Source organism: Scyliorhinus canicula, chromosome 20 (assembly GCF_902713615.1).
Source record: "Scyliorhinus canicula chromosome 20, sScyCan1.1, whole genome shotgun sequence".
NCBI classification, from domain to species: Eukaryota; Metazoa; Chordata; class Chondrichthyes; order Carcharhiniformes; family Scyliorhinidae; genus Scyliorhinus; species Scyliorhinus canicula.
This window is the reverse complement of record NC_052165.1, coordinates 40,317,677-40,389,765: the sequence shown is the minus strand read 5'-3', so window position 1 is coordinate 40,389,765 and position 72,089 is coordinate 40,317,677.

Here is a 72,089-nt window from a genome sequence, read left to right as displayed (position 1 = left end):
TGAGAAAGGCCGGCGCGCTGACGCAGGAGATTTTTTCAAAAATTCAATTTAATCTTCCTGCCTGCAGCGAGGCAGAGAGCAGGTCACGCGCCCCGAACTCTGACGCCGCGTGCTTTGGGAGCTATTGCAGATCCTCCATTTTGTCAGCAGCAAACAAGTAAAATTTAAAATGGATCGTTTTGTAACCAGAAAGAGACACAAACGGGCCAGGATCTCACAACTAAACCTGCTGGAGAGAGTGGCTCAGGAGAATCCACAGCAGTACAAAGCAGTAGTCGTGTGAGCTGTTCAGGAGATTCCACAGCAGGACAAAGCAGTGCTGGTGTGAGCTGTTCAGGAGATTCCACAGCAGGACAAAGCAATGCTGGTGTGAGCTGTTCAGGAGATTCCACAGCAGTACAAAGCAGTAGTCGTGTGAGCTGTTCAGGAGAGTCCACAGCAGGACAAAGCAATGCTGGTGTGAGCTGTTCAGGAGATTCCACAGCAGGACAAAGCAGTGCTGGTGTGAGCTGTTCAGGAGAATCAACAGCAGGACAAAGCAGTGCTGGTGTGAGCTGTTCAGGAGAATCAACAGCAGGACAAAGCAGTGCTGGTGTGAGCTGTTCAGGAGATTCCACAGCAGGACAAAGCAGTGCTGGTGTGAGCTGTTCAGGAGATTCCACAGCAGTACAAAGCAGTAGTCGTGTGAGCTGTTCAGGAGAGTCCACAGCAGGACAAAGCAATGCTGGTGTGAGCTGTTCAGGAGATTCCACAGCAGGACAAAGCAGTGCTGGTGTGAGCTGTTCAGGAGAATCAACAGCAGGACAAAGCAGTGCTGGTGTGAGCTGTTCAGGAGAATCAACAGCAGGACAGAGCAATGCTGGTGTGAGCGGCTCAGGAGAGTCCACAGCAGGACAAAGCAGTGCTGGTGTGAGCTGTTCAGGAGAATCAACAGCAGGACAGAGCAATGCTGGTGTGAGCGGCTCAGGAGAGTCCACAGCAGGACAAAGCAGTGCTGGTGTGAGCTGTTCAGGAGATTCCACAGCAGGACAAAGCAGTGGTCGTGTGAGCTGCTCAGGAGAGTCCACAGCAGGACAAAGCAGTGGTCGTGTGAGTTGTTCAGGAGATTCCACAGCAGGACAAAGCAGTGGTCGTGTGAGTTGTTCAGGAGATTCCACGGCAGGACAAAGCAGTGCTGGTGTGAGCTCCAGGGCCTCTGGTGAACAACCCATTAAGAAGAAGCTGAGCAGTATAAAGATGATTTTTTACGGTATGGATTTATTAATTGTGCCAATGCAAATCAGGATGCAAGGCCCATGTGTATTATATGCAGAGACGTGCTGACAAATGAAAGTTTAAAATCCTCAAAACTTCAAAGGCATTTGAAGACTAAGCATGACGAGTTTGAGGACAAACCTCTTGATTTTTTTCAAAGGCTGCAATGTGAACTTAAATCGTCAGCTGAAGTCTGTGTAGCTAAAGAGAAAATGCCCCACACTGTAGCAGAGAGAGATTAATTCTCCCTGCAGCATTAGATGGAGTTTGTGTTGTGTTATCTAATTTGGAATAACACAAACTGCCACTTGATGCAGTTTTGAGTAAAAGATGCTCAAGACTTTCAAGTGAGTTCAATGTGTTTTATTGAACTATTAGCACAGTTATCAATGAGTTTGACTCTCTGCTAGTCTGTGGAAAGAGATGGGGTGTGAGTGCCTCATCCCTTTTATAGTGAGATACCACCCCTGAGTGTCCTGACTGCTCATTGGTTGAGTCCTATTCTATGTATTCATTAGCTGCATGTTTGCATATCATGACATCTTGTACGATCATAGATGAGAGGTTCGTTGAAAAAGTGAAATGAATCCCACTTCGTGTTAACACAGTGGCTCGCCGAATTTGTGCTATTGCTGAGAATTTAGAAGCCCAGCTTATTTCTCGTTTAAAATCAGCGCAGGCATTCTCAATACAACTGGAAGAAAGTTCAGCCGTTTCAGATTGTGCAACCTTGCTAGTTTACGTTAGGTATGTTTGGCACAATTAATTTCTTGAGGATTTGCTGTGCTACCTGACTTTACCAACCTACACGACTGGCGCAGAGATTTTTGAAGCATTAAATAGTTTTGTGGTTGGAAAGTGCAGGCTCAACGGGTTCATTGCAGAGGAATCACAAGTGTTGGAGCAGCCAACATAACTGGGAAAAACAGCAGAGTTATAATAAGGATTAAAGAGGCAGCTGGTCAGGACATTATTTGAAATCATTATTTTATTCACTGTGAGGCACTGGCATCAAAAGGAATTCCATCCGATCTTGAAGTGGTGTTGAAAGGAATTGTGAAAGTTGTGAATTTCATTAAACACAGCACACACAATACCAGACTTTCTGACACTCTGTGTTCCAACCTGGGGGCTGAGCACACACATTTATTGTTCCACACAGAAGTATGCTGGCTGTCAAAGGGTCGGGTGCTACTCAGAGTTTACGAACTGAGGTACGAAATTCACGTTTTCCTCCTCAAGAAATTGTCCTCTCTGGCTGATTTGTTTGCTGATGAAACTTGGATGCTATCTATGTCTTTCTTACCTTGCAGACATCTTTTCAATTCTAAATGAACTGAACCTCAAATTGCAAGGGAAGCATGATGATTGCTTTCGGCACTGTGAAGAAATCGAAGCTTTCCGAAAGGCATTGAAAGTTTGACAATTGTGAGTGCAAAGCCAAAATTACTACATGTTCCCCACACTGCTTCGACACATCGAAGAAAACAGCATTAGTAAGCAAACTGTAAATGGACTGGCAAGCCTTATTGAGTTGCATCTGGCTGCTCTGATCAACAATTTGAAAACAATTTGGGTGAAAACTCCCTTTGAGTTTGAGACCCCGGAATCAGTTATTAACTTGCAGCTGACTGCAAAAGAAGAAACTGAACTTCTGCGCCTCAGCTGTGACAGCACATTAAAAACACGGCACATGTCAATAAGGCTGTCAGCATTCTGGAGTAGCAGCTCCAAGGAGTATCCGGAGCTGAGTAAAACAAGCATTTTGTTGCTTTTGCCCTTCACAACGACATACATGTGCAAGGTTGGATTTTATGTCCTCACAAAGATAAAGACGGCACAAAGGAACCGGCTGAATCCTGCACTCCTCCTGTGAACCTGATTGGAGTGAGGTTGTGAGGACCAAGCAGCCTCATCTCTCACATTAAAGGTACGAGAAAATGGTGGGTCGTGAATGTCGGCCAGCGTGGATCACGAAGGTTGACCGGCATGGGCCATGAAGGTCAGCCGGTGTGTGTCGCGAAGGTCGGCTGGTGTAGGTCCCGAAGGTTGGCCGGTTGGTAAAAATGGGTCCTCGGAAATTAAGTTTGAAAAACACTGATTTAGTGGCTCTAGTCCTAGTTTAATTTTGTTTGTTTTCAGGAGATGTAAATATATAAATAAAATAAATCTAAGTTTTTCTAGTCGTTCTGAGTGGTTGCTTGCCCAAGACTTACCAAAAACAAACGTGAGACATTTGTTATCTGTTTGTCTGATCATTGATGAACCTGGTGCATTTCTCCCACAGTCTCCTTTTCCAGGAAGCTTAGTTGCTTAAGCCTTTCTGCTATATTTTAAACCAAGGATTGAATGTAATGACTCAGATATACACTGCTTTATATGATTATCCCGAGAATCCTGAGCAGCAACAGGAGCAATTATCACTGAGACAGATGTTGGGAGTGCAGATCCTCTCTGAGTCTCTTGCTTAATCTCATGAATTTCAAACAGATAATTGAAATTTCTCTGAACAACAAATGAAAATCAGAAAAATTCCCTCAGGAATGCTTTTACAAGATCTAACAGCAATCTCGATTCTGGGATTCACACAAGTATTATTTTACTCGCTGAGTTTTAGAGGTGGTGTTAATTAGCCTTTACATTTCATTCATGTCTTTCTAACCTCCAGATGTGACAATTCTAACACATTCCTGACGTGCCTCCCAACCTCTGCCATTTTGAGATCACCCAATTCTCTTCTACCCTTTCCCTAACTCGGACCAAGTCCCATTCCCAAGCACTCTGGTCATTGACCTGCGTTGGCTCTCGGTGAAGCAACGCCTTGATTTTAAAATTTTCACACTCGTTTTCAAATTACTTCATGTCTTCACCATCCCCCCTCCCCCATTCTCTATAATCTCCACCAGCCCCTACATCCCTCTCTATCTCTGTAATCTCATCCAGCCCCTTACACCCCTCCCTGTTTTTGTAATCTCCTCCTGCCCTATACCCCTGCCTATCTCTGTAATCTCCTCCATTCCCCACACCCCTCCCTATCTGTAATCTCCTCCACCTTCCAAACCCCTGCCTATCTCTGTAATCCCCTCCATTCCCCACACCCCTCCCTATCTGTAATCTCCTCCACCTTTCAAACCCCTGCCTATCTCTGTAATCTCCTCCATTCCCCACACCCCTCCCTATCTGTAATCTCCTCCACCTTCCAAACCCCTCCCTATCTCTGTAATCTCCTCCATCCCCCACACTCCTCTCTATCTATGTAATTTGCTCCATGTCCTAAATCCCTCCCTATTGTAAGGATCCTCCTGTTAATCCCTGTCTGTCCCTTGTTTTTTCCTTTTAATTTATGTTATTCTGCAATTTCAATTTTTGTTTAAGGACAAAAGTTCACCTATGCCTTTAAGCTGGACTTCACCTTTAATTTTTTTAAAAGGGACTTCCGGAAGTGACCATGAGCTGAATAATCGCACAAAAGGTGGCTCTCTCTTGGGAACTTCAAATTAGGTCCTTTTAACCCATCAAGTGGATACAAAAACGCAAAACAAAAACCTCCCCCCAAACCCTCACCTCAATCTAACAACCAGCCAAGGGAAATACCGTCTTATCAATCACATAGCCGAAAGAATAGCAAAAGCCGGGAAAGGAAGACCCAACCTCAGAGCGAGGGGACACGTGGAACGGAGCTGAGCACGGTGGACCAAGCAGATGGTGCCAATGCAAATGCTGGCCCATCCATCATGGAGCAGTTAATGAAGCTTCTTTCAATGGAGCTCCAGAAACACAAGGACTCTATAAAAGAGGACCTTATGTCGGCCATGGAAAGTGCTCTGGCTCACATGAAAGAGGCGGTGGACAGATGGAGACCCAGGGAATGATGCTGCGAGACCTGGAGAAAACGGCCACCGACCAGAGCGAGCGGTTCGCCTCACTCGAGACCGGGGTAGCAAGGTTGGTAATGACCCAGAAGGTGCTCAAGGGAAAAGTTGCCAATCAGGTGAACAGGTCCCACCATCAGAACATGAGAATTGTTGGGATACAGAGGGCATGAACCCGATAGAGTCTGTCGCGAGGCTGCTCGTATAACTGGGGAGAGGAAAAGGCTTCACTAAACCCGCAGAGGTAGACCAGGCCCACAGGTTGTTCCGGCAAATTCCCAAATGAGGTGAACCACCATGGCTGAACTAGCCACAGAGCACGCGGTCATCTAGGTGGGAAGGATACAATCCGTATCTACCAGGACATTGGAACCGACCTGGCCAAGGGATACGGTAGCGCAGTGGTTAACACTGTTGCTTCACAGGGTCCCAGGTTCGATTACTGGCTTGGGTCACTGTCTGTGCGGAAACTTCACGTTCTCCCTGTGTCTGCACGGGTTTCCTACGGATGCTCCGGTTTCCTCCCGCCGCAAGTCCCAAAAGACATGGGGCGGGATTCTCCGACAGATCACCGGGTCAGAGAATCGCCGGGGGGGGGGTGAATTCTGCCCAGCCGCTCCGACGCCGGCTGCCGAATTCTCCAGCACCGGTTATCAGGCTGGGACCGCTCCTCGGCCGTTGGCAGCACCCCCCCCTCCCTCCCCCCGTCAATTCTCCGGGCCCCAATGGGCCAAGCGGCCGCCCGTTTTCACGTAGTCCCACTGGCGTGAAATGGACATGGTCCATCCCGGCAGGACCTGGCTTGATGGCTGTCTAGCGGTGTCCTTGGGGGGGGGGGGGGCGGCGTCCATAAGGGGGATCCGCATGGGGGCCATGGCTGGCCCGGAGAGGAAACCCCCTGCGCATGCGCAGGAAACACGCCGGCGGTTCTGCGCATGTGCCAGAACACACTGGCAGTCCTGTGCATGAGCCAACTCGTGCCGGCCAGCAGTGGCCCTTCGGTGCCGGTTGGCGCAGTGCAAACCCGTCCAGTGCAGGCCTTGCCCCCGGAGTGCAGAGGATTCCGCAACTTCCGGGCGGCCCGACGCTGGAGTGGTTCGCGCCGCTCTTGCCACCGGTACGGGCCGCCCCGCCAATTGTGGGAGAATCCCGCCCATGTTGTTAGGTAATTTAGACTTTCTGAATTCTCCCTCTGTGAACCCAAACAGGCGCCGGAATGTGTCGATGAGGGGATTTTCACAGTAACTTCTTTGCAGTGTTTATGTAAGCCTACTTGTGACAGGAATAAAGATTAATGGACCCAAAGCAGCTTTATTTAAAAGTAAGGTGCAGATTGGCACATTCCATCCTGCAAGACTATGGGTAACATAGGGCATCAAATAACATTATTTTAACACCCAGAAAAACGGACTTGGAAGGCAGCAATAAAGGACAATCGAGAACTCTTACACATAACTTTTAGTTCAGACTAAAGAGGCCGTCTTGATCCATAGATCTCTGGATACGTAGGTCAGGTTGTCCCAAAAGATTGTGGGATCCAGAGTTCAGGATTTGCTTCCTTGTCTGCTGCTGCTCTGCCTCATCGTTAGAATATTGTGTGAGATATTCCGGTTCCAATGCAGCAAGCCAGCTAAAAGACCATTGACTTCAGCGGCAACGGTAAATCCCCACCAGTTGGGGTGGAGTGGCGGCCTGGAAAATCCCACCAATAATGCCTCTAAGCGTGACACAGCTTTGATGGACAAGTTGTCGCCCTTTCAGGATCCCACCCCCTCATGTCCTGCACCATGTTCCCAAAGATCTGCGGCCCAAGAATCGGCCTTTTCAGTCACATAAAGATCTGTGGCAGAAACCTGTGACCATGAGCAGACGTCATCCTCGAGTCGAGGGGTGTGTGCTGATGATGAAATATTTTTTCCATCCAAGACTGAGTCCCGTGATAGGGCCAGGTCGAGTTCCCCACAGCAGAGGCCACTGGGAATTCGCGAGGTAGTGCGTGACTCCGGCTTCATTAATAATGCAGTCTGGAGTTTCCTGACCTATCGCGCAGCGGGGAGGTCTGGATGGCGCATGCCCCACTAACATATACAGCCACCATTTTGTGCGTCACAGCAAGGAAGTTTAGTCAAATACTTTACACACCCAGCAAACTTCATAAGCCCTCTGCAACTGTAAAGACTAACTGATTTGTTGAATTACTCTTTAGGGCATAGGAAGTTAAGGAGAGACATGATGGAAGTGTAATGATATGGGTATGCCAGTGAAGGGTTAATTATTACATCTCAGTGTAATTCAAACACAAGAGGGCACCACCAGTTCCCAGTATAAATATCAGAACTCGGGGACTGCTGGGTAGAAGAAGATTAATAGCGACCAGCACGAGGTGTAGTTTAGATTAGAGAGAGAGTTAGCACGAGGAGAGTATTAGTAAATACTAGATTATATATATATGTATTCTTGTTAATCAGATACAACCTTGATTTCTAAATAGATATAGCTCAGTAGAGTGTTTGAACTCTATTTAATTAATTGTTATTCGATAAATTAGTTTTGCTTTAATACAAAGATTGTCAGTTTCTTTATCATCAACTCAATGGACGATTCTGGATCAAAAGGCAAAGAATAATTACATATTACCACAAAAGATATTATAACAGCAAGTATTCAAAATTATGAGAGGCTTTGATAGAGCAAGAAATTATTTCCTCTTAAGTCTAAAAGCAAAATATTGCAGATAGTGGAAGCGGAATTCTCCCGAATCCCCGACGCCAGTGTAAAAAGCGGCGCAAACCACTCCGGAATCCTCCGCACTTTTGGGGGCTAGGCAGCCGCCGGAGGGGTTGGCATTGTGCCAACAGGCGCCGAAGGGCTGGCGCGAGTTAGCGCATGTGCAGAACTGCAGGCGTATTCTTTTTTTTTAAACAAACAATTTTATTGAGGTATTTTAGGCATATAGAAAAAGTGACATTGTACAGTACAAAAAAAAAAGAAGTCAAGTCACAAATTACAAATTAAACACTGTGCAAACCACGGCTCTGTTCATGGACGGGCATGCCTCAATATCCCCCTACTCTACCCTTGCCCCCACCCCCCCCCCCTCCCTGCTGACGCTTCCTCCTCTGCGAAGAAGTCAATAAATTGCTGCCACCTTCGGGCGAACACTAGTAGCGAACCTCTCAAGGCGAACTTGACTTTCTCTAGGCCAAGAAAGCTTGCCATGTCCGATAGCCAAACCTCAGCCCTAGAGGGCTTTGAGTCCCTCCTGCCGGCGTATTCTAGCGCATGCGCGGGGGGGGGGGGGGTGTCTTCTCCGCGCCAGCCATGGCGGGGACCTACAGAGGCCGGCACGGAAGGAAGGAGTGCTCCCATGGCACAGGCCCACCCGCAGATCGATGGGGCCCGATCGCGGGCCAGGCCACCATGGGGGCCAACTCCGAGGCCGGATCATCCTGTGCCCGACCAACAACCGCACCAGCCGTCCTACCAGCCAGTTCCCGTGTGTGTGACCATGTCCAATCCACGGCGGCAGGACTGGCCAGAAACCAACGGCTGCTTGGCCCATCAGAGCCCGGAGAATTGCCGGGGGGGGGGGGGGGGGGGGGGGGCGCTGCCGACGGCCGTGATCCTCACCCCCACCCAAAAACCGGCGCCGGAGAATACTGCAGCTGGCGTTGGAGCAGGATTCACGCCGCCCCCGGGGATTCTCCGACTCGGCGGGCGTTCGGAGAATCCGGCCTTGGAAATCTGAAATTAAAACAGAAAATGCTGGAAATACTCAGCAGGCCAGGGCAGCAACTGTGGATGGAGAAATAGAGTTAATAGTAAATGCAGCCAGTCTCCAGGTGTACACCCACTGGAGGTAAAAGCTTTTCCGCAGATCCCCTCTAAATCTCCCGCCCGTTGCCTTAAATCTATAGCTTCCTGGCTATTGGCACTTCTACTAAGGGGAAAAGTTCCTTCCTATCTACCCTATGTGCCTGATAATTTTGTACACCTCGATCAGGCCCCACTCTGCCTTCTCTACTCTAAGGAAAACAACCCAGCCGAGTCAGCCTCTCCTCATAGCTGTAATGCTTCAGCCCAGGCAGCATGCTGGTGAATATCCACCGCACCCTTTCTAGTGCAACCACATCCTTCCTATAGTGTGGCAACGGAACAGCACACAGTACTCTAGCTGTGTCATACCAAGTGTTTTATCCCCATTGCCTCCCTGCTCTTATATTCTAAACCTCAGCTAATAAAGACAAGTATCCCATATGCCTTCCTAACAACCTTATCTGGCGGTCCTGCTGCCTTCAGGGATCTTTGGATATATATGTCAAGGTCCCTTGTGGTTCTCTGTACTTCCTAGCATCCTATCATTCAGCCATTGGAGAAAGCCAGGCTGTAGGTACAGGAAGGCAGCTCACCACTTCCTCAAGGGCAGTTAAAGATAGACGGTAAATGCCGGCCTAGCCAGCGAAGCCCACATCTCCTGACTGAATTTTCACAAAGGGCTGAGATATTGAAAAGCCAGGTTCTAAGCGTTCAGCCATTGCCCTGGAAGCTGTAAATAATGAAGGTGTGCGATCAGAAATAATGAGTTAAAGAGACCCTGAGGCTGCCTCACTTTTTTGGGGAGATGTGGGAGTAAGTGGGGCTGGAAATTGGCCATGTTATGCGTGTTTATCTTATCTTATAGAGCATTACCGATTATCCCAACTTATTCTGGAGAAGATGACTGCATGGTGACCTTAGGTGAAATGATCGGGCTGGTGTCTAGTTGTTTCTCTCTCTCTCTCTCTCTCTCCGTTAATAATTTCACTGCTGCGTGGCTTTATGGTGAGAACCAGACAGAATTAATCTCTGAAACAACAGGTTCATTGCTCGAGGTGGTGTTTATCAGCTCTGACAGCGAGAGGGAAGGAGATAATAAAGAAGCTCCCCAGTTGACCCACAAGGAATCCTTCAAAATCAAACAAAAATTATCCATTTATGTTCAGACAGCAAAATATGAGCAACAACAACATTGAGTCAGTGAGGCAGAGAATTCTTTGTTGACAAAGGTAGGGATTATATAAGAATTTTATGAACATTTCGATTCAATTTTGACTGCGTTGCCCATTGATTTAGAGTTACTGTCAGCTCGGTAAATACTCCTGTTGCTAGGATAGTGCAGTGAGAACAGACAGATATTTCTCAGGACCTCCTGGGATGCTATAAGCTGATTTTTCTGCACTTTTAATGAGCTGGATGTTCTCGATGTAAACAAGGAAATCATTCACTGCCTTCTTGTAGCTGCAGGAATAGGAAAATAAACCCAGCAGAATCCTGTTGATGTCCTAGAAAATGATCAGCAGAATGCCACAGTGTATTAAACATTAAAAATAGCAAATAACTTTGGAACACTGCCATCTTGGTTTAATTGAGATTCATGTGCCCAGGTACAAGACTTGAACAATTCATTAAGTTAAAGATCCCCCCTGGAGGCCAGAATTTGCTTTGCTCTTTTCCTCTTTATTCTGAGGGATCTCTATGCAGGGTTGGGATTCTGCAGTGCGGTGAGTTGGTGTAACAAGGTGCCCTGTTCATCAATGTTGGCCTTCGGCAAGAGCTGGGAAGTTATAAAAAAAAAATAATTTTGCAGGATTTGGGCACTGTTGGCTAGGCCAACATTTATTGCCCATTCCTAATTGCCCTGGAGAAAGTGGTGGTGCGCTGCCTTCTTGAACCACTGCAGACCATGGCCTGTAGGTACACCCACACTGCTGTTAGGGAGGGATTTCCACAAGTTTGACCCAGTGACAGGGAAGGTGACATATTTCCAATTCAGGGTGGTGAGTGGCTGGGAAGGGAACTTCTAGGTGGTGGTGTTTCCAGACATCTGCTGCCCTTGCCCTTCTCTAGATTGTAGAGACTGTGGGTTAGAAGTTGCCGTCTCAGGAGCATTAGTGAATTCCTGCAGTGCATCTTGTAGACGGTACACACTTCTGCCACTGTTCATCGATGGTGGAGGGAGTGAATGTTTGTGGAGGGAGTAAATGTTTGTGGATGGGTTGCAAATCAAGCGGGCTGCCTGGTTCTGGACGCTGTCCTCATCCAGGTAATTGGAGAATTGTGGAAACACAGCCCCTTTAAGGAGGCGGCCCTGGTGGACCATGTGACCAGCTCAGGGCCAATTGCACAGGAGCTTGCACGGCCAATAACAGGTTAGCATGGATCCTGGGAGCAGGACCCTGGGCAGTATGGGCTCCGGAGCCAAGAACCATCTTATTATGTTCTGTGTCTGTACAAATATCAGCCTTTGCCTTTTGTTAATAAACCCCTTTGTTACTATTGGAAGCAACCAGAGAGTTTCAAATATGGGCCGGTAAAATAATTGATCACAGTCTGCAGTACTTTGTGATTTAAGGAGGGAAGATAGGAGCAATTGGAAGAAAAAAGAAGGTCCAACGAGAGTCGGAAACTATCAAAGTGTTAGTGAAAATGCCTGCTGTTGGTAAAGTTGTCCCATTTGACCAACGATCTGAAGGTTGGTGCCAGTACATCGAACGGCTCCACTATTCTTCACCGTGAACAAGATCACAGATCATCAGCTCACTGAGCATTGTGAGTTAAGGACCACGCTTAGTGATATGCTGCACAACTGGTTGGTTTGTGGAATCCATAATCTCAACATCCAAAAGAAACTCCTGGCTGAAACTACCATAACGTTGGAAAAAGCGATCAAGATAGTTCAGATGACGGAAAGTGCTGAAAAAGGTATCACTGAGTGTGGCTGAAGGGGAAGTCAATCAAGTCTGGGGCGGTATGGCCATGAGGTGCAGGGCAGGATCAACAGGCACAGCAGAGAACCAGACACTGTCTTCTGGATGGACCAGCGTCAAAAAACCGGGAAAAGAACAGGACGTCAGACGGAGGCGGACTGCTATCGATATGGAGGGGGGGGAACCATTCCCAAGAGACTGTCATTGTCGGGAGTTTGTGTGTTTTGGATGTAATCGTAGGGATCACATTCAAGCACGTTGCCGCACAAGGCAAAGCACGCCAATGCAAAAAATACCCGACTGCAGCAGCAGTTCACAGCGCCACTGAACATAGCGGAGAGGAGTCACGAAGAGGAGCTTGCAATGTACCATCAGAACGCAGTCCAGTTGAACAAAACAACTCCAATTGAAATTATCCTAAAAGTAAACGGCAAAGCTTTGAAAATGGAAGCCGACACTGGGGCCTCGGTGACAGTGGTGGGGGAGCAGACCTTCACGTATATTTGTGACAGAGCTCAAACCTTAAATTTCAGCAGAACCACAGCCAAGCTTTTCACTTACACTGGGGAAATCTTTAAAATTGGGAAGATTTAAAGATTTCAAGATTGGGACAGTGGTTTTCAAGAGCAAGAGGCCAATCTGCCCCTGGGTGTTGTGGAATGGCACAGACCCAGCCTCATGGTAAGGGACTGGTTACAGCAAATCAAACTCAATTGACTGCAAATGTTTTACATTTCCAACAGTGTCTTTCAACGTGTCCTGAGAAGATACAAGGACGTTTTTCACAGTGAACTAGGCTGGGTTAAATGTGTCAAAATCAAATTCTATGTCAATACGGATTAGACACCCAAGTTCTTTAGAGCCAGACCAGTCCCCCATGCCCAACTTCAGAAGGTTGAAGCTGAGCTTAAAAGATTAAAAATTTGGGCAAAATCAGACCAGTTCAGCTCTCTGAGTAGACAGTCCACACAGTCCCCGATCTCAAGCCGGATTGTTCCATAAACATCTGTGGGGACTACAAAATACCCATAAATCAGGCTGCCCAAATGGATATGATTTGATTTATTATTGTCACATGTATTAGTATACAGTGAAAAGTATTGTTTCTTGCATGCTCAGCAGACAACGCATACCGTACATAGGGAAGGAAGGAGAGACTACAGAATGTAATGTTACAGTCATAGCTAGGGTGTAGAGAAAAGATCAACTTTATACGAGGTAGGTCCATTTAAAAGTCTGATGGCAGCAGGGAAGAAGTTGTTCTTGAGTTGGTTAATACATGACCTCAAACTTTTGTATCTTTTTCCTACGGAAAAAGTTGGAAGAGAGTATGTCCAGGGTGCGTGGGGTCCTTAATAATGCTGGTTGCCTTTCCGAGGCAGCGGGAATTGTAGACAGAGTCAATGGATGGGAGTACCCAATCCCCTGGATCGAGGACCTTGCGCCAAGCTGGCGGGAGGCCTCATCTGCTCTAAATTAGATATTAGCCATGGACACCTTCAATTAGAATTGGACGAAGAGTCCCAGAAGTTTTCTGCCATAAACACCCACAAGGGCCTTTTCAGGACATGAGGTTGCCTATAATATTGTGTCTGCCTGCGATATGTCCCAGAGTGCGATGGAAAACCTCCTCTGAGGAATTCCCAATGTGATGGTCGACCTCGACGACATGTGAGAATCATAAAATTTACAGTGCAGAAGGGGGCCATTCAGCCCATCGGGTCCGCACCAGCCCATGGAAAGAGCACCCCACTTAAGCCCAAGACTCCACCCAGACTTACCTGAGGCTGGAATTGAACCTAAATACCTGGCGCTGTGAAGCAGCAGTGCTAACCACTGTACCACCATGCCGCCTAGGTTTTGTTGCTTTTGGACATGGACTGCTTCATATTTAACTATATTCAGGGTAAAACATCTGAAAGAGCTCCATGGAAGAATGACAACATTTGACATCATAACACTTAAAGGTGATATTAGGACAAGAACAAAACTTTTCAAGAGTGCTTAAAATATGAGAGGGAAGCGGATGCGCAGAGACGTTCAAGGAAAATATTCCAGAGCTTGGAGCCTCCGCTGGTGGAAGGTTGAAAATCAGGAATTCAGGCTAGAAATAGAGGATCTGAGGTATCTCGGTGGGTTGTGTTTTGTTATGCTCTTGACGTAGCATAAGCTGCTTCCTTGATGTGCACTCTGACAAAGGAAGGTTCAGACTTGGAGACAGCTTTAACACATTTATTAAACTGTTAACAATTCTCCTACTTGGATTCAACTCTCCTGTTAATCCTTCTATAGCTACTCAGACTGACGAACCAGTCTGCTACAATCCACGTGGTGGGTGTGATGTGTTTCAATCAACCCTGTGTACTCACTGAGTGCCTCCACTGGAAAGAGGAAGATCATGTGTGCTGTGTCCTTTTATATGGGTTGGTGTAATGCCCCCCTGTGGTAGTGTCACCTCTGTGTGTGTCGTGAATGCCCATTGGCCGTGTCCTATCTTACTGGCCTATTGGTTGAATGGCTGTGTGTCATGTCTTGGTGCTCCCTCTAGTGTCTATCTAGTCTCTGTGTATTTACATTAACCCCTTGTATATTTATAGTGATGTAATTCATCACAGGTTGTAGGGCTGGAGGAGATTACAGGGGCAGGGAGGGATGACACAATGGAGGGATTTGTAAACAAGAATATTAGAAGTGTTGGAGCTGTTGTCCTTGCTCACCATTTGGGTATATCATTTGGGTCCCACACCAATGTCACCTGAAGCGCCCCAGCAAGGCAGTCAGTTCAGAGCGATTCGCCAGTGGTGCCCATAATCTGAGAACAATTAAAGTGGAAATCCAACTAACCCTTCACCCAAGCCAATGTTTACCTGCTAAACACACACGATACAAACTTACTTACTCGATACATTACAGGGGTAGCTAGATACACAGGAGAGAAAGGAATAGAAGGATGGACTGGTGGAGTGAGATGAAGAGGGATAGGAATAGGTTTCTGTGGAACAGAAACACAAGCACTGATCAATTAGGCAAAAAGGTCTGTTTCTGTAAAGTTATATATTTTCGTTATTAGGAGCCATAAGAACTTTATCAAATATTTTTGAAGGTTTATATAGGTAAGGATCAAAATTCCTTGTGATTTCTCCTGATCTTTTGCTGTAACTTCAGTGGAATTTCCACCATTCCTTACATAAAATACCGAGCCACGGCCCTGGTAACAATATAACCTCCCTCCCCACACACTGTAATCAGCCCCCTCCCCCCACACACTGTAATCAGCCCCCTCCCCCACACATTGTAATCAGCCCCATCCCCCACACACTGTAATCAGCCCCATCCCCCACACACTGTAATCAGCCCCTCCCCCACACACTGTAATCAGCCCCTCCCCCACACACTGTAATCAGCCCCATCCCCCACACACTGTAATCAGCCCCCTCCCCCACACACTGTAATCAGCCCCATTCCCCCCACACACTGTAATCAGCCCCTCCCCCACACTGTAATCAGCCCCATCCCCCACACACACACTGTAATCAGCCCCTCCCCCCACACACTGTAATCAGCCCCTCCCCCACACACTGTAATCAGCCCCAACCCCCCACACTGTAATCAGCCCCATCCCCCACACACACACTGTAATCAGCCCCCTCCCCCACACACTGTAATCAGCCCCATCCCCCACACACTGTAATCAGCCCCCTCCCCCACACACTGTAATCAGCCCCATTCCCCCCACACACTGTAATCAGCCCCTCCCCCACACTGTAATCAGCCCCATCCCCCACACACACACTGTAATCAGCCCCTCCCCCCACACACTGTAATCAGCCCCTCCCCCACACACTGTAATCAGCCCCAACCCCCCACACTGTAATCAGCCCCATCCCCCACACACACACTGTAATCAGCCCCCTCCCCCACACACTGTAATCAGCCCCATCCCCCACACACTGTAATCAGCCCCCTCCCCCACACACTGTAATCAGCCCCATTCCCCCCACACACTGTAATCAGCCCCTCCCCCACACTGTAATCAGCCCCATCCCCCACACACACACTGTAATCAGCCCCTCCCCCCACACACTGTAATCAGCCCCTCCCCCACACACTGTAATCAGCCCCAACCCCCCACACTGTAATCAGCCCCATCCCCCACACACACACTGTAATCAGCCCCTCCCCCACACACTGTAATCAGCCCCATCCCCCACACACTCTAATCAGCCCCTCCCCCACATACACTGTAATCAGCCCCATCCCCCACACACACACTGTAATCAGCCCCTCCCCCACACACTGTAATCAGCCCCTCCCCCCACACACTGTAATCAGCCCCATCCCCCCACACACTGTAATCAGCCCCTCCCCCACACACTGTAATCAGCCCCTCCCCCACACACACTGTAATCAGCCCCATCCCCCACACACTGTAATCAGCCCCCTCCCCCACACACTGTAATCAGCCCCCTCCCCATACACTGTAATCAGCCCCTCCCCCACGCACTGTAATCAGCCCCCTCCCCCATACACTGTAATCAGCCCCTCCCCCATACACTGTAATCAGCCCCTCCCCCACACACTGTAATCTGCCCCCTCCCCCACACACTGTAATCAGCCCCCTCCCCCATACACTGTAATCAGCCCCTCCCCCACGCACTGTAATCAGCCCCCTCCCCCATACACTGTAATCAGCCCCTCCCCCATACACTGTAATCAGCCCCTCCCCCACACACTGTAATCTGCCCCCTCCCCCACACACTGTAATCAGCCCCTCCCCCCACACACTGTAATCAGCCCCTCCCCCCACACACATCGCCAGGAGTGGGAGAAGACCGGAGGGGCAACTGGAAAACCTGTGTCCCCTCACTGTGCCCGTGCAGAGGGCACTCGACGCTGTCAGTAGGCCGGAGGAGAGCCTCTGCCCATGCAGAGTTTGGAGGCCCGCTACCAGGTGAGACCCCCTGCCTGGTTGCGGGTCCTCACGCCAAATGTGTGCCCAGCCCAATCCCCCTCACCCCACACCCCAACCCTCCTCACCCCACACCCCTTACCCCACACCCTACACCCCAACAGCCCTCATCCCACACCCCAACCTCCCTCACCCCACACCTCTTACCCCACACCCCAACCTCCCTCACCGCACACCTCTTACCCCACACCCCAACCTCCCTCACCCCACACCCCTTACCCCACACCCCAACAGCCCTCACCCCACACCCCTTACCCCACACCCCAACAGCCCTCACCCCACACACCTTACCCCACACCCCAACAGCCCTCACCCCACACCCCAACAGCCCTCACCCCACACCCCTTACCCCACACCCCAACAGCCCTCACCCCACACCCCTTACCCACACCCCAACTGCCCTCACCCCACACCCCTTACCCCACACCCCAACCTCCCTCACCCCACACCCCTTACCCCACACCCCAACAGCCCTCACCCCACACCCCTTACCCCACACCCCAACAGCCCTCACCCCACATCCCTTACCCCACACCCCAACAGCCCTCACCCCACACCCCTTACCCCACACCCCAACAGCCCTCACCCCACACCCCTTACCCCACGCCCCAACAGCCCTCACCCCACACCCCTTACCCCACACCCCAACAGCCCTCACCCCACACCCCCTTACCCCACACCCCAAAAACCCTCACCCCACACCCCAACCTCCCTCACCCCACACCCCAACCCCCCTCAGCCAACAGCCCTCACCCCACACCACAACCCCCCTCACCATCTCACACCTCACCCCCGTCCAGCTGTCTAACCATACATGCTGTCTTGTGTCTTACAGGACCAGCCAGCGATGGGCTCAGCCCATCCGGAGCCCCCCACCCCCAGCCAGTCCAGGGTCGGTGCCCCCCAGAAATCCAAGCACCGACGGGGAGAGCAGCCGGAACACTAGCCCTCTGCCCGAGACCAGCCAGGACACCACTAGCCAGGAGATCAACACACAGGGAACCACGACCCAGGGCACAAACACACAGGAGGCAGACACATGGGCGACCCCGGATTTCGGGTCGGGTGAGGACATTGACTTTCCGTCACTACTATAACCACCATCCCAGAGACTATCACCTCGGTTAGACAAATTAGTGAGGAGGCTCCTGGTACACTCACTGGGGCGTACCACACAGCCGTTCCGGTACAGCAGGTGGAGGTAGGAGCAGCCAAGGGGTCGGACGGTCGGAGGGAAGCCCAGTCCCAGCAGCTTGATACCGCCCAGACGGATCCCGGGCTCCTGGAATATCCAATCCCACCCATAGTGCCGGGGCAGGCAGAGACCCAGGGGCTAGAGGAGGGGGTGACAGCCAGCTTCCTGGTAAAGGAGTCCATCCACCTGCAGGAGCAGGGAGAGGTGCCGGTCATGCGTGCCACCCAGGCCGAAACCGCACGGGTGGAGGCAATGGGGGCGGAAGTGTCGGACTTGGGTCAGAGTGTGCAAGGCCTGAGGCATTCTGTGCAGGCAGAGGCTGTGCCCCAGAACAGGGCTGCTCACTCACAGGCAACCACATGCCGGAGCCACCTGGACATTGCAGCAGCGCTCATCAGCGTGGCCCAGTCACAGCAGGCCATTGCTGAAAGCATCGGCGGCATTGCCCAGGTGCTGGCTGGCATCGCACAGACCCAGAGGGAGGCGGACCAGTCCCAGAGGGAGGTGGCCCATTCCCAGTGCTCCATGGCCACTAACTTTCAGACCCTTGTCGATACCAGAGCGGGCATCCAGGACTGGCAGCGGCAGGTGTTGGGGGGGCCTGGGGGTTGGCTCCCTTCGCACCCCCATCCCATGGAGAAGCCCGGGTCTATCGGGCACCCCAAGGGCGGAGGAGGTGATGGGGCCCGTGCCGGTGACTCCTGCAGGGGATGTCCCGGAACACCGTGCCACCTCGGGCACCCCCCTCCTGTCCCTGGTGCATCTGGTGGGCAGCGGGCACAACAAGGTGGCACCACGCCACCTGAGACGTCCGAGGAGCAGCCGGGCCCATCCAGGCCGAGCCACCCCAGGAAACGTGCGCCAACGGGCAAGTGTCACAGTAGTCCGCCTCCACTCCTGTTGTATCGTCTGCGGAACCACCTAGGCACAGTGTTAGGGCCCATAAGGCCAGAAAGTTAGACACCAGTTAAGTTGGCATGGGTGCAGGGCACAGTTTAGTTATAGGGGAGAGGGCACAGACTGTATTTACCTCTTCACATTAAACACCTGTTAAACCCATTGAAACCTGCCTCTGCGCTCTATCTGATGGGTGTGGGGTTGGGGCAGACAGTGATGGCCACTGGGAGTGAGGAGTGGTGGACGAGTGAGGTCCAGTGGGTGGAGCCCACCCCTCTTTCCCCCCCTCTCCCCCACCCCGCGCACCCACTCCCCAGCGATTTGACAGGACCATGTGATGGGCTGGCCAGCTCGCGTGCAGGGATCACCCAGGTGGAAGGTGCTACAGTGGGCATGAATCAGATGTTGTCTGTGTTGAGCACGGAGCTCATCGCAGAGCAGGCCGTCACCATCCTCCATCCCATAAACCATACCCGCTGTCACTGTCAGCCCAGTGCCCCCAGCTCGTTGTGCCGCAGGTATATATAATGGAGGGGGGGTGCGTGCGGGTTGTTCAGTGCTGGGGGAGGTGAGGGTGTTCGGTGCTGGGGGAGGTGAGGGTGGTTTGGTGGTGAAGGGGTGTGGTACTGTGGTGTCCGTGCCCCTATTTGGTGAAACGTGTGTCAAGTAAAGCGACCCATGCTCGCTGGCCCTGCCAATAGCGTAGTGTGGCCTCCCGTGCATGGCCAGCCCCCATGTCTCGCTCATTGTCCCCCTCCCCCTCAACCTCCTTGTCTGACGAGGCCTCCTCCTGCTCCAGCGCATCGTCCCTCTGCTGGGCTACATTGTGGCGGATGCAGCAGACCACAACAATGTGGCCGACCCTGTCCGAGGGGTACTGGAAGGCCCCTCCAGAGTGGTCCAGGCATCTGAAGCGCATCTTCAACATCCCGAAGCACCTCTCGTCCTAACCCCTGGTCGCAAAATGGGCATCATTGTAGCGGTTCTCCACGCGGTCTGTGGCCTCCGTATAGGCGTCATCAGCCATGACCGCAATGGGTAACCCCTGTCACCCGGCAACCAGCCTTGCAGCCGGGGGTGGGGCATCGCTCGAACATGCCGGAGATCGGAGATTGCAGCAGCACAAACGGCGACACTACCCGGGTATCGGGCGCAGACGTGTGGATCCTCATCTGGTGGTCACAGACAACCTGAACATTCCTGAAGTGGTACCGGTTCCTGTTCATGAGCAACGGCCTGTTATCCGCTGGTGGCCATAGGGCGACGTGCACCCCATCGATAACCCCCTGGACCTAGGGCACCCCGGCGACGGCAGCGAACCCCTCTGCCCGTGTATCCTGATGGGTGCAGTCCACGGGGAACTGGCGGTCCTCCACTGGGAGGTTCCGGACAGGTCCCCACTCAGCGACTGGAATGACCCCTTCGCATAGAAGTTCAGGGCGACGGTCACATTGACGGCAACCGGTAGCAGGTGTCCTCCCCCACTCCCCTGTGGTGCCACGTGTGCCATCAGGGGCTGGTTTAGCTCACCAGGCTAAATCGCTGGCTTTTAAAGCAGACCAAGCAGGCCAGCAGCACGGTTCGATTCCCGTACCAGCCTCCCCGGACAGGCGCCGGAATGTGGCGACTAGGGGCTTTTCACAGTAACTTCATTGAAGCCTACTCGTGACAATAAGCGATTTTCATTTTTCATTTCATATTTCATTTTTCAGGTGGCAACGGTGTTGTCGGACAGTCTCCCGGCTCATCCACAGTCTCCTCCTGCAGGCAGGCCCGGTCCGGGAGGTACTCAAAGGACATGCGGCGCCGGTACACGCGGGACCTCATCCTTGGCACCACCACCTCCTCCTCCTCCTCCTTGTCCTCCTCCTCGTCCTCCTCCTCCTCCTCATCCTCGTCCTCCACCTCGTCCTCCTCCTCCTCCTCCTCGTCCTCCTCCTTGTCCTCCTCCTCCTCCTCGTCCTCCTCCACCTCGTCCTCCTCCTCGTCCTCCTCCTCCTCCTCCTCGTCCTCCTCCTCCTCCTCCTCGTCCTCCTCCTCATCCTCCTCCTCCTCCTCCTCGTCCTCCTCCTCCTCCTCATCCTGTTCCTCCTCCTCCTCGTCCTGTTCCTCCTCCTCCTCATCCTGTTCCTCCTCATCCTGTTCCTCCTCATCCTGTTCCTCCTCATCCTGTTCCTCCTCCTCCTCGTCCTGTTCCTCCTCCTCCTCATCCTGTTCCTCCTCATCCTGTTCCTCCTCATCCTGTTCCTCCTCATCCTGTTCCTCCTCCTCCTCCTCCTCGTCCAGTCCCTCCTCCTCGGCCTGTTCCTCCTCCTCCTCATCCTGTTCCTCCTTCTCCTCCTCCTCGTCCTGTTCCTCCTCGTCCTATTCCTCCTCATCCTCCTCCTCCTCATCCTCCTCCTCGTCCACCTCCTCCTCCTCATCCTTCTCCTCCTCCTCATCCCATTCCTCCTCCTCCTCGGCCTGTTCCTCCTCATCCTCATCCTGTTCCTCCTCGTCCTGTTCCTCCTCCTCCTCGTCCTGTTCCTCCTCCTCTTCCTCGGCCTGTTCCTCCTCCTCCTCGTCCTGTTCCTCCTCCTCCTCCTCCTCGTCCTGTTCCTCCTCCTCTTCCTCGTCCTGTTCCTCCTCCTCTTCCTCGGCCTGTTCCTCCTCCTCCTCGTCCTGTTCCTCCTCCTCCTCCTCCTCGTTCTGTTCCTCCTCCTCTTCCTCGTCCTGTTCCTCCTTCTCCTCCTCCTCGTCCTGTTCCTCCTCCTCCTCCTCCTTGTCCTTTCCTCCTCCTCCTCGTCCTGTTTCTCCTCCTCCTCGTCCTGTTCCTCCTCCTCGGCCTGTTCCTCCTCCTCCTCTTCCTCCTCCTCCTCCTCGCCCTGTTCCTCCTCCTCATCCTGTTCCTCCTCCTCCTCGCCCTGTTCCTCCTCCTCCTCGCCCTGTTCCTCCTCCTCCTCATCCTGTTCCTCCTTCTCCTCCTCCTCGTCCTGTTCCTCCTCCTCCTCGGCCTGTTCCTCCTCCACCTCCTTGCCCTGTTCCTCCTCGTCCTGTTCCTCCTCCTCCTCGTCCTGTTCCTCCTCGGCCTGTTCCTCCTCCTCCTCCTCGCCCTGTTCCTCCTCATCCTGTTCCTCCTCCTCCTCGTCCTGTTCCTCCTCGGCCTGTTCCTCCTCCTCCTTGTCCTGTTCCTCCTCGGCCTGTTCCTCCTCCTCCTCGTCCTGTTCCTCCTCGGCCTGTTCCTCCTCCTCCTCGTCCTGTTCCTCCTCCTCCTCCTCCTCGCCCTGCTCCTCCTCCTCCTCCTCGCCCTGCTCCTCCTCCTCCTCCTTGTCCTGTTCCTCCTCCTCCTCCTCGTTCTGTTCCTTCTCCTCCTCGTTCTGTTCCTCCTCCTCCTCGTTCTGTTCCTCCTCCTCCTCGTTCTGTTCCTCCTTCTCCTCCTCGTCCTGTTCCTCCTCCTTGTCCTGTTCCTCCTCCTCCTCCTCACCCTGTTCCTTCTCCTCCTCGACCTGTTCCTCCTGCTCCTCCTCCTCCTCGTATTCCTCCTCCTCCTCCTCGTCCTTTTCCTCCTCCTCCTCCTCGTCCTGTTCCTCCTCCTCCTCGTCCTGTTCCTCCTTCTCCTCCTCGCCCTGTTCCTCCTCCTCCTCGTCCTGTTCCTCCTTCTCCTCCTCGCCCTGTTCCTCCTCCTCCTCACCCTGTTCCTCCTCCTCCTCGTCCTGTTCCTCCTCTTCCCCGGCTGTCGGGCAGCCGGCTCTCCAGCCTGAGAGGCTGCCACCTGCCCCTCTTCAGCCCGCTCCTCTGCTGCAGCCTCCGCCTCCTTTCTGCACCGCCTCCGCTGATGCTGCCACAGGGCTGGATGCAGAGCAGCGGCCCCCGCGGCTCCCGCCACGGCGGCCAACATCGCTGGTTGGTGACCAAACATGTTAATCTGCAAGGGGTGAGGGGAAAACATGTTATCATGGTGCACACACCCGTTCACAACCAGGTGCCATGGGCTACATGGTCACACCGGTTGGCATCGTGCGCCCCAGCCACGCATTCACACCACCCCCACCCCGTCGGTCCCCCGCTCCTTGCACCCGTCCCTGCTGCCAGGGCCACGTTTCATGGCACTGCCCTCACTGGGGGCTGCCATTGATGTGGCCCTGGGTGGGCCCCACAATGGGTGTCGCTGGTTAAAAGGTGTGGCCGGAGAGGGGGGGGGGGCAGCACCCACACATACGGCCGCTAATCCTGCGGTCACCTAGGAGCTGGGGTGGTTGGCCAACAAGATGGCCACCGTAATGGGGCTCAGTGCCCTGTCATGTCGAGGACTCCCCGACTGCTCGGCTTGTCCCTCACCCCATTCCCCTCCCCTCCCCGGCCCTGGCAGGGCACCACCGCCCCCCCCCCCCCCCCCCCCCCGCCCCCCCCCCCCCCCCCCCCCCCCCCGCCCCGCCCCCCCGCCCCGCAGAAAGCACGGCCGGCCTGATGCACTATCAATTATATCATTCAGGATAAGAGCGAAAGAGGGAAAGAGCTCACCTGTGAATAAAGGACCTGGAGCTTCTGTGCGTCCGAGGGTTGTTCAACCGATGATCGGAGGTAGCTTTCGAAGCAGGCTAGCCAGTGGTCGAAGGCCGACGTGGCGTTGGCTGCTTGAGGGTGCAGCTGTAGGTGACCAGGCTTGATACAAAGTTCCATCACTGTAAAATCTCTGCTTAATAAATTGATGCACTATCAATTACTACAAAGACGAGAGTAGTGAATAATCGAGGCTTTATTAAGCAGAGATGTGTGGCATCCTGCAGCTGCTGCCAGAATTAGAGCAGCTTGGTGTGCACACACATTTATACTCCGCCTACTGGGCGGAGCCAGCAGGCAGGGATTTACTCCCGTACCTGTAGTACAGGAGCCTTACTGTACTACATCTACTATATAGTTATATACAGTCAGTGGTGACTACCACACGGTGTCCGTTACGGGAGCCTGCCGCCCCCCCACACACCAACTCCTCCTCTCATAGCTGCCTCAGCCAACACGCCGATATCACGATTTTTTAAAGGTGGTTCAAACCACGTCACCGGGAACTCGGCCCATCCGAGGCCCCCGAGGATAATCGGTCGTCGGGGTAGATAATGAGATGCACACTGTACTTCCAGGTTGTGCGGCGGGCGCCGCAATTTTGTCGAGTTGGCGGGTCCGGAGAATCCAAAATCGGCGCGAAACCGACGTCAACCCCGATTCCGGCGTCGAAGCAGATTCTCCGGCTGATCGCGTTTCGCGATTTCAGCACGATGTCTCAGAGAATCCAGCCCAGTGTCTCCAAACAAATTGTTGATTCAGTAATGTGGTATATCCAGAGGGGAGAATGTAAACAAGTGTGAAAGAAAGAATTGGTCTGATGTGCACCCATCTGATTAGCACGCCCCCCCCCCCCCCACCACACTGCCCCCCACCCCACTCCACACCGGTTTACAACCCTCGATTCGCACCCTGTCTAATTTACACCCTCCCCTCCCTCATGCTTTTATTGCAGTGAAGTTCCACTGTTCGCAAACCTCCCCTTTCACAAATTCGCTTATCCACGCGAAGGTCTTTGTAAAGCCAGTTCACCCATTGTGGGCCCAAATGTTAACCTACTAGGGGTTGCAAAAATAAACCTTTAGAAAACGGCAAAACAAAAAGAAAAACCATCTAAATAAAGTGTTTGTGAAAAGGGACGTTGTCTGGGTGATGTTCCCTGCGGTAGCGAGTGTGCACTGCGTGTGTGTCATCTTCCGCTGACATGGTCATTTCTTGTTGCTGTGATTGAATTCCTGGTCACAGTCCACCTCCACTCTCAAGTAAAGTACTGTAGGTGTGACACATTTCACATTATTCTTGTTTTATTAAACAATTTCTCCAGGAAACTTCTCTTTATATTTATGAAAAACGTGGTTGGGGTGGGATTTTCCAGTCGCGCTCGCCTCCTGAGCGGAAATTCCCACCCGAGGTCAATGGACCTTTAAATGGTCTGTCAAATTTTCCAATCCCGCCCGCGATGGTTTCTGCAGCGGGCGGGACTGGAAAATCCCACTCATAGTTCCTATTGCCTTTAATCCACTGTAACTAGGATGGATGGACACTATCTAATTGAGTCCCATTGTAAAGTATGCTCGCCGTTTGCAATTCTGCCATTTGCGGGATTTTAATGTAACGACAGGTGCAGTGTTCGTCAATAATTTTGATCATGAACCACTAACTGTCTTTGATGATTGTATTTGAATTAGAGTGCATTGAGAACAAGGGCTGAAGCGCACAGCCGCCCTTGGGATTCCCGGTGGCATGGGGCGGCTTCGATGGGAAATCCCATTGACAAGCGGTGGGAGTATCGGATCCCGCTGCCAGCGAATGACGTGAGATGTAATCAGGTTATGTGGTTACCTGGGGTGGGAATCTCCAGTCCTGCAGCCCATAACCTCATTACATCCCACATGGTCAGGCATTAAAGAACACTTCAAATCAGTAGTCAGGCAAGTTTAACAATAACTGGAGGAGGGTAGAATACCATCAAAAGAATAAGTGGACAGGCTAAGAGAAGTTAATTTGCACAGAAGATATTTGAGATCAGAAACAATGAGTGAAAGCAAAATCCAGAATGGCTTTTAATTTTAAAAAATGACTCAATATTCAAAAATTTAATTATGAACAGGGTTTGGGCAATAAGACTACATGCATAGGTCTTGCTCAGAGGAGGCACACACACCATCGGCCAAATATTTGTCGATAGAAACTGAATAAATGAACTCCAGATGGATTAACAAGATGTCGATGGGCTGAATGTTCTCTGCTGCTGTTGCTTGTAGCTACTCCTACCTGGAGATCTGCTGTCCTGGTGTGTCTCTCTCATCTGTGTTGCACCGTCTTCATACACCCATTGTAGCTAGTCTGCAATCACCCTGTCCATCATCCAACTACACCTAGGTCACCCTTCTTTCTGCTATCTCCAATCTGCCCTCCAGGAGAGATCTCTGTAGCTTTTCAGCTCTGATCAAATGGCTGAAATGCTGACATTCTGAGGAATTTTCCACCCACCCCTCGGCATGTTTTTCTGGTGGTGGAGGTGCCTCGTAGGATCAGAAGATCCCGCCGATGTATAGACCCTTTGTGTTGTTCGCCGGCCGGCTGCGGCGCCGAGAAACCCACCAAAGGGAGTTGCCGTTGGCTTGACCAGGAGATCCCGCCGGCATAAAGTACCAGAAAGTTCAGCTTATGTTCTTTTCTGGGTATCACTTTATGGACTTATTTTTGCTCTTGCAATTTCAACCTCCTATTCAGTGTGTGGTGTTCTTTGTGGTTCTAATCCTAGAATGGTAGTTTTCATATTGAACAAAGCTAAATATTCATTTACTTAATTGGATTTGACACTTACTCCTGGATAATAAACAATTGATAATAAACAAACAATCTACACTCATCTACTACTAATCTCTACACTAATACATTAACTATGATCTGCTCTCACTCACACTATCTTTCCTACAGTCTGTCTTCTCGCTTTCTCCTCAACCTCTCACCCACAAGGCTTAGCATCGATGCCTTATACAGTTCTACATTCCACTCCCTCTAGTGGTTGATTTGGACATACCATTAACCCTTACAGTTCTGTACATTTATTATAATGTCACACATTGGTCTTATAGTCTGTATGTAGCATTTTTTTCATATGTCTGCGTACCCACATTTCAAAGGCCTCTCTTTGTCCAGGTTTATGAAGGAAGCAGGAATATGGATAGAGAGTGACACCTTATTAGTTTTTCTTTCTGGTTGCAAGCTTGAGTTTTCTTAATTGTTGTCAACACATCCTTCATCTTCAGGAAATTATTTCTGGCTATCTCCGTTCTTCTGACTTCAGCGTCACATTTGCCACCTTCTGCTATCACTTGTCCTTTTTTAAAAAAAATAATTTTTATTGGAATTTTTTACAGAAAATATAAAATATAACAACAAACAATGAAATGCAACAAAACAACCCATAACAACTGCAACACCCCCCAGACCATATCAACACATGTATCATATCCCCCCACCCCCCCAACCCCAACAAGAGAACTTAAAAATAAATTAAAATTAAATAAACAAACATAGTCATCGTTCTCCCCCCCTTTTCCCTCCCCTTTCTACCCTCCCCCCCCGGGTTGCTGCTGCTACTGTCCCAGTACCCTATCGTTGAGCCAGAAAGTCGAGGAAAGGTTGCCACCGCCTAAAGAACCCTTGTGTCGATCCTCTCAGGCCGAATTTGACCTTCTTTACCTTAATAAAACCCGCCATGTCATTGATCCAGGTCTCCACACTCCACCCCCGAAAGCACCCTGTCACTCACCCCCCTCGAGTGAAGCGAAGGGAATCCCTCCACCTGCCGTCTAGCAAATGCCTTTACCTGCAGATACCTGAACATGTTTCCCGGGGGGAGCCCAAATTTCTCCTCCAACTCCCCGAGGCTCGCAAACCTCCCATCAATGAACAGGTCCCTCAGCTGTCTGATGCCCGCTCTGTGCCAACCTTGAAATCCCCCATCAATGTTCCCCGGGACGAACCTATGGTTCCCCCTTAACGGAGCCTCCATCGAGCCCCCCACTTCTCCCCTCTGTCACCTCCACTGCCCCCAAATCTTGAGGGTAGCCGCCACTACCGGACTCGTGGTATACCTCGTAGGAGGGAGCGGCCACGGCGCGGTTACCAGGGCCCCCAGGCTTGTGCCTCCACAGGACGCCATCTCCAACCGTTTCCATGCTGCCCCCTCCCCCTCCATCACCCACTTGCGCACCATCGACACATTGGCCGCCCAGTAGTACCCAGAGAGATTGGGTAACGCCAGCCCCCCACCATCTCTACCCCACTCCAAGAAGACCCTCTTCACCCTCGGGGTCCCATGCGCCCAAACAAAGCTCATGATGCTGCTAGTCACCCTTCTAAAAAAGGCCCTAGGGATAAAGATGGGCAAACATTGGAAGAGGAACAAGAACCTCGGGAGAACTGTCATTTTGACGGACTGCACTCTACCCGCCAACGATAGCGGCACCATGTCCCACCTTTTAAATTCCTCCTCCATCTGCTCCACCAGCCTGGTAAAATTAAGCTTATGGAGAGTCCCCCAACTCCTGGCCACCTGCACCCCCAGATATCTGAAACTCTTCACTGCCCTCTTAAACGGGAGCCTCCCAATTCCCCCCTCCTGATCTCCCGGGTGTACTACAAATACCTCGCTCTTGCCTAAATTTAACTTATAGCCCGAGAAGCCCCCAAATTCCGCTAACAGCTCCATCACCCCCGGCATTCCCCCTACTGGGTCCGCCACATACAACAGCAGGTCGTCCGCATACAGCGATACCCGATGTTCCTCCCCACCCCGCACCAGACCCCTCCATCTCCCTGACTCCCTCAACGCCATAGCCAGAGGTTCAATCGCCAGTGCAAAGAGCAAGGGGGACAGGGGGCACCCCTGCCTGGTCCCACGGTAGAGCCTAAAGTACTCTAATCTCCTTCCATTTGTAACTACACATGCCATCGGAGCCGCGTAGAGCAGCCTCACCCATTTGATGAATCCCTCCTCAAATCCAAACCGCTCCAACTCCTCCCACAGGTACCCCCACTCAACTCTATCAAACGCTTTCTCTGTATCCAGTGCCACCACTATCTCCGCCTCCCCCTCCACTGCCGGCATCATGATAACATTTAGCAGTCTCCGCACATTCGTGTTGAGCTGCCGTCCCTTGACAAATCCTGTCTGATCTTCGTGTATCACCCCTGGCACACAATCCTCTATCCTGGTGGCCAGGATCTTCGGCAGCAACTTGGCGTCAACATTGAGGAGCGAGATAGGCCTGTATGATCCACACTGCAAGGGGTCCTTATCCCGCTTTAGGATCAGAGAGATCAGTGCCCGCGACATCGTTGGGGGCAAAGCCCCCCCCCCCCCCATGCCTCATTGAAGGCTCGCACCAACAGGGGGCCCACCAGATCTGCATACTTTTTATAAAATTCCACCGGGAACCCATCCGGCCCCGGCGCCTTACCTGACTGCATTTGTCTAATCCCCCTGACTAGCTCCTCCAACTCTATCGGCGCCCCCAGCCCCTCTACCAGCTCCTCTTGAACCCTTGGGAAACATAGCCTGTTCATGAAGCTCTCCATCCCCCCTCTCCCCATCGGAGGTTCCGACTGGTACAGTTCCTCGTAGAAGTCCCTAAAGACCCCATTTACTTCTGTCCCTTTCTGCACTACATTCCCACCCCCATCCGTCACTCCACCAATTTTCCTAGCCGCATCTATCACTTGTCCTTGATAGACAAACTAATCTACTCGCTCCAATTTGTGCCATCCACTTGCATCTTCACTCTCGTTTCTTTTAATGTATTCCTTCATTGTTTTATCTCTTTTCAGTGTTCAAACTCAATCCATATTCTAAACTTTTAGATTGTACTTGATCTCAAACCTAGAAGTTTAAAATATGGATTGAGGACGAATTTTCTCGGGAATTAAGAAATCCCACTGTCAAAACTCAGTCGAAACTGAAAGCAAGTTCCAACAGGCCACCACTGGAACTGCTGTCCAATTCAAGATGGCGGAGATGGCCCTTAATCGAGCAATTTTGAGGCTCCATTGGCTGGCAGTTGGGTGGCCACGCCATTAATGTTCCTATGGCTAGAAAAATGCCATGACAGTGGGAAGACACTGATCATCCCTACCAGCTCTTCCACCCCCATATTACCAACCCCCCACTTCCCAGTCCATCATAGAATTATTGACGGTTTGCTGCACAGAATGAAACACGTCATGTCTGCATCAGCCACAAATTGAGCCACCCCGTCAAGTCCCACATTGCACTGTTTAGTCCACAGCTCTGCAGGTGACAGCACTTGAGGTGCATAGTTGAGGTGTGTCATCATCAGGCTGTTAAAATTGAGCCCGATGGCAGCATGGTGGCACAGTGGTTAGCACTGCAGCCTCACGGCGCCGAGGTCTCAGGTTCGATCCCAGCTCTGGGTCACTGTCCGTGTGGAGTTTGCACATTCTCCCCGTGTTGTGGGTTCTGCCCCCACAACCCCAAAAAAGACGTGCAGGCTAGGTGGATTGGCCATGCTAAATTGCCCCATAATTGGAAAAAATAAATTGGGTACTCTAAATTTTTTTTTAATTGAGCCCCATAAATGGACAATACAGCTAGATTTGAGCACTGATTTTCTGCCATTACTGATACACACAATACCACCTCCCTCAACACCCTTTACTACTACTCATCTCAATAGTTGATAAAGCTTTTAATCTGGAGTAAATTAAATCTGGGACCGGTACTGGGGACGAAAGACACTCTGTGGTCATGGGAGTTGGAATATTAAAAAATAAATACTGTTTACCAATAACTTATATTTATACTGTGACATTTTGAAATAAACAAAACCCGTCTAATACTTCTCTCGTGTATTATTTAAGCCGCTAGAAGTTAATATTATTTTCAAATTATTCACATTGCATTGATCAATTATTAGAGCTTAGAATCCATTCCAAATTGGAGGACTCACAAGCTGGTTTAATGAAGTGATATGCTGACAGTTTATCTTATTTCATACAACATTAGATTATCTCTGTGAATATGCTACGGCTTTCACTGGTAGAAAACGTAAATGTGAGTAAATTATTAATTAAATCCATGTCTCACTGGAGCCATTTACCAAAGGTAGCTGCAGATCAAAAGCAGCGAGCGGATAGTTTGGTCCCAGGGAATTCTTTCATTCTCTGTATTAACTGGTTGGAAGTCTGGAGGCACAATGAGTAGTGCCCCTGACTCTGAGCCAGATGTTGCAAGTTCGTCCCACTCCAGGACTTGGTGGCCAAGGAGGATGATTTTGGAGTGCAGCATCAACATTTTTAAATTTGTTTCTAGGTGTCGCTGGCTCGTCCAGCATTTATTGCCCATTCCTAATTGCCCTTGAGAAGGTAGTGGTGAGCTGCCTCCTTGAACTTTTAAATCCTTCCAACACATGCCCATGGCAAGCGGTAAAATTGGGAGAAATTTCTGGCCTGCATTGCCTATTGTTGTTAAAAACCCACCTGGTTCACTGATGCCCTTTAGGGAGTGATATCTGCCTGCCTTATCTAGTCTGGATTTCATGTGAATCCAGACCCACATCCCCCTGAAATGGCCGAGCAAGCCATTCAAGGGCAATTAGGGGTGGACAATGTCCCAGCCAGCGATATTGAATTTTTAAAAGATCCTCGGGGTTTGAACCACCAACTATGACATAGATTGGTGGTTCCATCTTCATCACTGGATCAAAATCCTGGAATTTTCTACCTAATTCCTTTATATTTGATGGGGGCGCCTCCATCACACAGGCTGTATAATTCCAAATAGAAGGAGTCACCACTAGCTCCTCAGCTGGGGATGTATCAATAAATGTCAACCTCACCAATAACACCCACAGCTGTAAAAAACAATCAATAAATAACGGGCAGCTCATCTCATGTGGAGATTCACTGTTTCTTCTTGAGTTCTCTGTCCAAAGGTAGGTCATAGAATCATAATTTCCCTACAACGCAAAAGGAGACCATTCGGCCCATCAAGTCTGCACCGACATTCTGAAAGAGCACCCTACCTAGGCCTACTACCCAGCAACCCTATAACCCAACCTAGCCTTTGGACACTAAGGGGCAATTTAGCACGGCCAATCCACCTAATCTGCACTTCTTTGGGCTGTGGGAGGAAACCGCAGCACCCTGAGGAAACCCACACAGACACGAGGATAAAGTGCAAATTCCACACAGACAGTCACTCGAGGCTGGAATTGAACCTGGGTTCCTGGAGCTGTGAGCCAGCAGCACTGTGCCACCGTGCCATCCGAGACCTTTGTTGTTTAATCTTTCCGTCGTACCACCCTGCCATGGACCTTATTTTTATCACCCTCCCCTTTATCACTTGCTCAAAACCTGTTACATTGGAATCCTTTCCCCGTTCTTTTGTAAAAATTCTTTCGTGGGTTGTGCGCCCATCCCTAACTGCCCTTCAGAAGGTGGTGGTGAGCTGCCATCCCCGTGATGATTGTCGATAAACACACAGTCATGATTTGAGGCGACTGAGTGGCTTGTCAGGCTATTCAAGATTCAAACTCTTTGGTGCGATTGCTGACACATCTGGATGACATCCCAATGAGAAATGACTAAGACCACGCAATGACTGCAACCCTCTCATATCTATTGGAGCAGTTACAGATCTCATTGCTTCAATCTACTTCAGTGGTTGAATATCAAACTGCTATGCAGTAAAAGAAAAATACCATGTGGAGTCTTGCAAGAGGGAATATTTGTACTTCAGGCACTGATTATATTCACGTAAAAGCCTGAAGTAAAAGTACTGTGATTTTGCTGATCTTCTTCCTTTGATCTTTCAGCAATCAAATGATTCAAGAAGCATTTAGTTCCATGGAGACTGGTGAGATTTTCCTGCACGGTTTTCTGAAAGATGGCAATGCAGAATTTCAAGCTTTTCCGGTGATGAAGGTCTCAATGTGTATTTATTGCTCTCAAAGCGATACTCATTGGGCAGGTGTGGTGGCTTGGCAGAGATGAGGTGGATGCTCTTTGTGTGAATAAACAAAGTTTATTGTTAACATGGTACAATAGTACAGAGGCCACTGTACCATTACTTTACTACATGGCTCCCCAATGTATTCTGCCCGGGAGGGGACTCCACCCTCTGGGTCCCATTGGTCCCCGGAGACAAGGAACCCTCCACTGTTGTGCTGTCTTAAAAAGACAGGCACCTCAAGCTTCCTGGAGGTTCTGCTGGCCGCGGTTGTGATGAATATAGGAAATTGCTATATATTATATTTGTTGCAGAAATGTCATTACAAATCGTGGTTCAGGATACACACAGACAGTATGCCTGCTAAAGTTGTGATTAAGGGGTTGTAAAAGTCAGATAATCATTGATTTTAATCATTTCCTTGTTTAAAGATAGATGGCTAATGGAATATTATTTTGATTTTGGAGGATCCCTGGGGTGTGGATAATTTATGAGGGATGGTGCTCAGTCCTGGATAAACAGGTCATTGGACATCTCATTGGGAGCAAACCAAATAATGCATTATGATGTAATTAAGAGGTGGAGTCAGGTCTGTCTGTAGTTTGCAGTTTGTCAGAGGATTTTATGTTGAACAGAAGTGCCCTGAGTTCACTTCTGCAAGGTCCCCTCAAAGTTCTCTGCACAGAGAAAAGCAAGTAAACCTGATTGTTATCATTAATTATAAATGATTTTTGAACTATTTTGGTTTCCTTAATTGGAATATATATATATTTGCAGGTGTAGGATGTTGGGAGGGGCTGGTTTAGCACACTGGGCTAAATTGCTGGCTTTTAAAGCAGACCAAGGCAGGCCAGCAGCATGGTTCAATTTCCATACCAGCCTCCCTGAACAGGCGCCGGAATGTGGCGACTAAGGGCTTTTCACAATAACTTAATTGAAGCCTACTCGTGACAATAAGCGATTTTCATTTTCATTATAGCTTTTCCTTCTATTAAAGAACTGATTTCACTGTTAACTGTAAAGCCAGTTACCTTATTGCCATTGTGATTGATTCTGTGTTTAAATTAAAGTTTGTTTTAACATAAAACATATCTATTGGTCAGTGTTCTCACTCCTGTGGTGAAGTACCATTTCCTTAGTTTTACAAATTGCAAATAGTTGGGTTCTCATCTGGGATCCTAACACAGTTCCTGGGGTGTGTAAAATTCACTCGGGGTATAAGCATTTGGCTAACGCAGGGGCGTTAGCTTTCTCCCCCGTTTACTCAATCTATTAATTCCCCTAACACAGTCTCCCCATATTAATAGAATCCACAGGCAAGTTTGTGCCATGGGATGTACTCTGTGGCAAGCTTCCTCCCCTCATTATTTCTTGCAGCTACCAGAGAGGTGGAAAATCGGAACTTTACTTATCCCTAAGAAGTAGTGGGAGCAAACTCCGAAGGATGAGAATCACAATGTTTTTTCCCCCCACAAAGTCTTCTTTTTAAGCCAACTTAGATGGAATAGTCTCCAAAAATCAACATTTATTGATGTTGAATCCTTTAGCAGCAAACTTCTTTCAGATCTCCCACATCGAGACTTCACTCACATTCATGGACAAATCCCAATTCACCTTTAACCCATTCTGGGTGTCACAAAATCAACCCCTTTCTGGAAAAACAATAAAGGGTTGTAATTTTGTTTTATCATTGTGCCTGTGTTCTCTTTATGTTTAAAAGAACAAAATTTATGTTCAATTATTTTTACTTACCTGACTATAACTAGCGGCACGGTAGCACAGTGCTTCACAGCTCCAGGGTCCCAGGTTCGATTCCCAGCTTGGGTCTACACGTTCTCCCCGTGTCTGCGTGGGTTTTCTCCGGGTGTCCCGGTTTCCTCCCACAGACCAAAGATGTGCAGGTTAGGTGCATTGGCCGTGCTAAATTGTCCTATTGTGGGGTTACTGGGTTATGGGGATAGGGTGGAGGTGTGGGCTTAAGTGGGGTACTCTTTCCAAGGGCTGGTCCAGACTCGATGGGCTGAATGTCCTTCTTCTACACTGTAAATTCTATGATTCCATGATTCTGTGACTGAGAAGGAAGAGATTGAACTGGGGAGGTTGCCATAGTGGAAAAAGGTAAATTAACATTGGCAAGATTGTTGTGCTCAATTCTTCTTTTTTGAGTGTTTTTGAAGGAGCATCTACAACCTACTAATTACCATATCATTCACTTTTATCTGAATTTGTTTTCTCCTTATTGTTTCATAGGATGTGGGCATCACTGGCTCGGCCAACATTTGGTGCCCATCCCTAATTGCCCTTGAACTGAATGGTTTGCTCGGCAATTTCAGAGGGGAGTTAATATTGTTGTGGGTCTGGACTCACAAGTAGGCCAGGCCGGGTAGACACAGCAGATTCCTTCCCTGAAAACACTAATAAACCAGATGGATTTTTACAACAATGGATGGTAGTTTCATGGCTGCCATCACTGAGACTAGTTTTATATTCCAGATTTATGTTGTATTTATGTGAGATCTGATTCTCTGGTCCCAAAACATTGGGCCTGGGCCTCTGAATTATTAGTCCAACAATATTATCCAGACGCCACCCTCAGACCTGTTGCTTTTACATTTGTTGTTCATTGATCTTGTTCACATGATTGCTCAGGGCTGTAATTGGGAAGTCTCTACATCACATCAATATACAAGGATCTACAAAAGCCACTCCCTCACCTTACGAGTTGTGAGGGAGGGCCAGCCCACTATTCTTTGCGTCAGCAGTGCAAAGTCATAGAATTATATGATTCCTTTAATATGATTAATGCCATTATATTTCCAGGAAAATAAATGAAGGTTTGCTGAGCTTTCTTTTTCATGGAGACAAGTCCTTTGATTTATTAATATCCTGGTTCTTTTTCCAGAACATTAATCATGATTGTCTAATTTGTGAATCAGCACTTTTCTAACTAATGGTATTTCACAATGGTCCCTGAAGACACTCAGGGTTATCTTCTATAATTTTTATTATTCTTTCGTGAGATATGGGCATCGCTGGCAAGGACAGCATTTGATGGCCATCCCTATTTGCCCTTGAACTGAGTGGCTTGCTGGGCCCCTTCAGAAGTCAGTGAAGAGTAAACCGCACTGCTGTGGGTCTGGAGTCACTTGCAGGCCAGATTGGGTAGGGACAGCAGACTTCTCCCCCTGAAGGGGCATTAGTGAATCAGATGGGTTTTTGCAACAATCAATGATGGTTTCCTGGTCACAGTGACAGGTCTCTGTGCCATCTTAATGTCTGCCATTATTTCATTTTATATATATATATATGTATATCAGTAAGCCGTCTCTTAAAGTTGTAACTGAGTTCCTGAAAACCATGATTTTAAATGGAACAACTTTAAGTGAGTCACATTTTCCTAGTAAACCCAACGTATAAGATGTAGTTATGTTTTGTACTACCTTTCAACAGAAAAGAAACATTCAAACATGTGTATGATTGCTGCAGTAGTGTTTTGAAGGGATTCGGGTTTGAAAGATTTTGGGAGCCAGAGGTGCAATTAAGGCATTGCAAAAACTTGGGCTAATGGAGTTTTGTTTGGATTAAGGGGGTTCCCTGCGGAGTTAATTAAGCACATTGTGTGTCAGCTTGGTAAGATGATATAATTAATGGGAGGAGCTGGCGTACCAGGCATTTTGCAGAGAAGCAGATTTAGTTTTAGTTCTGGAGATGGAAGCCAAACTTTTTGCCAGAACCCCTTTGTGAGGGGTTTGTCCAGCTTTGTGAGGAATTTGGCATGAGCCATCTCGTTGGTTAACTCTTCTCATTTTGGTATTGGGTAATGTTCCCTCATGATGTTGCAGTTTAAATCTTTGGGGTCGATACAGATTCGAAACTCCCCTGACGGCTTCTTGACGCAAACCATGGAGTTAACCCAGTCCGTGGGTTCCGTGACCTTTGATATGACGCCCTGGTCCTGGAGGTCTTGCAACTGCTGCTTGAGGCGGTTCTTGACGGGTGCCGGCACCTGACGCGGCGCGTGAACCACAGTGGTGGCATTTGGTTTCAGCAGGATTTTGTATCGGTGTGCCCATACCTTCGAACACGCTACGGTATTGCGCTGTGATGTCATCAAGTTGAGGCTGGAAGTTTTCATCAAGTGAGGCTGTTGCCTGTGCGGATGACATGGTATGGACTCGTTGAACCAGGTTCAGGAGTTTGCAGGCCCGAGCACCGAGCAGGGAAGCTCTGTTGGGTCCTACGATCTCAAATCACAGCGTCGTTTTCAATGACCTATTGGACACCTCAAGCTGGCATGAGCCACTGGCAGCAATGGCATTGCCATTGTAGTCGAAGAGCTGGCAGGCCAGTGGAAGAATGCTTGGTCTGACGCAGATGGTGTCGAGGTCAGATTTTGAAATGAGGTTAGCTGAAGCGCCGGTGTCCAGCTTGAAACGGATGCGAGCCTTGTTAACTGTAAGGATAGCACACCACTCATCGTCCGGATCAACGCTCAGGATTGGGAGGTGCTTCACCATCTTTGAGAAAGGCAGCGCATGCTTATTAATGATGCCCACCCGGAATGGGAATTTGAAGCACTCGGCGTCAGGATCTGGTGGGCAGTCGGGGTCGGAGTCTGGCACGGCCTGCTGTACCGAATGGACGCTCCTGCGCCGTGCCTGGGATTGCTGGATGCTGGGCAGTGGAGCAGATCTGCAAAGGGCTGCGTAGTGGCCAAACTTGCCGCACTGGAGACTGTGTCGTGATTTTTCCGGACATTGCTGCTTTAAATGGGCGGAGGCACAATTCGGATATGTCATTACGCCGACGTCAGCGCGTTCTGTGCGCCAACGCGCATGCGCAGTGCGGTCGAATGACGTGTGCACCTGTGCAGGCTGGTCGTCGGTCTCACCGTCCCCTCGGTCGTGGCGCGCATTCGCTGAAGCCCGGGAAAAGCGCGCAAAATGGCCACTCTCATCAAGGCTCAGGCCCTGCATTTGTGTGATGGCCTGCACCCGTTCTGCCTCATGGGGGTTTAGCATTGCGGTTTCTGCCGCCCTGATGTGGGAGTACTGGTTGTTAGTTTGCTCATGGAAAATGCACGTTTTGATGGTGAGGGTGAGCTGCTTGACTTTCAGGAGCTGCTGGTGAAGGGAATTGGAGTGGACCCCGAAAACGATCTGATCCCGGATCATGGAATCAGTTGTCGAGTCATAGTTACATGACTGCGCGAAGATGCGGAGTTGGGTTAAAAAGGACTGAAAAGGTTCATCCTTACCCTGAAGCCTCTGCTGGAAAACATACCGTTCAAAGCTCTCATTCACCTCAATGTCGCAGTGGCTGTCGAACTTCAGCAGGACTGTTTTAAATTTCGTCTTGTCTTCGCCGTCAGCAAATGTAAGGGAGTTGTAGATGTGGATAGCGAGGTCACCGGCTGTAGAAAGGAATAGTGCGATCTTCCTAGCATCCGAGTGGCCTCGAGGTCGGTGGCTTCAAGATAGAATTGGAACTTCTGCTTGAAAATCTTCCAGTTAGCACCGAGGTTGTCGGTGATGCGAAGCTGCGGGGAAGGCGGACGCTGTCCATGTTACCAGATGGCTGATCGCTGGTCAAGGCAGATTACCTCAAGGTGAGTCTGTCAATTCTCAGCATCCAGACCTGGTACCATGATGTGTTGGGTAGGCTGGGTCTATGTGGACTGCATTTGATGCAGTGTAAAGGGAGACAGGCTTCCACAACTTGATGAGATGCAACGCGATTTTATTTAACATCTAACTATATTACATGCTTAACTGTGGGTTGACACTATGCTGACTTGACTGTAGACCTGAGGCTAGCCTGACCAGACTAACTGGCTACCACATGGTGTTTGTACTAGTTGTTGCTCACGAGCTCTGACTGTCTCAGAGGCCGGATCCAGAGAGAGCGGGAAAACTAGTGCCCTCTGGCTTTATGGAGGTCGTGTCCTGTCTGGTGATTGGCTGCTGTGTTCTGTGTGCTCACTGGTCATCCTGTGTGTCAATCACTGCCTGTCTGCACTCCATCATATACGTGGATATATATTATGACAAATGGTACTATAGCTGAGTTGCTCTTTCAGGGAGCCAGCACAAACACAATGGGCCGAATAGCCTCCTTCTGTGCTGTAACAGTTCTGTTAATTCCATGATAATTCTATGTACCACAGGTGGCTGAATCAGTATCACCCATGACACATGATTGTTCATATTCTCACTTCTTTCTCACACCCTTACTGGCCTGGTCACAGCCCAAGCACAGGCCGAATCTCCGCTGTCCATTTCACAGCTCTGGTTGGATCTGGGGCTATGAGGCTGCTGCCCTGATTGGCTGACCCTCATTCATGCTTAACCAGGTATCACGACTTGATACAATAATCCACCTCTGGTTCCCCACTGTTCCACCAATGAGAGCAGTTATCTACTTGGCCAAGACTCCTCCATGATTTTGAACATCTCTGCCAAATCTCCCCTCAACCTTCTCTTCACCCAGGAGAATGTCAGCTTCTCCAATCTTAACTGAAGTCCCTCATCGCTGGAACCATTCTCGTAAATCTTTCCTGCACCCCTTCTAATGCCTTCACATCCTTCCCAAAGAGTGTTGCCCATCCGCTCACCCCCCACCCCATCCACCCAGTGTTGTGGAAATGGCCGACAAGACAGACGCAGCACAGGAAAGGAACACACCAGAAAGTGTATCAAAAAGAAATTGAGTTTACAACCTTATGAATAATTACACGGTCTGTCTCATTGGTTAGTCACTGAAAATCTTCTATGATTGAAAGTCCTTTGAAAGTATTGTTTGCGAAGAAAGCTAATTTCGTTGTTCAATAAATGGAACAGAAATGCCAAGATTTCGGAAATCAAGCCCAAAGTGTGAAATGTGTTTTGTGTGTCTGTGTTCTTTGATAGTGTTGCCTATCTGTCCCCATCAGTTACTGCTACAAACTTATTATTCACAGCTTAATTCTCCTCATTTGGTCCTAACAACATTGTTACTCTTACTTCTGTTCAGTGGCTACTGTTCAGCTATTTTGTTTGCTTGATTTAATGTCTTTTCATTTTCAGTGTGAGGCTGTCTCTTTATACTCTTCTTCTTCCTTCTGCCTTCTCCGAATTGTTTTAAATTTATATTTCAGAGCTTCTCTCGTGTCAATCAGTGGCTTTAAATCTGAAGATAGCCCCAGTTGAGGAACTGTGGTTTTCAAGCTCTCATTTATCTGTCGTATACGCTCAAAGGTTTCTCATGGAACTCTGTTTGAATCCTTTCTCACTTCGCTTTATCAGAACCTTCAACATCTTTCAACAAACATACATCACAGAGCATTAAAATTCCCTCAGAGAACAGAACTATAAAGCCCCGGGAGGCTGAGTAGTTGAGTAAACGCTAGTTTATTCATGGCCGCTATGGTGGCAAATGCACACAGTCCCAGTCGGGACTACCAACACGCCATTCTCTGTCTGGGCTGGCCTTTATACACCATAATTATGAGCCCCAGCTGGCGAGCCTTCCACTAACGGGGAAGCTCACGGGTCCCATGAGCAGATCAATTAGGTAATCTCCGTGGGCCTCATGGGAGTTATTACACCCCTCCACCTCCCCCAAGTCAGAAGGTTCCCTATTAGTAGCCATCTGAGGGGGCCTTCTTCGCCACTTTGCACACAGTTGTGCATCTGCCAGCGGTGGGACTGGGTCTGGTGGCGTGTAGCGATTCGTTGATCGCCTTTTCCAAGACCAACGTTGGGGGTTCGGCTCCAGTCATGGCGTCGACTGTGAGAGCGGAAACGTTCATGTCCATCTCCGAGCCCAAGTCATCATCATTCTTATGATCCAGATGCTGGACCACGACGGGTTGCACTTCTTGACTACCTGGTGGTCCCAAAGCCGATGAAGGTACCAACGTACCTGGTGTGGCCTCTTCCAATGCGAGCTGTCTGCCCTTGAGGTGGTCCACATGTTTATGTAAAGTCTTCCCAAGGGTTCTGAACTTTAAGCTTCGGGCTCTATTTTCTCCAACACGATCCCTGAGAGCCAATGGGCACCATCACCGAAGGTCCAGACATATATGGCTTTCCCCCTTTTGGGATCTTCTCCCAGGTGTTTTGTGGCCATGATATTTATTTTAACTGTCTGTCCTATTTTTACTCTACCTTTCCGCCAAGGCTTGGGAGAAGTGCTCCTTCACAATGGCCTCCATAATGAGCACATCATCCAGGTATACTGCCACTTTGGGGAGCTCCTGGTGGATGCCTTCCAACACTCTCTGGAATATTACAGAATCATTTGAAGTCCATTTTTGTGATATATTTCACAATTTCTGCATACTTTCACAAATTACATTGCTCAAGGGACCTTTCACAGCTTTGTTCATCACTATGATGTTCAGATTTGCGCACATACCTTTAAACCCATCATTGGTTGTTGTGTTGAACTGCATATGGCGGTATTTTCAACATCTTTTTCTCGCAATGTTAAAAGGTAACATCAAACCAGCTGTAATTATTACTGACCAATTTAAATTTAGTTTTCTTCTGTTGCGTAACTGACAGAACTTATATTATAATGTCATTGAATTTCGCTGACTCATTGTCATCTATCCTGCAGTGGCATCACCGCCTGTTTTGAAACGTTGCGGTTTTGTTTGATATACAAATCATTACTTTATAACCTCGATGTCATGCTGAGCATCTCAGTGGCGGAAAAATATAATTCATGCAAAACTAGTATCGTGGGAGGAGCCATGTCCTATGTGAGGATGTTATCGGAGTGAGCAAAGTCTGAGTGGGGACATTGTAGAAATGTGTGGAGGGGAGTTGCTGCTTATCCATATTGAGCAATACAGTAATTGAAATCAGCTAACTGCTCAGTGCCCAGTATCATTTGCACTGTGACGCTATGTTGCACCTCGGTGAGACAGGCAGTACAGTCTCACTCCCCGTCAGACTACCCTGTGTGTACAAAGTCAGTGATTCCCTCCCATGAGCTTTCGGTGTGTGCTGGACATTTATTTCCATAGATTCGTCAACACAGAAGGAGGCCGTTCAGCCCATCGTGCCCACACCAGTCAACAAAGATATGACTAAGATCTTCCCAGTACACCCGCAAGGGGGGGGGGGGGGGGGGGGGGGGCAGCACTAAAGGGGCTGCCGTTCAAACAAGCCCAACACAAATTCCGCTACCTGGGGATCCAAATAGCCCATGACTGCAAAGGGATCCACAAATGGAACCTCACCAGCGTGACGGAGGAAGTTAAAAAGGACCTGCAAAGATGGAACACACTCCCGCTCTCCCTCGCGGGGAGAGTCCAGACGATCAAAATGAACGTATTGCCCAGGTTCCTCTTCCTGTTTAGATCCATTCCGATCTACATCCCCAAGGCCTTTTTCAAAGCGCTGGACAAACTTATCATGGCGTTCGTATGGGGGGGTAAAAATGCTAGGATCCCAAAGAAGGTCCTACAAAAAACAAAATCCAGGGGGGGGGCTAGCCCTCCCGAATCTACAATTCTACCACTGGGCGGCAACAGCCGAGCGAGTAAGGGGATGGATCCAGGAGCCAGAAGCCGAGTGGGTGCGTGCGGAGGAGGCCTCCTGCATGGGGACCTCCCTCCGGGCCCTCGCCACGGCAGCACTCCCATCCCCACCTAAAAAATACTCCAGCAGCCCAGTGGTGACAGCCACCCTCCAATCCTGGAACCAACTGCGGCAGCAATTTGGCCTGACCAAAATGTCGGACAAGGCTCCCATCTGCAACAACCATAGGTTCACACCAGCACTGACTGACGCCACCTTCAAAAGGTGGAGGCAGGAGTGGGGGACACTGACAGTCAGGGACCTATACACGGACGACAGGATCGCAACACTGGACGAACTGACAGAGAAATTTCAGCTAGCTGGGGGGAACGAGCTACGGTACCTGCAGCTCAAAAACATCCTACGAAAGGAGACAAGGACGTACCCACAACTGCCACGACAGACACTACTGGAAGACCTACTGGACGCAAGTACCCTAGAGAAAGGGAACTGTAGTGGCATGTATGGCCGACTGGTAGAAAGGGACGACACCGTACTGGACGCAACAAGAAGGAAATGGGAGGACGACCTGGGGATGGAGATAGGGTGGGAACTCTGGAGCGAAGCACTGCATAGGGTCAACTCCACCTCCACGTGCGCAAGGCTCAGCCTGACGCAACTAAAAGTGGTACATAGAGCCCACTTAACGAGAAACCGTATGAGTAGGTTCTTCCCGGAGGTGGAGGACAGATGTGAACGGTGCCAAAGAGACCAGGCCAACCACGCCCACATGTTCTGGTCTTGCCCCAGACTTGTGGAGTTCTGGACAGTCTTCTTCGAGGCTATGTCCAAAGTGGTGGGGGTGAGGGTGGAGCCATGCCCGATAGTGGCGGTCTTCGGGGTTTCAGACCAGCCAGATCTATTCCTGGGGAGGATGGTGGACGCCCTTGCCTTTGCCTCCCTGATCGCCCGCCGTAGAATCCTGTTTGGCTGGCGGTCAGCAGCACCGCCCAGAGCTGCAGACTGGCTGTCCGACCTCTCGGAATCTCTCCAAATGGAGAAAATCAAATTCGCCATCTGAGGGTCAGACGACGTCTTCCATAGAACGTGGGAGCCATTCATGCAATTGTTCCGGGAACTATTTGTGGCCAACGTACAAGAGGAAGAATAGTCGGGTGGCCAAGAATCAGGGGAAAATGGACGGGAATCGGGGGAAGGTAGCCGGGGTGGGGGGGGGGGGGGGCGGGGGTTTACGGGTTCGTTATGGGGGTTTGATGGCAAGCTAAGGCCCAAAACCAAACTATAAATAAATGCCTATAAACATGTGCCTCGGCCATATTGGGGAATGTAAAATATGTATGCCGGCTAAAGGGGGCGGCCACAATTGTTGTTATGAAGATGCTTACCTGTAAATATACATGTTAATTTTTTGTGTTTTCTTTTTTCTCTCTAATAATTTGTAATTTGTCATATATAAAATATGAAAACTCAATAAAAAACATTTATTAAAAAAAACAAAGATATGACTACACTAATCCCATTTTCTGGCGTTTGGACCATAGCCCTGGAGTTCATGTCAGCACAAGTGAATCTCTAAATACTTCTTCAATGTTAATAGAGTTTCTAACTCAGCCACCCTTTCAGGCAGTGAGTTCCAGATTCCTGCCAGCCTTCTACCTCTAATCTATGCCCCCTGGTTATTGACCCCTCTACTAATGGAAAAAGTGCCTTCCAACCACCCTATCTATCCCCTGAAAATAGTACACAACTCTATCAGGTCTCCTCGCAACCTTTGCTCATCCAAGAAAAACAGCCCCAGGCTTTCCTCACAGCTCAGACCCTCCATCCCAGGCAGCACCCTGGTAAATCTCCTCTGCACTCTCTCCAGTCCAATCGCATCCTTCCTATGACGTACCATCAGCACCAGCCCTGTGTCAATGTGGTCCTTCTCTCCATTATCCAGAGATTTGTCTGCGTATTTTCCAGTTCCAGATGCAGACTCCTCCCTTGGCCAAAGATTGCTTTCACTGACCAGATCCCAATCTGCTTTTGTCAACCAACATTTACCCTTCCTCCTTAGGCTTGCTGTTCTCTAACACAATGCCAAACCTCTGGCAAAAAAACACCCAGGAGAAATACTTTGAGATGTCAAAGAATCTTTTTTTAATGAATTGACTTTTTACTTGTGGCTGCAGACATTTTAAAATAAGAAAACAAAGCAGCCAATCATAGCACACAGAATATTAAACAAGGAGCGGAAACTATACTTGGTATTATTCACACAAAACCCTTATTTAAAAACTTAATTGTGATGAAATCATTTCTTATTCCAGAAGGTGTTTCCAGTAATTATCAGAATCAAGAACCAGCAAGATGACTGCCACAGTGACTACATTTCAAAAGTATGTAATTGGCTGTAAAGTGCTTTGACGTGCCCTGAGGATGTGAAGGACGCTAAATAAATGCAAGTCTTTCTACCCGAGTCGGCCAAGAAACTGTCACCCTCCTCAAAAGCCATCAATCACTTTTACTCGCCATGTAAGGATCTTGGGAAGCATATGTTGCTGCGCTGTTCCTCCAAAGCTCGTTTTTATTATCTGCTCTTTTGAACCCAGCTGCACATTTTAAATTATTAATGTGCTTTCCACAGTTCTGTAACTTTGAAAACTTTATGGAGCTTTTCTCCCTCGAATCCCCAGGCTTCCTCACTGCTGAGAAAGGAGAAAAAAAAGCTTGCGTTTGTGTCAGTCCATCCCAATGAAATGCTTGCCAGTGTTGCAATGTAGGAAATGCAGCAGTCCATTTTGTGCACAGCCAGCTCCCACAAACAGCAACGTGGTGGCATCCAGATCATCGGTTTTTTTGGTGATGGTGGCTGAGGGGTAAATATTGACCCAGGGCAGTGGTGAAAACTCCCCTCCTACTCATCCACCGAAGGGAGCAGACAAGCCCCTCAGTTTAATGTCTCTGAAAGGTGGCACCTCCAATGGCAGCACGGTAGCATAGTGGTTAGCACAATTGCTTCACAGCTCCAGGGTCCCAGGTTCGATTCCGGCTTGGGTCACTGTCTGTCCGGAGTCTGCACATCCTCCCCGTGTGTGCGTGGGTTTCCTCCGGGTGCTCCGGTTTCCTCCCACAGTCCAAAGATGTGCAGGTTAGGTGGATTGGCCGTGCTAATTTACCCTTAGTGTCCAAAATTGCCCTTCATGTTGGGTGGGGTTATTGGGTTATGGGGATAGGGTGGAGCTGTTGACCTTGGATAGGGTGCTCTTTCCAAGAGCCGGTGCAGTCTCGGTGGGCCGAATGGCCTCCTTCTGCATTGTAAATTCTATGTGCAGCATTCCCTCAGTACTGCCTGGATTCTGGCTCATCTATCAGGTGAGGGACTTGAACGACCTTCTGACTCTCAGGTGGGAGTGCTACTCACTGAGTCACAACCTCACTAAGGCAACCCTTTCACTCTCAGACCAATGGTGTGAGTTTCCTTCTGCCATTCATACCTATACAGTCGAACAAAACATAACCAGTCTTGCCTGCAGCAATTAATTCAAAAAATCTCAAGTAACTTCCCTTTAACTAGTTCAATGCATCACCAGCATTGGGCTGACAAACATACAATCAAAATACTTGAAATAATAGCGCAACTTGCAAATGTTCTGTGTTTTTAAAATTCTATCAGGGGATGTGGGTGTCACTGGCTAGACCAGCATTTATTGCCCATCCCTAATTGCCCTTGAGAAGGTGGTGGTGAGTTTCCTTCTTGAACCATTGCAGACCCTGTGGTGTAGGTGCCCATATTGCTGTTAGGGAGGGCGCAGCATGGTAGCATAGTGGTTAGCCTTGTGGCTTCACAGTGCCAGGGTCCCAGGTTCGATTCCCTGCTGGGTCACAGTCAGTGTGGAGTTTGCACCTTCTCCCCGTGTCTGCGTGGGTTTCCTCCAGGTGCTCCGGTTTCCTCCCACAGTCCAAGTTAGGTGGATTGGCCATGCTAAATTACCCTTAGTGTCCAAAAAGGTTAGGAGGTTATTGGGTTAGGGGAATAGGGTGGAAGTGAGGACTTAAGTGGGTTGGTGCAGATTTGATGGGCCGAATGGCCTCCTTCTGCACTGTATGTTCTATGTTCCACGAGTTTGACCCAGGAGTGGTGATACATTCCCAAGTCAGGATGGTGTGTGGTTTGGAGGGGATCTTGCAAGTGTCTGCTCCCCTTGTCGTTCTAGGTGATACACGTTTGCAGATGTGGAAGGTGTTGTCTCAGGGGCCTTGGTGAGTTGCCGTAGTGTACCTTGTAGATGATGCACAGGGCTGCCACTGTGCATTGGTGGAGGGAGCGGACGGTTCATAGGGTGCCAATCATGTGGTTGCCTTGTCCTGGATGGTGTTGAGCTTCTTGATTGTTGGAGCTGCACTTATGCAGGCCAAAGTGGAAAGTATTCCATTAGACTTCTGACTTGTGCCTATTGCAGGCTTTGGGGAGTTGATGGATAAGTTACTCGCCTTTGCTGTTGTGGAGTTAATACAGAATAACCAGTCCATGTTCAGAGTTGGCAGAGAATAATTAGTAACTACAGAGTTAATGCAGAGTAATCAGAGGTTGTGTAGTTGTTCCCTGTGGTAGTCTGTGTAGAGGTATTACGGTACCTAGTAATGCTGGAACACCATTGGTAGATAATGTATGCTTTCCATTAGTCGAGCCTGTATGGCAGCTCCGCCCTGCAAGGTGGGGTATAAGAGCCCGTGCCCCCCCCCCCCCCCCCCCCCCCGGCAGCTTCCTTTCTGTACCTGAGCTGCTGGGAGAAACATCTAGCTTATTAAAGCCTTCAGTTGGACTACAACCTCGCTTTAGTAGTCATTGATCGTGCACCAATTTAATAAGCTAGATTTAAAGAATGGAGCTCCGAATCAAGCTGGAGTGTCTGCAACTCAGCCCCCACGCAGTAAACCCGGCGGCGACTTTCACGCACTGGCTGGCGTGCTTCAACGGCTACCTCGGAACGACAGAAAACACACCCGCAAGAGAACAGAAACTGCAGATCCTGCACTCGAGGGTGAGCCCAGAGGTCTACACCCTCATCGAGAACAAGGACGACTTCGATACCGCGATGGAGTTGCTGAAAGGACATTACATTCGCCCTGTAAATCAGGTCTACACCCGGCATGTACTAGCGACGAGGCGACAAATTCCTGGTGAGTCACTGGAAGAATTCTACCGTGCGCTCCTAGTGTTGGGGAGAAACTGCAGCTGTTTGCAAGTTTCAGCAAACGACCACACTGAACTGTTGATTCGGGACGCTTTCGTTGCGGGTATGCTGTCCTCTCAAATCCGGCAGCATTTGCTGGATAAAGAAACACTAGGCCTCAAGGAGGCACGGGCCCTTGCCGGCTCCGTGGATGTGGCCTCCCGAAACGCCAGTGACCGCGCGACAGCCCCCTGGGCAGCGTGGAATCCCTCTGCAGCCGACTCCGAGGCAATGCCCCACATCCCCCCACAAGCTTGCGCTGCAAGATGGCCTGGCAAACCCGGGGGCCCCGCGGCTATTTTTGCGGGCAAGCCAAACACCCCCGACAGCGCTGCCCAGCCCGTTCGTCCACCTGTAAAGGGTACGGCAAAAAGGGCCACTTCGTGGCGGTATGCCAGGCCCGGGCGGTCGCTGCGGTCTCCGGAAGCGAATGCGGACCACCACTACAACCCTCTCCATGGGCCCCGTGCGGCTTGCGCTCCGCGCAGATTTGGCAATTCCTGGTGGCTGTCCTGAAATGAAAATGAAAATGAAAATCGCTTATTGTCACGAGTAGGCTTCAAATGAAGTTACTGTGAAAAGCCCCTAGTCGCCACATTCCGGCGCCTGTTCGGGGAGGCTGTTGCGGGAATCGAACCGTGCCGCTGGCCTGCTTTCAAAGCCAGCGATTTAGCCCAGTGTGCTAAACCTCCTCGATGGAGTAGGGCAGGTTGCGGGTCTTAACAAAATGGAAGAAGCGAGTGACCTCCAGGTGGCAGACGTCCTCATGGAGGGCTCGGAGGCGGTCCACTTGTGCGTTGGCACATGTGCCGCGGGACAGGGCATCAGGAGGCTTGTTTAGCTTCCCGGGACGATACATGATCTCGTAGTTATAGGTGGAGAGTTCGATCCTTCATCGCAAGATCTTATCGTTTTTTATCTTGCCCCGCTGTGCATTATCGAACGTGAAGGCGACCGACCGTTGGTCAGTGAGGAGAGTGAATCTCCCACCGGCCAGGTAATGCCTCTAATGTCGCACAGCTTCTACTATGGCCTGGGCCTCCTTTTCGACTGAGGAGTGGCGGATTTCAGAAGCATGGAGGGTGCGTGAGAAGAAGGCCACGGGTCTGCCCGCTTGGTTGAGGGTTGCCGCCAGAGCTACGCCAGATGCGTCGCTCTCGACCTGGAAGGGGAGGTACTCGTCGATGGCGTGCATCGTGGCCTTTGCAATGTCTGCTTTTTATGGTATCTAGTACTGCTGGAACACCATTGGTAGATAATGTATGCTTTCAATTGGTCGAACCTGTATGGTAGCTCCGCCCTGCAAGGTGGGGTATAAGAGCCCGTGCCGCCCCAGCAGCTTTCTTTCTGTACCTGAGCTGCTGAGGGGAAACATCTAGCTTATTAAAGCCTTCAGTTGGACTACAACCTCGCTTTAGTAGTCATTGATCGTGCATCAGTCCCAACAGCTTGTACGGTCTGATTCCAGAGTTGACGAATTTTGGTGCAACCTTCTGCTGTTGTGTTTTCTTACAGGTCTACCAGACGGACAATATGGAAGAAATCGTATGTGGTTCTGCAAAGCCTCTCAGATTCAGCCAATATAACGATGAATGTTTTGTGAGTTTGATCCTGGGATCAGTGCAGACAGCTGATCAAAATGTTATACACTTGGTCTGGACTGTCCCAATATCAGAGTGTTGGCCAGCCTGAATTTTGAAATGTACAGCAAATCAGAAGGGACAGACAACAACAACTGGCATTTATATAGCACCTTTAACATTGTAAAACATCCCAAGGTGCTTCGCAGGGGCATTGTAGAACAATGTATGACATTGAGCCGTAGTCACGGGGTGGCCACCATTGGTGGTGTGATTAAAATTGGAGAAGCTCAAAAGGCTAACGGAGGGGCCCCCTGGTGGCACTGGCCACCCCGTGACTATGGCGCACCTGCCAGAAGGTGTTCCCCTCCCCCTCCCCCACCCGCCCCCAACGTCTTCATCCGCTGATTGCTGGGGCCAGGGAGGAAGGCACCGGCACGGTAACTAAAAAATCTTACCTTGTCTTTGAGCACACCTCAGCATGGAAGTCCCCTCCCTGCAGCCTCAGGAGTGGCTACATCTAAGGGTGGGGCTACCAAAGCTGCTGAGCTACAGGCCCTGTGATTAGACCAGTGGCTCTGAAAGGTGGGTTGCCATCCTCAGTTGGAATATAATCCCACCAGCCGCTCGTGCAGGGTCAGGTCCCACTGTCAGTCTGAACGGCGGGATTATGTGTGGACAAAATTCCGGCCAACGTTTCAGGGTGATCTTTTTTTCAGCACGAAGGTGCCTTTCACATCACGGCTCTGAAACAAAGTGCATTTTGGGCTTTCCATAAACAGGTACAAAAGGGACGAGTGTTTCTCATTTCCAACTCCTGCACGGATGATCCTCGTTTACTTTCCAGTCCAATCTCTGTGGATCCGCAGTAACTTTAATAGCACAACTCGTAAATAGCCCAAAGTGCAGCCATCCACAAACCCATCTCTGGCCGCCTTTACCTCAACATTTCATTTTACCCTTTTATGCTTTTCTCCCTTTTGGGCTTTTTCCAAGTGAATTCTGACAAGATCGGATCTGAATTTAGAGGGTTATTTATAGATAGAGTCCATCTTGCAGAAAGATACTAAGAGCTTGTGGGACCCCGGTGTCTTGGAGTGGGTGAATAACTCACCACTAAAAGGAGTGAATTTGCATCTGTGCCCAGGCAGAGCCTCTTACTTCAATGTTTGGATTCCAATGGGAGTCAGAGGTGAAGGTGAACCTGTGATATTACCCACCTGTGAGAGTAAATGCACACACTCAACCCACGAGTGGAGGTTTGAGATGATGCTTTCAATGAAACTTCTTAATTTCAGAAATTTAAGTTGGGAAGAATCCTATCAACTCATCCAGCCTAGAGTAAGAGCTACATGAGAGACGCAGTCAGAGATAGGGAGAGGGACAGGAAGAGAAATAGAGAGATAGAGCAGAGTTCAACTAGATTCACATATTTGGGGCATGTGTACCCAGGTAAGCAACTCATAAATTGCCTGATAAATGAGTCGCATCATTGGATTTATGATAATAAAATTGGTCTCCCCAGAAACACGCATCTCACAAGTTGTACTTAGTCTTGATGGGGTGCTGAGTTACAGTTCACTCAGGGTGATGTTAGGAAGCAGTTCTTCAAACAAAGGGTGTAATACATCTGAAACTCACTCCTCCAAAAAACTGAAAGTAATTTGGGACAGACTGAGGTCACATGAGGCAAGTTCCTTCTTTCTTTCTTCCTCTTTTCCTCAGAGCTAGTTGATATTATTTAATTTTACCACATAATCACGCCCCAAACAGAAATATACGGTAATACATAGAACATAGAACAGGACAGCACAGAATAGACCCTTCGGCCCTCGATGTTGTGCCAAGCTTTGCCCGAAACCAAGATCAAGCTATCCCACTCCCTGTCATTCTGGTGTGCTCCATGTGCCTATCCGCTTGAAAGTTCCGACTCCACTACCATAGCTGGGAGTGCGTTCCACGCCCCAACCACACTCTGAGTAAAGAACCTACCTCTGACATCCCTCTTAGATCTCCTACCCCGAACCTTATAGTTATGCCCCTTTGTAACAGCTACATCTACCCGAGGAAATAGTCTCTGAACGTCCACGCTTTCTATCCCCCTCATCATCTTATAAACCTTTATCAAGTTGCCTCTCATCTCCTTCGCTCCAATGAGAAAAGCCCTAGCTCCCTCAACCTTTCCTCATATGACCTACCCTCCAATCTAGGCAGCATCCTGGTAAATCTCCTTTGCACCCTTTCCAATGCTTCCACATCTTTCCTATAATGAGGTGGCAAGAACTGCACACAATACTCCAAATGTGGTCTCACCAGGGTCATGTATAGTTGCAGCATAACCCCACGGCTCTTAAACTCAAGCCCCCTGTTAATAAGCGCTAACACACTATAGGCCTTCTTCACGGCTCTATCCACTTGAGTGGCAACCTTCAGAGATCTGTGGACATATATAGATATAGATATAGAACAGTACAGCACAGAACAGGCCCTTCGGCCCTCGATGTTGTGCCGAGCAATGATCACCCCACTCAAACCCACGTATCCACCCCATACCCTTAACCCACCACCCCCCAATTAACCTTGTTCTTTAGGACACTAAGGGCAATTTATCATGGCCAATCCACCTAACCCGCACATCTTTGGACTGTGGGAGGAAACCGGAGCACCCGGGGGAAACCCACGCACACACGGGGAGGACGTGCAGACTCCGCACAGACAGTGACCCAGCCGGGAATCGAACCTGGGACCCTGGAGCTGTGAAGCATTTATGCTAACCACCATGCTACCGTGTTGCCCCATGAACCCCAAGATCTCTCTATTCCTCCACATTCTTCAGAACCCCGCCGTTGACCCTGGAATCCGCATTTAAATTTGTCTTACCAAAATGAATCACCTCGCACTTATCAGGGTTAAACGCCATCTGCCATTTTTCGACCCAGCTCTGCATCCTATCAATGTCTTTTTGAAGCCTACAACAGCCCTCCACCTCATCCACTATTCCACCAATCTTGGTGTAATCAGCAAATTTACTGACCCACCCTTCAGCCCCCTCCTCCAAGTCAGTTATAAAAATCACAATAGCAGAGGACCCAGCACTGATCCCTGTGGTACACCGCTGGTAACTGGTCTCCAGTCTGAAAATTTTCCATCCACCACCACCCTCTGTCTTCTATGCCAGTTACTTATCCAATTGGCCAAATTTCCCTCTATCCCACACCTCCTTAACTTTCTTTGTGTGCCGACCAATGGGAACCTTGTCAAACGCCTTACTAAAATCCATGTATACGACACCAACTGCTCTACCTTCATCTACACACTTAGTTACCTACTCAAAGAATTCAATCAAATTTGTGTTGACTATCCCGAATTAAGCTGCATCTTTCCAAATGGTCATTAATCCTATCTCTCAGGACCCAATAGGAGACGTGACCATACATTTTGAAACTGGAATCATCTGTATTTATATATAAATGCGGCTAGTGGTTAGTGCTGCTGTCTCACGGCGCAGAGGTCCCAGGTTCAATCCCATCACTGTCACTGTCCGTGTGGAGTTTGCACATTTTCCCCGTGTTTGCGTGGGTTTCGCCCCCACAACCCAAAGATGTACTGGGTAGGTGGATTGGCCATGCTAAATTGTCCCTTAATTGGAAAAAAATGTATTGGGTATTCTAAATTTATTTTTTTAAATATATATATATTATATGTCATTATAATTGAAAATAATTACAGAGTAGTTTGGCTAATTTCTGGAACATTCCTAACTGCAAAAATCCAGTAGAGCTCGGTTTTCCACCTCTGCAAGAGCTGGGACTGCAGGCAGGTGGGAAATATCCCTGAAGCCCAACATTCCAGTTCCCTGGCTCCATTCCCTCAGTCAGACCAGTTCCTCTGAGGCAGAACAAGCAGGGCTACCTGGCACAAGGCAGGTGGCTGATGCAGTTTGTTAGCAGCCTATTAAAGCAACTTAATGGAGAGTGTCTGAAATTTTCCACAGGTGAATATTCCAAAGTTCGGACAGGAGGCGGGGAAGAGGTTGAGGTCCAGCCGCAGGCATCCTGCAGCAGATCGGGTGCTCAGTCCTACAGGTAGGCATAGAGGTTTTCTCTACCTGGCTGGGTGCAGGAGTTACCATAGGCTGCCGTATAGATGGGCTTCCCTTCTATCTGGGCCAATTTTCAGGGGTAGATATCATGCCTAGATTATTGAGGGTGGGTTATCGGGGGTGGATTATCGGGGTTGCAGCGAGAGGGTGTGTTATCAGGAGTGGATTATTGAGCGTGGATTGTCGGGATGGGGGGAGAGGGTGGGTTATCAGGAGTGGATTATCGGGGGTGGATTGGCGGGAGTGGATTATTGGGTGCATTATGTGGGACGGATTATCAAATTTGATTATCGGTAGTGGATTATTGGGGGTGCATTATTGTGAGTGGATTATTGGGGTAGATAATTGGGGTGGAATATTGGGAGCGGTTTATCGGGAGCGGATTATCGGGAGCAGATTTTCAGGAGTGGATCATCGGGAGTGTATTATCGGTGGATTATCAGGAGCAGATTATTGGGATGGATTATTGTTTATGAATTATCGGGTGTGTATTGTCATGATATGCAGACTTGCAGATAATGATATACAGACAGGCAGCTAATGAACACAGAGAAGAGGACATGACCAATGACCAGGCAGGGCACTTAGGGGTGGTATCTCACTATAAAAGGCATGAGGCACTCACACTCCGCGTCTTTCCACCGATGAACATCTACAGAGTGAGTCAGGGTGTATGTACAGTATCACACCTCCATCACGTGGCTAAGAGCTAGTCTGGTCCAGTCAGACAGAGTAACCACACTTAGGTTAGCAGAGAGTCGAACTCATAGAGAACTGTGCTAACTGTGCCATTGGTTCAATAAATCAGATTGAACTAACTTCAAGGTCTGGAGTATCTTTTGGTCAAAGGTGCATCCAGTTGCAGCCTGTGTTATCCCAGAGTACATAACACATCATGTATTATTGGGGTATATTATGAGGAGTGGATTGTCAAGGTGGATTATCGAGAGTGGATTATCGGGAGCAAATTATCTGGGGTGGATTACTGGGGTGGATTATCCTGGGTGCATTATCGGGGGTGTATTATTGGGGTGCATTATCAGGAGAGGATTACCAGGGTGGATTATCGATAGTGGATTGACGTAGGAGGAGGCGTCACAAGTGAGGAGGATCGGTCAGGATAAACCATAATAGGCGTGCAGCTGGGATGATGACAACCCCCTCTTCACCCCTGCAAATGTCTCCCCTTGTGAAGTACCCCAGGCCCACTTCTGGTTCTTCCTTAGCAAGATGTAAAGGGGCACCGATAGATTGGCCCAGTTTGGAAAGAACTTCCTGTAAAAATGTACGAGGCCTAAAAATGATTGTTGTTCCATGGTTTTCTGAGGAGTCGGGGCCCCTTTTATGGCCTGGACCTTCTCCTCCACAAGGTGCAGGCCATCTTTATCCATCCTATACCCTAGGTATGTCACCACCTATGCTCGAAAAACCCACTTGCTCATCTTCAGGCAGACGCCTAGCTGGGAGAATCGTCAGAGGACCTCCTAGATTATCCATGTGCTCCTTAGCGGTGGCTCCTGTGATGAACATGTCATCTAAACACACTGCCACTTTGCGTAGAGCTTGGAGTATAACTTAAATCACCCTTTGAAAGGTTGCAGGGGCTGAAGGGACCCCGAAAGGGAGACGTGTATTCTAACAGCCCTCTGTCACATACTTCTGAGATGCAGAGTTAAGTTCTAACTGCAGTCACGCGTGGCTTCACAAATCGTGTTCAAAAGTAAAAGCCGTAACTGAGGGCCCTGCACCTGAAAATGTAAATCAACTTCGATCGTTTTGGTCTTAAAAATTATTATGGAAGCTTTGTCCCTAATCTAGCAACTACTCTCCAACGTTTGCACACTTTATTGGTCAAAACAGGAAATGGAAATGGGTCGATCAGTGCGCGAAGGCTTTTGTACAAGGTAAAAATGCACGACTAAAGCAAGACGTGCTGACACACTTTGATCTGAAGTTACTCTTGCTTGTGACATTTTATGGGGTGGAAGCAGTTGTTACTCACTTAATGCCCAATGGTGAAGAGAAGCATTTGCATCAAAATCCCTGAACAAAGCATAAATGAACTATACACAACTATTCACTGTAACTTCATTGCCGTGTTAATGTTACCCTGCTTGCAGCAATAATAAATATTGTAGAAGGGGAGGCAGTGGTATAGTGGTTGCTGGACTAGTAATCCAGAGACCCAGAGTAATGATCTGGGGACCTGGGTTCAAATCCCACCATGGCAGATGGTGATTTTGAATTCAGTAAAAATCTGGAAATTAAAATGGCCATGAAACCATTGTTGATTGCCGTAAAAACCCATCTGGTTCACTAATGTCCTTTAGGGAAGGAAATTGTCATCCTTATTCGGTGTGGCCTACATGTGACTCCAGAGATCATAGCCATATGGTTGACTCTTAAATTCCATCAGGGGTGGGTAATAAATGATAAGCAATGCCCACATCCCATGAACACATACATTTATTTAAAAAAAGGTGTTGTGTTCGATGTCTAGCAAGGAATCTATCAAACGACTTGACTTGTCCAAACCAGGATCTTTATTGAATCACACATGGATCACACATAACAAGCTGTTACAGAGCAAGATATCATTGGAGTTTCTTTGTACTCCTCTGGAACTACCCTAGGTACGACTGTCCACTTGTACGACTTACTCTCTGATGACCGGATGCTCCCCCTACTTATATTGGAGTGCCTTGTCACATGACCACTGTCTTGAGACCACATGGTGTGGCTGTACTGCCACCTGCTGGTTGGAGGTTGCACCACCAGCCATCTATGATATTGCTTACAGGTATATCACCACAGAAGGAAGCTCTAGGCATCATTTCCGGAATCAAACGTTTTTACCAATGCCCAATGGATGAAAATTTACTTTGCTAACAGATCCACTGACAACGATACTGGAGCCACAACAAGGTGGATGGAGAGACAGGCTTTGCTGTTGTCAGCATATACATATTTGATAAAACATCATCTATCAAATCTCCATGGGGACGCTGATGAACTCTTTAGCTTATCTTTACCTAAGGAGTCGTCAATGAATAGTGTGAGTGGTAATATTTTCTATTTTGAAGAAGTTGATAACACTCCTGCAACCACAGGACAAGTTAAGGAGTACACCAGAAATAATTCACGACTGTCAGAAGTTACTGTCAAACCTGGAGTTGAAACCATTGCCCGATGCTGCAATCGGGATTCCCAATTGGGTGGAGAATGAAGCGTCTCCCGAAAAACGAATAATAATCCACTCCCCAGAACCTAACCCCAATAACCCACCCCCCTGCTAATCCATCCCAATAATCCACTCCGGATTATCCACCCCCGATATTACACCCCCGTGACATCCTGACAGATGTGCGACCATCAGCTGGACTAACAAACGAATGAGGTATTCAAGTAAGAAACTACAGAGAATGAGATAAAAGCTACCATGTTCCAAGACTCCAAACTCCTAAATGCCTGGGAATCCGTGCTCCGCCCCCAGAGTTATCGGGGCGGATTAGCAGAATGGATGATCTCAATAGATTTTCTGGGTAGAGTATCAAGTGGATTATATGGGCTGGGTATTTGGTGGATTATCAGAGTAGCGTACCACCAAGACAATCCGACTGGGAGATAGGAACACAAAGTTTTTTTTAAATGACCCCTGAGGGTCAAAAGCTGACACTGTAGTCATTTTAAAACAAATCTTCTCCTCTCACATAATCTGCCAGAAAAAGTTCTAAAAGTTATGTTTTTGAACAGAAGGGTAATAATTCTCAGACAAGCAGGATGTCTTTAATGCAAGTTTCTTGGCGCACTTCACTTAATCTGCAATTCTCTTCCAAAAATGTGCTGCAACTGGTTCAATGCGTTCATTTTGGATGTTTTTCTGTGTCGCAATTTAAGAATTAATACTTGTGACACTGAAGTAAAGAGTCACCTTCTGAAATTCAGCCATGGAAACCATTAGACCCCACGATAATAAACAGTCCAGTATTCTCTCTCTCCCCAACAACTATTCCAGTGCTGGAGGATCTGTCCTCGAAACCTGATCAAAACCTGAGAGGTTTAATCTGGATTCAACACAACCTCTCTTCCAATAAACAAATGTTTGGAGCAATTAAAAAATTGACTTTCCAATTTTGATCACGTCCTGGAATAATTGGGGGTAATTCACAATATAATTGTATATAATTGGAGTAGCTAATGACAAATCCATGTGAATGGTGCGATTGGATTCGATACAAGTTGCCAGGCAGTTTGGTGATGATTAATTCATGGGGAATGTGATGATCGATTGGTTGAAACAGGATACTGAAGGAGAAGAGACCAATGATGAGTTCGCCCTGGGAAATAAGTCATTCAGATGAGCAGAATGTGCACTCTCACTCTGATTCTGCTTGAATTCAGTCTGTTACAGGTTGGTAGCACGCTCAATGATTTCTGAATATCATAAAATGAGGTGTCTGTGAAAATGTCCCCAGTGGAGGTTCTTGGCCATACAAATGTAAACATTCCTGTGGCATCAATAGCTACTTGCAGAAGCTATTCTGAAAGGCTCCATATTTAGGTGTTTTGGGGTAAATTCCATTCCCACTGAATTGGCATGGGATTGTGTCTTGGGATTACTGCTGAAAGGTTGGGATCAATGGATATACCATATACCAGAATGTCTGAAGTTAACTCCAGTTCTTGAATGAAGTTGCTACTGCCTCCAGTATGATTCTGAACAAATGTGCAGAATACTTTATTTTATTCTTTCATGGATGCAGGCGGCACTGGCAAGGCCAGTATTTGTTGCCCTTCCCTAATTGCCCTTGAACTTAGTGGCTTATTAAGCCATTTCAGAGGGCAATTAAGAGTCAACTGCATTGCTGTGGGCTTGGAGTCACATGTAGGCCAGATGGGTGAGGACGGCAGATTTCCTTCCCGAAAGGGCATTCGTGAATGGGATGGATTTTCGCAACAATCAATAGTAGTTTCATGGGGTACCCACGGTGGGGGATCACCACTGGTGGGACTGGAAGACCTCTTCGGCAAGAATGGTCGGAAAATTCTGACCAATGTTAGTTGTCCATAAAGATCTACATTTGTATAGCATTGCTTGTTTCCTCAGCACATTCCAAATCACTGCCTATAACCAATTAAATTAATACTTCATGTAGGCAGCCATGGGCAACTAAGGAGGCAAGTGACAACACACACAAATGCAAAGAAAAAACATCCTGGCAAATTGGAAAGATACAAAGAGCAGCAAAAGGTGTCACAACCAGATAGTAAGAGCTTCTGAAAGAGAGCGTGAAAGGAATTTACTGATGACACAAAGGCATTGTAAGACGTGTAAATACAACCATAACACTGTAAGGAGGCATTGATAGATTGAGTGAATGTGTGTGGAAAATTGATTTCACTGGGCAAATGTGAGATCATTCTAAAAAGGGACCTAAAATGGGTAGATCAGAGGACTTTCTAAATTCTATAGAAACATTGGAAATCCAAAGAGATTTGGAATGGCATGAGAAGGTACAGAAACTAATTGTAAAGGCTAATGGAATGCTAACCTTTGTATATCGAGGGGTAGAATATGAGGGGGTAGAAGTCATCCTGCAGCTGCACAAATCCCTGGTTAGACCACGCCTGGAGTTACTGTGAGCAGCTCTGAGCACTACATCTTAGGAAGGATATATTGTCCTTGGAAGGAATGTGGGAGATTTACTGGAATGATACTTGGATTCCAAGAGCCACACAAACTAGATTGTACTCACTGGAATTCAGAAGGTTATTTATAAGAGGTTCTCAAGATATTATTGAACAGATAAGGCATTTAGTGAGAAGCTTTTTCCACTGTTTGCCGGGGGGAGGGGGGGGGGGTCTGACATTAGGTAACATTAAAAATTAGAGCTGGACCTTTGAAGGATAGAATTATGAAACACTTCTACACACAAAGCTGGTAGAAGTTTGAACTCGCTTCACTGGTGATTGATGCTGGATCAGTTGTTAATTTTAATTATGAGTTTGATAAATTTCTATTATGGGATATGGGGCTATATATTTTTCTGGGGGATATGGGGTTGAGTCCACATATCGGCCATGATTCCGTTGAATATGGAGCAGGCTTTATGGGATAACTATTGCTATGTTCCGAGGAAATGTAATCACTTTTGGAATGTAGGAAATGCAGCAGCCAATTTGCACACAGCAAGGACCAACAAAAAGCAATGTTACAATAACTGGATCATCATTTTTTTTGATGTTGGTTGAAGAATAGGTATTGATATCAAGACATCAGGGAGAATTCTCCTGATCTTCGAGTTCATTTTACCCTCAGTAAACTTGATATCACCCAAGACTCTGCATCCCATGTCCTAACTTGTATCAATTCCCCTTTTCCATTCACATGCCTCTGCTTACTGACCAACATTAGCTCCCAGTCCAGTAACGCCTCGAGTTTATTCGCCTCCTTGTTTTCAAATCCCTCCATGACCTCAGCCCTCTCTAGCTCTGTAATCTCCTCAAACCTCCAAAATATCTGCACTCATCTAATTTTGGTCGGCGAGCAAGCTCCAATTTTAATCACTCCACCATTAGCAACCGGGCCATCAGCTGCCTGGCTCTAAAACTCTGGAATATTCTCATTAAACCTCTCATCCTCTCTACCTCATTTCCTCCCTTTAAGATGCTCCTTAAAATCTGCCTCTTTAACAGAGTTTTTGGTCACCTGTCCTAATATCCTCTTATGTGGCTCAGTGTCAAATTTTGTTTTATAATGCTGCTGTTATTTGAGATATTTTGTTATAGTGAAGGTGGTGTATAAATAAACTTGTTTCGTTGAGGTAAGAAGAGATTTACCTCCTGCAGAAAGCACACAGAGTGATTTTCAAAATCTGAATCTCCAGCCATTCTGCCTGGACATTTTGAAAACGCCTTCCCCCAATGTTCACCAGTGTCCCAGAACCGGCCTGACACACTGGATCCCACTGCTGGGAGACCAGTGAAAATCTCCTGCCTGCCTCATATCCATTACCATTTTAATAAGCATATAAATCAAGGGGTAAATTATGCAGCTTGTTTATTTACAAAGCTAGAAAGAGACCCTGATGCTCAGAGACGGTGTAAATGTAATTTAGTGTTGGGCACGATAAAAAAAAAAGCAAAATCTTTAATAATGCATTCCTCAACATTGCCCAATTCTGCATATATTAGCATCACAACTGAAGGAAATTTCTGGATTTCAAACTGAGATATACACATCATTGTGTATTACATTACAACCTGACAAGATTAAATATGGCAGCAAATGAAGTGCAGTGCAAAAACAGATCACGAAGTTATAAACTCCGTAATAATCCGTCCTCTCAATACTCGCCTGGGATTTGATTATCCAGACAATGATAGATGGATTCATTTACAATTCCAAAAATGTATAATTTAGTAAAAGTCAATAAAGATGCCTGTCAAAAGATTGCAGCTGTTGTGTGAGCACATTTTTGCTGAGCTGTATATCAAATGGTGAGAGAACCCGTTCTGTCTGTGTGAATGGTGTAGTCAGAGTCAGCTCATCCAGAACTTGTCGGGGTGAAGATTGAGCAAAATCCAAATGAGTCCTAACTCAGGTTAATCAGGATCCTACAACACTGAAGGAGGTCATTCGGCACATGGTGTCTTTGCTGAATAAGCTATATCTATTGGTAGATACTGGTTCCATTACAGTTGATGTTATAATTAGACGGGGAGGTCCCAGAATGGAGCCTTGGATCAAAAGACCATGGGCTGGATTCTCCGATTCACGCCGGCGTGGGAACGGTCAGACAACATGGCGTAAAAAGCCACCCATTCCCCGTTGTGCTGGGGGCTAGCATGCCGGCAGAGCAGAGCATCTGGTTCTAGCCGCCGATAGGGCCGGGAGTATTGCTAGGTCCGTGGCCACGCATGCACATGGCGGTGGCCTGCAGCGCTCGCTCCGGGCGGAGGCCGCCCGCGGACCTGGCTGGCGAAATAGATGCTGACATTGGACGATTGGCCCAACAATGTACTGTCTGTCAGGAGCAGAAGAAGCTCCCATCGACCATGCCTTCCACCCTTGGGAATGGCCAGGTGGTCGTGGGCCTGGTTGCATGCTGATTTTGCTGGTCCGTTTCAGGGTTTGATGTTTCTCCTCCTAATCAACACCCATTCCAAATTGATGGAGGTCCACAAGATGGGGGCAACCACCTCCTGGGCAACAACTGAGAAGCTGCTTTTTGTACCCATGGCATAGACAAGGTGTTACTCACGGACAATGGCACCTTTTACAAGTGAGGACTTCTCTGGGTCTCTGAAGGCTAATGGGGCAGGACACATCCAAACTGCCCCGTAATACCTGGCTTTAAATGGGCTAGTGGAAAGGGTGGTCCAGACGTTCAAGCGTGGGTTACGGAAACAGTCTTCGGGGTCAATGGGCACCAGGCTGTCCCGGTTCTTCTTTTACCTCCTGGATCACCCCGCACGCTGTGACCGGAGTGGACCAGTTAAGATGCTGATGGGACGGAGCATGCTTTTCCTTGATATCGGCGGGAAGGTGCATCAGAACCAGGACCTGCAAGGGCATTGCCCTACTGACCGCCCAGGGACTTTGTTGCCAGGTGATGCAGTGTATGTCTGAAACTTCGCAGTTGGTGCCCAGTGGATATCCGGGACCATCCGGGGCAGCACGGTAGCATGGTGGTTAGCATAAAGGCTTCACAGCTCCAGGGTCCCAGGTTCGATTCCCGGCTGGGTCACTGTCTGTGCGGAGTCTGCACGTCCTCCCCGTGTGTGCGTGGGTTTCCTCCGGGTGCTCCGGTTTCCTCCCACAGTCCAAAGATGTGCGGGTTAGGTGGATTGGCCATGCTAAATTGCCCGTAGTGTCCTAATAGTAAGGTTAAGGGGGGGTTGTTGGGTTACGGGTATAGGGTGAATACGTGGGTTTGAGTAGGGTGATCATTGCTCGGCACAACATCGAGGGCCGAAGGGCCTGTTCTGTGCTGTACTGTTCTATGTTCTATGTTCTATATCATCCACCAGACAGGGCTGGTTTCTGATCAAGTGCAAGTCCAGGGTGGAGTAATGCGAAAGCACTTTGATCACATTAGGTCCAGGCAACTAATTCTTCATTAAATCCTTTGTTTTTTTTTTTTTTTTTTTTAATTTTTTTATTGGAATTTTTTGCAGAAAATATAACAAAAAGTATAGCAAAAAGCAGTAATATGCAACTAACAGCCCCATAACACCCACAATTCCCCCCATACCGTAACATCACATGTATCACATTCCCCCACCCCCCCCCCAAACAAGAGAACTTAACCATAAATTAAAATTAGATAAATCAAATTTAAATAAAATAAGCTAACATAATCAACGCCCCCCCCCCCCCCCCCCCGGGTTGCTGCTGCTACTGTCCCAGTACCCTATCGTTGAGCCAGAAAGTCGAGGAAAGGTTGCCACCGTTTAAAGAACCCTTGCACCGATCCTCTCAGGGCGAATTTAACCTTCTCAAGCTTAATAAAGCCCGCCATGTCATTGATCCAGGTCTCCACGCTTGGGGGCCTCGCGTCCTTCCACTGTAGCAAAATCCTTCGCCGGGCTACTAGGGACGCAAAGGCCAGCACACCGGCCTCTTTCGCCTCCTGCACTCCCGGCTCTACCCCAACCCCAAAGATCGCGAGTCCCCATCCTGGCTTGACCCTGGATCCCACCACCCTTGACACCGTCCTCGCCACCCCCTTCCAGAACTCCTCCAATGCCGGGCATGCCCAGAACATATGGGCATGGTTCGCTGGACTCCCCGAGCACCTGGCACACCTATCTTCACCCCCAAAGAACCTATTCATCCTCGTCCCAGTCATGTGGGCCCTATGCAGCACCTTGAATTGGATGAGGCTAAGCCGCGCACACGAGGAGGAAGAATTTACCCTCTCCAGGGCATCAGCCCATGTCCCGTCTTCGATCTGTTCCCCCAGTTCCCCCTCCCACTTCGTTTTCAGCTCCTCTACTGACGCCTCTTCCTTCTCCTGCATAAGCTTGTAGATATCGGATATCTTCCCCTCCCCGACCCAGACCCCCGAGAGCACCCTGTCACTCACCCCCTTCGCGGGGAGCGCAGGGAATCCCTCCACCTGCCGTCTAGCAAATGCCTTTACCTGCAGATATCTAAACATGTTTCCCGGCGGGAGCCCAAATTTCTCTTCCAACTCCCCCAGGCTCGCAAACCTTCCGTCGATAAACAGGTCCTTCAGCTGTCTAATGCCCGCTCTATACCATCCATTAAATCCTTTGTGAATGACAAGTTCTTGTCCAGCCAAATCTGACATGTAAATTCGTCAACACAGATTCGGATATGGATACCCCACCGTCAGTGGTCTCCGACAGGGAGTCTACAGTACAACAGCCTCCAGCAGAGAATGCGCCTTGGCCTTAACGGTACACACCGCCTGCTCCTGCCCACGGGTACACAATGCACAGCCAGATACGAAGGGAGGCCGGCACCTCCCATCTGTGCAATCATCGGAGGATTCTTCGGACATTCACGGTAAGGGGGTGTCATAACCCGCAGAGAACTTATGAGGTGGCAATGATTAAACTCCCTGTGAGCCTTGGCGAATACCAGCTCCCTGACCGGGGAGACCTGGCTAGGATCTTTCGTGCTGTGTAAATAATAGTTACTGTAATAAAACTTGACTACCTTTTAACAAGTCAATGTGAACTCCTCGATGGTCGACAAAAGAGAGAGTGCAGAACAAATTCACCAGAATTATATGGGGTTAAAGGTTTCAATTGCAAGGAAAGATTGCACAGCTTGGCCTCGTATTTCCTTGTGTTTGGAAGGTCGATTGGATTATGTGATTTAAAATAGTTAATAGATGGGATGGAGAGAAATTATTTCCTCTGTGAGGGAAGTCCCGAACAAAATTAAATTTCCAGCCAGGCAGTTCAAGGATGATGTCAGGAAGCATTTTTTTTAAACAAAGGGTAGACGAAATCTGGAACTCTTTCTCCTCCCTCCCCCCCACCCCCTCACCCTCCCCACCTCCCTACCACCCACCAGAACGTTATGGGCCGAATGGAAGTTTTAATACTTAGATCGATAGATGTCTAAAATAAAAACAGAAACCGATGGGAATACTCAACATTGCCAGGCAGCATTTGTGGAGTGAGAAACATAGGCTGCAACGTTTCATCTGCATTGCTTACATTAGAATTGTAATATGTTTTGAGCAAGTAGAAATGGTTCGGGGGTGATGGGCGGGGGGTGGGGGGGGGAATAAAACTGAAGGTGCGTGATAGGGTGATAAAGAAGAAAGGTTAACTGATAAAAGGTTCCATGGTGTAAAACCAAACAGACTGGTAATGGAGCAGATAAAAAGACAAAATAGTGTCCAGAGAAGGTGTGAATGGCAGGATTGTGAATAGCTGTTTATCCATGAATCCCTACATTGTAGAAGGAGGCCATTCAGACTATCGAGTCTGCACCAATTTTCTGAAAGAGAACTCTACATAGGCGCACTCCCCCGCCCTCCCCCTGTAACCACGTAACCCCACTTAACCTGCACAGCTTTGGTCACTAAGGGGCAATTTATCATGGCCAATCCACCTAACCTGCACATCTTTGGACTGTGAGAGGAAACCAGAGCACCCGGAGGAAACCCACGCAGACACGGGGAGAACGTGCAGACTCCGCACAGAGGGGCCATTTAACGGAAAAGCTTCTAAGTGTCTTTTGTGGTGGGTTTTGCTGGGAGTATCCCGCCGGCTCTGCCGCTATCTGAGTTCCCTACCGCTATCTAACAACATTTGGTCACATGTTGGGCCCTGGAGAGTTTCTCACAGTTTAACGCACACTTAGAATTTTTTTAATCACTGGAGAACTGAATTCAGAGATCGGGCCGCCATTGTGAAAGGGTACCCGGAACTCTAAGTGAGCTTGTAGAGAGGTTGCTAGATCCCGAGAGGCTGGTAGATATCGGCTAAGTTAGGTTTAAGGCCTACTTACCAGAGCGCAGTTTGGTTCCGCCTCCTGTAGACGTCGCCTGAGTAGATCCCGCAAGGTGTCGTGGCTGTCGGGAAGCCCACTGGAGGCTTCACCTGGGATCTACTGGCCACATTTCACGCCCAGTCACCCAAGGCCAGAATTGAGCCCAGGTCCCTGGCGCGGTGAGACAGCTACGTTCACCACTGTGCCACCATGCCGGCATTAGAGGAGATGTGAACAGGGGATCATAAGTAGCTGCTGTATAGAGGAGGTGTGAATGGCAGGATTGTGAATTGCTGATGTCTTGAGGAGGTTTAAATGTTAGGGTCATGAATAGTTGCTGTCTAAGACCCATAGTAAAACCAAAACTAGCAAAGATGAAGGAAACAGTATGGAGGCAGAGGATATTATCTAAAATTGCAAAACTCAATGTTGAGTACAAAAGGCTTTAAGGTGCCAAATTGTAAGATGAGGTATTGTTCCTTGAGCTTTCTTTGGCTGGTGGGTGGAAAGTGAGGACAAAGGGCATTCTATCATGGTTTGCAGGAGAGGACGGAGGAAAGCAGAAGAGCATGAAACAGATTGGGCGTGGTTGAGGGCCCTGTCAACCATGCTGAGAGGAGTACTCGGTTGAGGAAAAAGGAAGACATCAGAAGCACCGATATGGAAGGTTGCATTGTGTGAGCAGTTTCCATGTCTTTACAGGAATGTTATCGGGATATAAGGAAGTGGAGTCAAGGTAGGTATGGGAGTCTGTGCACTTGCAGTGAATATTAGTTAATTGCCAATCCACTCAATCACAGACCTTCCCTTTTTGTCTTTGTTTATTTCATATTTCCAGCATACACAGGACACAGTATTTCACTAGGTAAGGATATAAAGGGAAACAGTGGTTAAACGGAATCCGACATGATCTGATTGAATGGACATGATCTGATTGAATGATTGACATGAGGGACTGAACACGCTCCTCCTGTTCCTGTGCGGCAGCAAAGTGTGATTATAAATTTACAATAATTTATCTTTTCTACTAAACTGTCAACATCCTGCTCCTTCATTTGGCCTCCCAGTGAGCTAGTCAGAATTGTCAGGCCAAGCTCTGACAACCAGTTCTGCAACGTAGATCGCAGTGAAGAGTAGTGAAGCAGAGGAGACAGCCCTGGGAGCCAAGTGCTGCACTCCGATTTAAAATGAAGGTGACGAAGATCTGTCAAGAATGAGCCAGAAATACATCTAAGCGAGACTGGTGACGAATGCAAATTAAATGTTGGTCTGTCCTCATGGGCAACAGGGGCAGGCAAGGCGGAGAGTCTGTGAGTATGATGGCCAGTCCTGTCACAGTGCAAGCTGAAGAGTTCCTTAAATGAAATGCGGATTGAACATACTTCAGGGTCTGTTTTGTAGCAACTTCAATACTTCAGAAAAATTCCTCCAGGAGATTTGCTGGATACATTAATGCTCTCCCTTTCAAAATAGATTCAAAAATGATCAGAGCTGGATTACATTTAACAACTCCACTCCTCGGAAGTGTTCACTCTTTTTAATTCATGCATGGGGTTTGTGTGTCACTGGCCACCCATTCTTAATTGCCCTTGAGAACATTTGGTGTATGTACATAAGAACGTAGGAATTAGGAGCAGGAGTTAGGAGACTTGACCCCTCGAGCCTGCGCCACCATTCAATAAGATGTGATGAATATAGGAACTTGGGGGCAGCACGGTGGTGCAGTGGTCAGCACCGCAGCCTCACGGAGCCGAGGTCACAGGTTCGATCCCAGCTCTGGGTCACTGTCCGTGTGGAATTTGCACAGTCCGTGTGGAATTTGCACCCGTATTTGGGTGGGTTTCGCTCCCACAACCCAAAAGATGCGCAGGCTAGGTGGATTGGCCACGCTAAATTGCCTCTCAATTGGAAAAAATTAATTGGGTACTAAATTTTAAAATAACCAAAAAGGATATAGGAAATTGGTATATATTGTATTTTCGATTTTGTTGCAATAATGTTACTAAAAACTCTGGTTAAAATACATGCAGGTAATGGGTCTACTAAAGTTATAATTAAGGTGTCGTAAAAGTGAAATCATTATTGATTCTAACCATTTATTTGTTCACTTATAGATGGACAATGGAATATTATTTATATTTGGACAGTTCCCTGGGGTGTAGATAACTTGAGGGATGGTCTTTAGTCCAAGCTAAGCAGGTCATGGGACATCTTAGTGGAATACAGATGATGTAATTAATGGGAGGAGCCAGGTCTGTCTGTAGTTTTGGCAGTTTTGCCATAGGATTTGAGTCTCACAAGACAGAAGGAGTTTCAGGTTGTTCCTGAAAGGGTCACTCTCCAAAGTCTCTAGGCAGAGGAGAGCAAGTAATCCTGTCTTGTTAACTTTATTTATAAGTGGCATTTGAATTGTATTGGGGTTGCTTGGTTGAAATATTTTATATTATAAAATAGAATATTTTATATTACAGGGGGACCCGGAACGGTCCCCAGCACCTCTTCCTCCCTCGGGGTGCCCAATGGCCCTCGGCCTCTAAATGGGTCGGAGATGCGAGTGGACTGACCATCCGATGCCCCCCCGACACCTGGCACTGCCAGTCTTGGAGGCCCGCCCTGGTATCGACAAGGGCCTGCAAGTTTGCTGCCATAGAGCTGAGGGAGTTGACCATCCCTGTCTGAGTCTGGGCGACGCCGGCCAGCACCTGGGCAATGGCGCCGATGCCCTCAGAAATGGCCTGCCGAGACTGGGCCACGGCGTTGAGCGCCTCTGCCATCTTCCGCTGGCTCTGGCTCATGGCTTCCTGTGAGAGGGCAGCCATGTCTTGGGCCATAGACTCCGCCTGCACGGAAAGCCCCAGGCCTTGCATACTGCTCTCCATGTCTGACACTGTCGCACCCATTGCCTCCACCGTGGACGCCACCCGTGCAGTTTCGGCCTGGGTGGCACGCTTGACCGGCACAACTCCCAGCTCCTGGACTCAGGGGCACTCATCCACCTGCGTCTGCAGCTGCCGCAAGCCGGCCGTCACCCCTTCGATCATCCCTGGTTCGACGACTGCATCGGGTTTATGGGTGGGTGTGGTAACTCCAGGAATCCGGGACCCGCCTGGGCGGCAGATAGTTGCTGGGCCAGGCCCCTCAGCTGCTCCTACCTCCACCTGCTGTACCAGTACGGCTGTGTTGTGCGCAACAGTTAGTGTACCAGAAGCCTCATCGCTGAATGCCCAACCGAGGTGAGTGTCTCTGCGATGGTGGAAGGTGTTGGAGATAGCAGTGGTGTTGTGTCGTGATCATCGTCTGACCCAGAGTCCATGATCCCCTGGGGTGGCGGTTCCAGTCCACCCGTCCACTGTGTGTCAGTGTCCTGTGTGTTGGTGTCATGTGTGTCGGTGTCCCGGGTAGGGCTGTCTTGGGTAGGGCTGTCCCGGGTAGGGCTGTCTTGGGTAGGGGTGTCCTGGGTAGGGCTGTCCTGGGTAGGGGTGTCCTGGGTAGGGCTGTCCTGGGTAGGGCTGTCCTGGGTAGGGGTGTCCTGGATAGGGGTGTCCTGGGTAGGGGTGTCCTGGGTAGGGCTGTCCTGGGTAGGGCTGTCCTGGGTAGGGCTGTCCTGGGTAGGGCTGTCTTGGGTAGGGGTGTCCTGGGTAGGGCTGTCCCGGGTAGGGCTGTCCCGGGTAGGGGTGTCCTGGGTAGGGCTGTCCTGGGTAGGGCTGTCTTGGGTAGGGGTGTCCTGGGTAGTGGTGTCCTGGGTAGGGCTGTCTTGGGTAGGGGTGTCCTGGGTAGGGGTGTCCTGGGTAGGGCTGTCCTGGGTAGGGCTGTCCTGGGTAGGGCTGTCTTGGGTAGGGGTGTCCTGGGTAGTGGTGTCCTGGGTAGGGGTGTCCTGGGTAGGGGTGTCCTGGGTATGGGTGTCCTGGGTAGGGGTGTCCTGGGTAGGGGTGTCCTGGGTAGGGGTGCCCTGGGTAGGGCTGTCCCGGGTAGGACTGTCCTGGGTAGGGGTGTCCTGGGTAGGGCTGTCCTGGGTAGGGCTGTCCTGGGTAGGGCTGTCCTGGGTAGGGCTGTCCTGGGTAGGGGTGTCCTGGGTAGGGGTGTCCCGGGTAGGACTGTCTTGGGTAGTGGTGTCCTGGGTAGGGGTGTCCTGGGTAGGGGTGTCCTGGGTAGGGGTGTCCTGGGTAGTGGTGTCCTGGGTAGGGGTGTCCTGGGTAGGGGTGTCCTGGGTAAGGGTGTCCTGGCTCGGCTGCGACGGGGGCATGTGGCTTCCCCCCTCGTCGCTGGGTGTAACACGCCTGCATCGCCGCACTCGCGTGAGACGGGGGTGTCGTCTCCGTGTTGCTCCGGGCCTGTTCCTGTCTCGTGACCACCCTGGGGCGTCCTGGGGGCGTTGCATGCCGGAGGGGCTGGGTCGCTCCCTGTCTCATGGTCGCCCTGGGGCGTCCTGGGGGCGGTCGGCATCCGCGGGGACAGGTACCTCGATGTTTGGTCCTGCAATACACAATACAGCATGCATGGTTAGACACGTGGGCGGTGATCGGGGGGATATGGGGAGGGGGGATATGGGAAAGGGGGGATATGGGCGAGGGAGGATATGGGGGAAGGGGGATATGGGGAGGGGCATATGGGGGTATGGGGGAGGGGGAATATGGGAGATATGGGGATATGGGCGAGGGCTGATATGGGGATATGGAGTAGGGGGATATGGGGAGGGGGAATATGGGGGATATGGAGTAGGGGGATATGGGGAGGGGGAATATGGGGGATATGGAGTAGGGGGATATGGGGAGGGGGAATATGGGGGATATGGGTGAGGGAGGATATGGGGATATGGGCGAGGGAGGATATGGGGGAAGGGGGATATGGGGAGTATGGGGGATATGGGGTAGGGGGGATATGGGGGAGGAGGATATGGGGGATATGGGCGAGGGAGGATATGGGGAAGGGGGATATGCGGGATATGGGGGAGGAGGGATATGGGGGAGGGGATATGGGGTTATGGGGAAGGGGGATACAGGGGGGATATTGGGAAGGGGGATATGGGGAAGGGGGATATGGGGAAGGGGGATATGGGGGAGGGGGATATGGGGATATGGGCGAGGGAGGATATGGGGAAGGGGGATATGCGGGATATGGGGGAGGGGGAATATGGGGGAGGGGATATGGGGAAGGGGGATACAGAGGGGATATGGGGGAAGGGGATATGGGGAAGGGGGATATGGGGAAGGGGGATATGGGGAGGGGGGTATGGGGATATGGGGAGTGGGATATGGGGATATGCGGAGGGCAGATATGGGGATATAGGGGAAGGGGGATATGGGAGATATGGGGATGGGGGAAAGGGGGATATGGGGAAGGGGATATGGGGGATATGGGGAAAGGGGGATATGGGGGAAGGGGGATTTGAGGGATATGGGGGAGGGGGGAATTGGGGGGGACGAGCCGTGGGGGGTCTCACTTGGTGGTGCGCCCCCGACCTCTGCATCGGCAACCTCCCGGTCCTCAGGTCCGTCTGCCAGGGAGGGCCCTCATCAGGGTCTCTCATCAGCTGGGCCCTCTCTGGTCCTCTCACGTTCCCTGTTGTTGTGTCCATGCTTCTCCTGATGGGGGGCTGGTGGGTGGGTGGCAGGGATAAAGGGTAACAGTGTTAGGCAAGGATATACATGCAGGCCAGCGGTTGTGCGTATATTGGCAGAAGTGCGCAGCACATTAGAGTTAGGGTTAGAGTTAGGGTTAGTTGCACCTGGGGGTGTGCTGCACACTGGGGGGGGGGGGTGGAACTCACCCTGGCTGCCCTGACAAGGTCATTCACCTTGTGGCACTGTGCGCCTGTCCTTGGTTTCACAGCCACAGCGCTGACGGCCTCAGCCACCTCTCTCCACAGCGCCAGCTGGGGCGTGGGGCAACCCTGCGGCCGTGTCCAGGGTACAGGGCCTCCCTCCTCTGCTCTACTGCGTCCAGCAGCGCCTCGTTGTCGCGCTCCTGGAACCTTGGAGCTGCACGGCGGGCGGCCATCTTGTCGGGTCTCCGGGGGGGGGGGGGGGGGGGGCGTCTTTTGTGCTGTGACGCCGCGCATCCGCGGCGGGTGACGCCATCGCAAATGGCGTCATGCCACTACTAGCCCATTCCGGACCGGAGAATTTGCGCCGTTTGGGGGGGCCTGACGCCGGAGTGATCCGCGCCGTTCTTGGCGCTGGGTTCCGGCGATCGCGCCGATTACGGGAGAATCCCGCCCAATAAGTCTGTAATACAAAGTTAGTCTTAGGGTTGCCAACTGTGATTAAATGTAGTCCTGGAGCTTTCATCACATGACTTTCACCCATAGAATCCCTACAGTACAGATCAAGGCCATTCACACATCGAATCTTCACCAACTCACCGAAAGAGCACCCTACCTCGGCCCACTCCCCCACCCTATCCCCAAAGACCCACACACTGATCCTAGCCAATCCACATAACCTACGCACCTTTGGACTGCGGAAGGAAACCAGTGCACCCGGACGTAAGCCACCCAGACACGGGGAGATAATGCAAACTCCGCACAGAGAGTCATTCAAGACCAGAATCGAACCTCAGTCCCTGGCGCTGTGAGGCAGCAGCGCTAACCATTGTGCCACCATTCCAACCTTTAATCAGCCAACATACCCATCCTTGTGAAGCACTGCCTTTCTACATCAGTTGGAAAGAAAGAGACTCATTACCCAATTGGAAGGTGTTTTACTGTCAGCAAACGGCCTTTTTTTCCCATTTTCAATGTTTTTATATCTTATAGAGAGAAATGTCTAAAGAAAATGACAAAAAAAAAAATTATTATTTTAAAGTCCCAATGATTTTGTTTCAGGGTTGCACACAGCAGTGTCCCGGAGATTTCTGGAGACTTCAGGCCAATCCTGGAGAGTTGACGAGCCCAGTCTTAGTAATGGTGACCATGAAACTATCATTGATTGTTGTAAAAACCCATCTGGTTCATTGATATCCTTGAGGGAACAAAATCTGCCGTGCTTACCTCGTCTGGCCTACATGTGACTCCAGATCCACAGCAATGTGGTTGATTCTTAATTTCCCTCTGAAATAGCCCAGCAAGCCTTTCAGTGCAAGGGCAATTAGGGATAGAACATTGCTTGATATCATGTAGAACATAGAACAGTACAGCACAGAACAGGCCCTTCGGCCCTCGATGTTGTGCCGAGCCATGATCACCCTACTCAAACCCACGTATCCACCCTATACCCATAACCCAACAA